The sequence below is a fragment of the Chenopodium album genome, chromosome 14 (genome assembly GCF_948465745.1).
Source record: "Chenopodium album chromosome 14, dcCheAlbu1.1, whole genome shotgun sequence".
Lineage (NCBI taxonomy): Eukaryota > Viridiplantae > Streptophyta > Magnoliopsida > Caryophyllales > Amaranthaceae > Chenopodium > Chenopodium album.
The window spans coordinates 23,117,041-23,173,675 of NC_137847.1; the positions used below are offsets into that span (position 1 = coordinate 23,117,041).

The 56,635-nt window shown below is 35.9% G+C and overlaps 3 long non-coding RNA genes across 12 annotated transcripts; 1 reads left to right on the forward strand and 2 right to left on the reverse strand.

Annotated features, from left to right (window-relative positions):
- Window positions 1–14,454: 14,454 nt before the first annotated feature.
- LOC145579095 (uncharacterized) lies at window positions 14,455–18,087 on the reverse strand. The gene is made up of 3 exons (XR_014099012.1): window positions 17,830–18,087; window positions 15,858–16,617; window positions 14,455–14,467 (listed from the first exon to the last, which is right to left on the reverse strand). It is a non-coding gene; the product is annotated as an uncharacterized LOC145579095 (long non-coding RNA).
- A 1,997-nt stretch (window positions 18,088–20,084) lies between these two features.
- On the reverse strand, window positions 20,085–36,149 carry LOC145580163 (uncharacterized). 10 transcript variants are annotated; one of them, XR_014099312.1, is made up of 11 exons: window positions 35,855–36,149; window positions 34,916–35,198; window positions 34,486–34,574; window positions 33,595–33,718; window positions 33,437–33,498; window positions 33,257–33,353; window positions 32,554–32,730; window positions 29,446–29,625; window positions 29,241–29,371; window positions 28,284–28,432; window positions 20,085–20,343 (listed from the first exon to the last, which is right to left on the reverse strand). It is a non-coding gene; the product is annotated as an uncharacterized LOC145580163 (long non-coding RNA). The 10 variants fall into 10 exon arrangements; XR_014099316.1 differs by lacking the exon at window positions 20,085–20,343 and having other exon boundaries at window positions 21,422–28,432; window positions 33,648–33,718; XR_014099317.1 differs by lacking the exon at window positions 20,085–20,343 and adding an exon at window positions 21,422–24,690 and having other exon boundaries at window positions 33,648–34,574.
- LOC145580165 (uncharacterized) lies at window positions 21,428–29,456 on the forward strand. Its single transcript, XR_014099322.1, has 2 exons — window positions 21,428–21,551; window positions 29,123–29,456. It is a non-coding gene; the product is annotated as an uncharacterized LOC145580165 (long non-coding RNA).
- Window positions 36,150–56,635: the final 20,486 nt, after the last annotated feature.

Sequence of the window (56,635 nt, forward strand, 5' to 3'; positions counted from 1 at the left end):
GCTTAAATTTAATTAACTCAAAATAATCAGATATGGAACAAGTGTTTAAAATAAGGTTTGGATTTGAGTGGATAATGCTTTAAAAAAGTAAAAACGTAAAATCGTAGTACAAAACTGAGTCAAAGTCGAAAAAAGATCGGTTAGCGTAGCGCGCTAGGTTGGCGTGGCTTGCACCTAGTTGTCGCAATGCGACGAGCTTGTCGCGATGCGACAAACATCACGCGGTGCGTGATTTCTGTCACATGGCGCTTCTGTCGCGGTGCGTGATTTCTGTCGCATGGCGCTCCTACTTTGATGTTTCTTGTCTTGACCTTCTTGTTAAAGTGTCTAGCCATACGAGATTGGTAGCATTGAGTATAATGTAGAGCTTCTAGTCATTTTTCATCAAGTAGAATTAACTCCTCATATCTCGCTCTAGTCCATTCGACTTCATCGATTTTACTTTCCAACGCAATGCGTAGGGAAGGTATTTCTAGCTCTACAGGTTGTACGACATCCATTTCATATACTAAGGAGAACGACGTCTTTCCTGTTGATAAGCGAATTGACGTGCGATAACCCCAAAGAGAAAAATGGAGTTTGTCAGGCTAATCCTTGTAATTTTCTGTCATTTTCTCGATGATAATCTTTAAGTTCTTATTGGCTGCCTCTACTGCACTATTTGCTTGAGGCCTATATGGGGAAGAGTGATGATGTTGAATGCCATACTTTTGTAGCAATTCTTCACATTCTGCTTGAAAGTGAGTTCCATTGTCACTTATCATTTCATGTGGGACTCCATATCGACATATGATGTTCCTTTCGATAAAGAGTGGTACATGCTTTGTAGTAAGTTTTGCATATGATGCTGCTTCAACCCACTTTGTAAAATAATCGATTGCTACCAGGATGTATTCATGACCTCCTGTCCCAGGAGGAGTAATCTTTCTAATGATATATATTCCCCATGTTGAAAATGGCCATGGTGATGTGTAGGTGTAAAGGAGTGATGGAGGAACGTGCTGTAAGTTAGCGTATATTTGGCATTTAGCGCATCTTTTCACATAATGATGACAGTCCCTATTCATGATAGTCCAATAATATCCTTCGCGCATTATCTTTTAGTCTAGCATTTTGCCATTCACATGAGTTCCACATACTCCTTCGTGGACTATTCTCATTGCCCTTTGGGCCTCCTTTTTGACTACACATAAAAAGAGCTCGACCTTTAGGTACCCTTTTGTGTAGCTCATTGTCTATGAGCACATATTGGGAAGCCAAAAGTCTTAAGGCTCATTTTTCTCTCTTGTCTGGGTGGAGCGAATATTCCCCTTTGGTGACATAGTTGAGGATATCTGTATACCAAGGTTCTTCTTCTTCTTCTTCTTCTTCTTCTTGGATTACTTCATTGTCCTCTATAGCTTGAATATAAGTAGGTTTATGCCTCTTTTCTATTGTCAAAGGCATTTGCTCAATTTTCGTGGGAATTCTAACCATTGAAGCTAGTCTTGGCAAGGCATCGGCGAATTGATTTTCCTCTCTCGGTAGATATGTGTATTCTATTTTTTTTAATTGATTAGTGAGGGTTTCCAGATATGTTTAGTAAGGGGCTAAGCTTTCGCTCCTTACTTTCCATCTTTTGGAAATTTGGTTAATGATCAAAGAAGAATCTCTGAATATACGAAGTTTCTTTACTCCCAATGCCAAAGCTGTTTCGAGGCCTACCACGCATGCTTCATATTCCGCAACGTTGTTGGTAACGTCAAAATCTAACTTTATGGAGATTAGGACATGTTCCTCTCTAGGTGATACTAATAATACTCCTACACCACAACCCTTTTGGTTTGATGCTCCATTGAAGTATAACGTCCAAGTATCATCTTCTGTAAGCATTAAGTCTTCGTCTGGAAACTCATTTTCATGTATCGGTGTCGAATCTTCTATTGGGAAATCTGCCAAGAAGTCTGAGACCACTGATCCTTTGATAGCCTTTTGAGGCATAAATATTACATCAAATTGGGCTAAATTGACTATCCATCTTGATATTCACCCATTAAGTGTAGATTTCTCAAAGAGATACTTTAGTGGATCCATTCGAGATACCACATAGACTGTATGAACGAGCATGTAGTGTCTTAACTTGGTTGTGGCCCACACTAATGCGAGGCACAATTTCTCAAGTGGTGTGTAGCGTACTTCATACTCGAGCATCTTTTTGCTTAAGTAGTAGATGGCGTTTTCTTTTCCTTCTACTTCTTGTGCGAGCATAGCCCCCATTGTCTCTTTGGTGACTGTTAAATACAACCTAAGAGGGATTCCCGGGAGCAATACGAGAGGATTAGCGAGGTAGGCTTTGTTCTTCTCAAAGTCTTTTTGACACTCATCGTCCCATATTACTGGCACATTCTTTTTTAGTTTCTTGAATATCGGTTCACATATCGTAGTTAACTTGGATATGAACCTACTTACGTATTGCAACCGGCCAATGAATCCTCAAATCTGTTTCTCGGTCTTGGGCGGCGGCATTGACATGATTGATTTAATCTTGGTTGGGTCTATCTCTATTCCTCTAGAGCTAATAACATATCCTAAGAGTTTTCCTGAGGTGACTCCAAATGCACACTTAGATGGATTTAACCTCATGTTGAATTTCCTCATCCTTTCAAAAAACTTTCTTAAGGCTATTAGATGTCCTGGACGATCTTTAGATTTTACAATCATGTCATCCACGTATACTTTAACTTCTTTGTGCATCATGTCATGTAGTAAGGAAGTCGCTGCTCTTTGGTAAATGGCACCCGCGTTTTTCAACCCGAATGGCATTACCGTGTAATAGTAAGTGCCCCATGGCATTATGAATGTAGTCTTTTCCATATCTTCCTCGGCCATGAGAATCTAGTTGTACCCTGCGTATCCATCCATAAATGAGAGAAGCGCGTGATTTGCTGTGTTATCTACCAAAATGTCGATGTGTGGTAAAGGGAAGTCGTCCTTTGGACTTGCCTTATTTAGATCTCTATAGTCGACACACATTCTTACCTTTCCATCTTTCTTTGGAACTGGCACCACATTTGCAACCCATTCGGGGTATTTAGATACCCTGATAAAACCTGCAGTAATTTGTTTTTGAACTTCTTCTTTTATTTTAAGAGCTATGTCGGGTTTCATTCGACGTAACTTTTGTTTTACAGGTTGCATTCCTTGAATGCGGTGTTGTGTGTTGAGCTATTTCTCTATTTATTCCTAGAATATCTTTATATGACCAAGCGAATACATCCATAAATTCTTTTAGTGGATTAATTAAACCGGTTCTTTCTTCTTTAGTAAGAGTTAGTCCGATTTTAACTTCTCTTTTAATGTTTGGATCTTTTGAGATATCCACCTTTTCAGTGTCTTCTATTACTGGTGTTTTATTCTCAAGTGTTTTCTTTAATTATTTCTTTGTCGCTTTCATTATTAGTTAAGCAATGCTCATCATCTTGGGTTAAGGAATGACACGAGGAGTAAGCGAAAGAAGACATATCATTGAATTCAGAAACCATTACATCAAAAAAAGTAATGTCCGTCGGGACTTGACTACTAACTATCCTAGAAGTAGGTGCTAAAGTAGAAGAACTAGGGAGAGGTACTATAGCTAAAGACTTTGAAGACTCGATAGGGGAAGACTCAGATTCAGACTCTGACTCAGACGACTCTTCGAACATGGGTCCTTGTCCTGTTGTTATGGAGATCTTCCTTCCACTTGGTGTAGTCACCTTCACAGTCTTTGCCATCCTTGGACTAATCCCACTGCTGGAGTGATAAGCTTTGAGGGGTCAAAGCTCTCACTTTGTAATGTTGTTTGGATGAGCGAGGAGTTGTCTTCAACATATTTTGGCTTATTCTTCTCGTGCCTGAAAAGGAGACCCATGACATTAAAGTCAAAGCATGGAGGTGCTTTCTCCTTATATATAGGAGTTGGGATGTCATCTAAGAAGTTACAATCCAGGAAGATTTCGAACCCAGGTTGTCTTATTCCATCTTTAACAAAGGGCTTGGGAAATTCATAACATGGATAATCTTCACCCTCTCTTATGAATTGTCCATTTAGGGTGAGAGGATATTGATCCATTGGGATTTCTTTCTTTTGGGTACGAGCGTTTCTCCTCGTATTAGCTTTTTCTCGGGGTTGCTTATAGTCTTTCGGAGTCGGTTCAAAACCAAGTCAAAAAGTATCTAATTTAGGAAGGCCAGGCGATCTCGTTTGCATTGCAACTCCTTTCTTCTTTCCCAGAGTCATTCCAGGAAAGTGTCCTTGTTTTCGGAGTATACCATTAACTATCATATTTGAATGGAGGTCATAGCAAAGAGAGGTCCTTTCATCTTCCTCAATTAAGGAGACCTCTTCCGTGTTAAAGCCCCATAAATATTCATTGTTGTCATCATGTTGCACATTTATGATAGGGTTATCGATTGCCTTGATCCTCATTAGGGAAGCATCAATTGTAACAGGAATTCCTCCTACTATGGCCTTCACCTGTTGATGAAGGGATGAAGGGACAGCCTTAAGGTCATGAAGCCAAGGGCGTCCCAACAATAGGTTGAAAGAGGCTTTAATATCTACTACTTGGAAAGTAGTAGCATGCTCTATAACTCCTGCGGTGACATTCATGGTAATAGTTCCAAGAGCTTGGCGACGAGTGTTGTCATAAGCTCTTATTCCTTGTGTGGATGGAGACAGGTCTTCATCCCTTATTCCTAGCATCCTTGCAGTTTGCAGTGGGCAAACATTGATTGCTGACCCGTTGTCTACAAGAGTCATTGGAACACTCATTCTCTTGCAGATTACCGTGAGGTTTAAGGCTTTATTGTGTTTGTCACCCTCCGGAGGTAGGTCCTTGTCAGAAAAGGTGATTAGATTGATAGGACTCGGAAGATCACTCGTGAGAAAATTAGCTAATCCCTCAGGAGTGGTTTTAGAATCTATCCCTACTTTAGCCAAAGCAACCATTACTGCAATTCTATGTTCACAGGATGTGTCCAGTAGTTTTCATACGTTCATTTTGACCTTAGTCTTTTTAAGTTTTTTGACAACATCATTGTCTTCTATGATTGGTATGGAAATTTGTTGGGTAGTAAGAATAGGTTGTGTAGTGATGAGAGGTTGCACTCTCCCTAATCTTGTGAGAACATCTATGGGTGAATCTTCTTCATCCTAAATGTCATCTACTAGGTATATTGTGGAAAGTGGAGTTTCTTCCACATCTTTGAGGTAGACATCCTCATCATCACTTTCCCAGACTTCGTTGATGCTAACATCCTTTTCCGGTAGAATTTGGACCAACTTCTTATTGTCAATCAATCTGTAATACCTCGTATTTTTATACGTATTTTATTTAAAATAAGTATTATGAGAAGTATTTAAATAAATTGAAATGTTTTATTTAAAGTATTTTAATTATTCATTTTAATAAGTTTAGAAATATTTTATAAAAGGAAAGTTTATTTAATTAATTATTCTATTTAAATTGGGATTTAATTTAAGAAAGTTTTATTTTAGTAAAGTTTTAATTGGGAAGGGATTAGGAAAGATTAAAAAGGGAAAGTTTGGAAAGAAGGATTTCTAGAGAAGGGGTATAAATATTCAACACTTGAGGCAAATTAAACTTTGCCCAGAGTGGAGAAAGCCTAAGGTAAACTTCTCTCCCTTTTTCCTTATTTTTCCTTTTCTTTTCTTTCTTTTTTCCCTCCCCCCTTTTGGCCTCACCATCACCGCCGGCCACCACCACCACCGGTGGGCCGCCGGCAGCACCAGCCGCCAGCAGCAGGTAGCCACAGGCGCTAGCAGCAGCCATGGGTGGCTGTCGGCTGCCCCCTTTTTCAAACAAAAAAAAAATCTTTTTGTTTTAAAACTAGTTTAATCCTAGATTTAATTATTAATTATGAGTTTTGTAATTAGATTATGATGTTTGATTATGAGTATCATGTGATTTAATTTTCAAATTTTATTTTTAATTGAAAAGCCCCAATTTTGAAACCCTAGATTCTTAAATTATTAATTATTGAAGGATTATGATATACAATGATTTAAACCTTTGATTTAAGTGTTTTAAGACCTAATTACAGTAAGTTTTCATTGAAATATAATGCTGGAATTTTTGGTAGTCCATTAAAAATCAAGTTTCTTTAAGGAATTTCAATTACCCATTAATTGGGATTAAAGTATGATGTTTTAAATATAATTTCAGCTTATTTTAATTAAATTATGAGGGGTTTTATAATAGTACATATTGCTGGAAATTTATGTAGAGAGGATTTTAATACTCTTCTATGATTTTAAATTGTAGGAGACTTTGAAGTGAGTGATTTCTATTAGTCGTGGCGATTTTAAGATCGTATACAAGGTACGTTCGCGTACTTAGCATAATTTTGATGATGTAGTAGCATGCTAAATGTGATTAATTGATTACAAGTAGTATCATGCTAGATTTGGAATGGAAAATTATGAATTGGTTGTTATTGGTGATTGAATATTGAAGCATGAATTATTTGTGATGGATTAATGGTTGGAAAATTATAGTTTGGAATATTGTATATGAGCCACACTTTTATTTATGGCATGATAGAGAGCATGTTTAATTAAACTAAATGTTTAATTTGGTTTGGAATATCAAAAGAGAATTTTATTATGGTTCATATAATTTTTATTGATGCTTTAAGCATGAGGAAGGAGCTATATAAGTGTCTATGTACACGAGGAATAAATTATATTTTTGGTGCCTTAGTGCACTTAAAGTGTTTTCAACACCGAGGGATAGGATTTGTGGCGCTTTATGCGTTTAAGGTGTCTTTGACATCGAGGTAGAATTAAAAAGGGTTCAACATTAAATTTTATGTGGTCACTAATTATTCAAGAATTAAATTAGTATGTTTGACTGTTTGAATAATTATTATTGATTGAATGATTATGGTTTGAGAGTCATCACCAAGTCTAATAATCGGTAAATAACGTAAAGTGATAGAGAGTACGCACCAAAACTCTTGGAACGTATATACCTTGAGTATGAACATATGGGGGGAGTTATGGGGTTTTATATTTAACCATAACTTCTACTGGAGTACAGGACGCTGTACATTCCTTTTATTATTATTATGCGCAGGAATTCCGCCACTTACGAGTGGTTATTGATGCTGGCACGGTTAGCTCCTGTGTCAGTAACCTCATTTATTGGGGGTGGTTAGTTGGGAAACCCGTTCGATGCGTAATAAACGCTAAACAAATTAATTAGTTGTCTAGTTGATAAGTTTTGTTGAATGTTGTATGCTTGAAAAACAGATGCAACAAGGTAAGTTGTGTGTTGATAAGTAAATGTATGTTAGTGTGTTTAATTACGCTTATGTACTCAGCTTTGCTAATTGTATGTTTGTGTGTTTATTGGCCTTGTCTTTACCTTGGCCCTATGATGACCCATTTTTAATGGAGAGTAGTGGAAACAAGTAGAGAAAAGCTTTTCAGGTGATGAAGCATATTCATGATGGGCATGAGTGAAGAGCGAATCATGCTAGTTTCCATAAGTATATGATGTGTTAAATGCTTTAATTATTTATGATATTATTATTCATGAGACTAACGCAAAGTTTTAAAGTTGGTTTGGTTTTAATAAGGGCCTACAGTGGTTCCAAGTTGTAGGTTGATTTTATTTTACTTCGTTTGACTTTGGTTTGACTTTACTTTCGTTGGTTGACTTTTTAAGTTGACTTGTTTTTGAATGGTTTTGAAATTAGTCTTCCGCTGTGTGTCTTTGATAGTTGCCTTAGCCGTTTGCACGATGGCGGTAATATCTTAGATGTTCCTATTTAAAGTTTTAAATAGGGCAAAACAAGTATTTTAAAAGGAATGAATTTCTAGGGTGTTACACAATCCCTGGATTAGATCTTTGAATTTAAAACAGTGTTCTATGGTATGTCCTCCTGCTTGATGGTATGGACAATAGAATCTATCTGTCCTTTTCAATGATTCAAATGGTCTTGGCTCAAGAGGTTTGTTCTTCCCACTCTCGAAGAGCATTTTGAACATGTTTGCGTAAGAGGTCCCAATTGGGGTGTAAGGCTTGTCACTCCTTTTGGGTGCTTCGACTACTTGGAGAGAAAATGGCTTTTTCTTAGTAGTTTCTGTAGGCGTCGCCTCTTTAATGACATGCTTATTTCGAACCATCTTTGCGTATTCGAGGGCCTCGCGACTTATGTCTATTGCTTCCCTCACTGTTTGTATGAGGACCCATACTTCTTCTTTTGTGGCAGGTTGTTGACCTGTAGGAAAATCACCCATGGCATCAAAAAAGGTTTCCTCCTCTTTTTCGATAGCATGGGCTTCTTTGACTGGTTTAATGAGGGATGATGGGTCAATATTACTTTTCTCATCAGAAATAGCCAAAGAATATGAAAGTGGGGCGCTATTGATGCTTGGCTTCTTACTTTCAGGAGGCAATGGAAGTTTATTGCTATCAATCAGATCTCTAATAGCTTCCTTTAGCTTCCAGCAATTTTCAGTGAGATGGCCCCTGCCTTGATGGTATTTGCAATGCGTATTGGGGTTCCAATTAGCCGTCCTGCTTTCGACTGGTGGATCTCCAAATGGTCCATTGGGAGTTATAAGACCTTTTGCATGAAGGCGATCAAATGCGATGTCATAACTCATGCCAATAGGAGTAAAGATCTTCCTAAATGGCTTCTTTTGTCCTTGATTATTCATAGCGAGGACTTCATTCAGATTAAAGGTGCTAACGTTGTTTGAATGGGTGGTTTTGGAAGAAGAAAGATTGTCGTTCTTCTTTCCTTTCCAGCCACTGTTGGAGTTGTTAGTAGCTTTTTGTTTCACAAGGTCTGTAACACCCCCAAATCTCCCTCTACGGAAATACTAGTACAATACGTATAATTATACTGTAGAGATAGACTTAGGCGTATTACCGCCGCGTGATTACGCAAGGCTACTCAAACTTACTAAATAAACCAATACTTTGCAGCGAAAACTTCAAAACTCTTCTTTATTTAATAATAGACCAAAAATAGTAACCATTGTCATGAGTACTCAAAAATAAACACAAGACCAACATTCCCTAATCTAGGTGAAACCATTCTCGAGACTCCATATGCTCAATTATTGATTCCACCTGAAATTAGTCAACACTGCTTACCATTAAGGTAAACATGGCAAACCAAAACAAAATAAGAAATACGGATTAGCAAAATATGCTAAGTACGATAAGTGCAAGATAATTAAACTCAATTTATTAGCAAACATGCTTTTGAAATCAATTCCATCATTTCCCAATAATTAAACCAATAATTCCAACTCAAAATTCCAAAATCAATTTCAATAATCAATATCAATAGTCAGTTTAATAAAACCAATTCCTCTTTAAAATCCAATTCCTTTAAAAGCAATTCCTAACCCAAGTGTGCACACCTCCCAAGCTAGTCTCCTTATATCACAAGGCTATTCTTGAGGAAAGACCCGGTCATACAAAGTCCAAGGCCTTATCAATAAACCAAATCTGCATCGTGGGATTACCAACATGCTTGTAAAGCATTAATAATAATAATTCAATAAATCCTCTTTAAATCCAATAATTCCAACTTTTAATAATAATAATTCAAACTCCCTTTTTATTTAAATCCACATGCTTTCAAAATCAAACCTTTTAAACATGAATAATATTTTTAATTATTTAAGAAACGATATAAAATCAATACTCCAATTTATTCAACAAAACCAATTTATTTAAACATACTTTTATTTCATAAATCATAATTCAATTCAATTTAATTCAATCATCATAAAATCATTCAAACATGCTTATTCAAACCAATCACTTTCAAGGTATCTAGCCACCTAACATACCTTGATCCTTGCTTAGCAAAATCACACAAAAAGAACCTCAAGAATCTTGATCGAACACACCCTACAAATAAATATAACCTTAATCAATAATTAAATTAAAAACTCCCAACTATATGTACATGAATCTTTTAAATTAACTTTCATAAACATCATTAAAAATCTGATTTTATATAATTAAAACTACTCATAATAATTTTTATAAATCCCTCATGATAATAATAATAATAATAATAATAATAATAATAATAATAATAATAATAATAATAATAATAATAATAATAATAATAATAATAATAATTGAATAAGATAAGAGAAGAAGAAAAGATAAGAAACCAAGGAAAAGAGAAGAATTGGATTTGCGTTGGAAAGAATAGGCAGAACTTGTAGAGGCTGTAACTCCTTCGATATAACTCCGAATTGGGTGATTCTTGAGCCTAACCTCAAGGATTTTTCGAGAGGAACAATCTTTTGTAAACGTCAATACCCCAAAAACCGACCAAAAGTTCCCGAAAATTGGCTTCAAAGATAAACAGGATGATTTGTGTAAAAAGAGGAGAAGAAAAGAAGAATATTGGTGTGAAGAATGTGAGAGGTATGGAGGGGTATTTATAGGCTAGCTCATGCAATAATTATAGCAAGAGAATGTGGGAAGAATTATGGCAAGTAGGGTTTAAGGGATTGCTTGGAGAAGTGAGTAAAAGAATTAAGGAAAGTTTGGATATTAAGGTGATTGTGTATAATTGAATATGGAATGTATGTATGTCATGAAAAATAATAAGGAAATTGGAATTACTTGGGGAATAATTAAGAAGAGTGAATGGCAAGAAAAAATGATGATTAGATATTAAAAACATGGAGAAATAGAATTAAGGAAAATAAGAGATTTTGGGAGATAATTAAAAATACAATTTTACCAAATAAATTCCCCCAAAATAATTCAAAAGGGCCAAAAATATTGAGCTTACCATAGCTCAAATTTTCGGATTCCTCTAGATATATATAGGAAGATTTTGCTCAGTTTTTAAGGAATAAATAATTGTATAAATAATATAGAATAATTAATTAAATAATTAATTAATAAAATACTATTCACCAATAAATGACCAAGAAAAAATCAGATTTTCCATACATGGAAAATCCGAAATCCCTAGCTAATTATTGGGAATTTTCGGCCATCATAAATAATTAATAAAATATTATTTTGCTTTAATTAAAATATCCGAAATATGTAAATAATCCGGTTTTTAGAATAGGATAAATGGATAATAAATCTTATCCAAAATAATGATTAGTTTTCAAAATAATTTTGGCACCAAAATTCAAATATTATTTTGGCTCTAAATAATTATTTTACTAAAATACCCTTTTTATAAAATAATTCCTAATTAATTAATTAGAAAATACGTATGAAAATACGGGGTATTACAAGGTCGTCCTCAATGTTAATTCCTATGTCATAGACGGCCTTGAAAGTATTCAAATTACTTTGATATTTGAGATGCTTAGAATATTTTTCTTGGAGGTTCTTAATGAACATCCTTACAGATTCTTTCTCACTAAGCACCTCAACCATTTTAGCGGCAGTTTCCCTCCACTTATTGAAGAAGGAAGTAAAATCCTCATTCTCTTTTTGTTTTAGCATCTCAAGTTCTCTATGGTCAGTTTCAACTTGAATGTTACATTTGTACCTATCAATGAAAGCGTTTACTATTCCATCCCAAGTTGATATCTTTTCTTTTTCAAGGGAAAAGAACCATTGTTGGCAAATGGTTTCAAGAGATAGAGAGAACAAAGAGTGAAAGACTTTCCTATCAATTCCCTTAATGTTCATTATGGTTTCAAAAGCCCTTAAGTGGAAATAAGGATTGTCAGTTGGCATGAACCTAAGGATGTCATTGGCATTGAACTTCTGAGGAAGAAGCTCCTTGTCCACTGAGACCCCTTGTGAGCTAATGCCCGGGAACATGTAGTCATTGGAGAGCTTGTTCAAGCTTTCCTCCATTCGCTGCATCTGTTGCTGTTTCGCAGGGTCATTGACTTGAAGAGCCATAGCCTTCATCATTTCAGTTACATTGGCCAAGTTTTGACTAAGTTCATTAACTTCCTCTTGAGTTGCCATGATCTTCTTAGCTTTTCTCTTTTGACAAATCGGTTTATCAAAACGTAAGACTTGAACAAAAGCGTTGTCCTTGATTAGCCGCCCTTCTCTTCTTGACCAAGTACTGTAAATTAAACCATTTATTTTAATGACTTGACTCGAATTGACTTTGACTTTATTGGTTTTAAAAGACAAAGCAAAAATAGGGTGCTTATTTTTGGGAATCGCAAAAAATGGGATGCATATTTTTGGGAATCAAGTATAGGGTTCAAACAAGCATGGTTTAGTTGGAGGATTAATATCCGACTTACCCCCCTAAAAAAATGACGGAAAACCCGCGCACACAAGACTCTCTAAACATGGTCAAGGTGAAACACATATATAAAGTGTGTGCTTTAAAGTGAGTGAACGTAACATGCTTTGACATTTGTGTAAGACCATGGGACTATGTGCATAAACTCAATTAAGGACTAAATATAGCTTCTACCGTTAATAAACTGATTAATTAGACTCAACGTGAGGACTCGAGCAAAAAACTGGATCGTTGCTTAAGAAACGGGACTGTCGCCAAACGCCAAGACCAGCGCGATGCGACAATAGTGTCACGCCACAGGCCAAACTCTTGCGCCATTACTAAAGCATTAGTTTGGGTCTGTTTTCAATGTTTTACTCTAAAAGGACAAGCCTATAGTCGTACTAAGTCAAGTTTGATCAATTTATTAAGACTTTAATCACTCATATTAATTTATTAATTAATTAAGCAAAGTCTTTTAGTCATTAATTAGTTTATTTAGACTCATTCACAAGTCAAACAAACGTTTAGTGTAAACACTCAAGTTATGCACAGGTAAAGAATGCACAAGTAGTCAAGTAAGCACAATATGATGCAATGAGTTTGCAACCTAACCACGGCTTTAGTTCTCTAAAGTTCAAGGATAAGGGTTAGTTAAAAAGGGTCCATGGTTGTGAGTCCGGATGCACCGCGCGGAAGCCTTACCTTTGGAAGGGTTGGCGCGTGTGGATGGGACCTCGCGAGTTAAACTCGCTTCCACGGTTTGGTGAATTCAACAAACTCAGATGTATCCTTCGTTGCCATGAGTGTTTGATTGGGTAGATGGAGCGTAAATTCCCAAAGGGTTATAACCATATGTAGAACACATATAGGTTCAAAAAAGTGAAAAAAACTCAATCGGGAAATAGAATCGAGCGAACAGTACTAGAATTGGTCGAAACAAAGAAAGTAGATTTCTAGCTCGGTATTGGAAGAACATACAACAGGGTCTGTCGCTATACGATGACCCTGTCGTCAAATGAAATTCTTGTCGCACGGCGAAAGAGCCATCGCATGGAGCTGGCACTGTTTTCTCGGCGCCGGTTCCTACATGCCTCAGTAGCTTTCTGTTCTTTGAATTTTCCGATTTTTCGTAGCATTTTTTCGATCCTAGTTGTGAAAGATTTTTCCCAAATTTCCTACGTGTAAAAATCCTATGTTTTTAACGCATTACGGATGGTCTTTCCAATGCGGACCTTTTTTTATGCATATGTCAATAATGTCAATCAAAATTACGCACATGAATACTTAGAACGTTTCGAGTCTCATCCACTTATTCTAAATCATTGCCAAAATAAATTTTAGGAATTAAAATAGAAATCCTACCCAGTGGAGTTGCCAAAAAACTGTAGGGAATATTTCAAGCATCCAACACTTGAGCCCTACTGTGATCATACACTTAACCATGGTGGCGTCCAAAAAGAAGGAAGCTAAAGTAAAAGAGTCGCCAACAAGTTTTAGGAACTTGTAAACTGTTCACAGGGTGAAGGTTACACCCCTTTCACGATCCATGAGATCGCTAACTCCATATTAGTCTGGAACCATAACTGGATATTCGAGGATGAAGGTATAAATCCAACCTAAAAGAGATTGAACCTGCCCTTAAAATAGGCCTCTACTTTATTCTTCTCATATTCATGTGCGCTTTCTGACTAACATGCAATCTTTAACTTAATCCTAAACCTGTTTAATCTATGTTGGTTGAATATTAATGCACAAACAAACCTATTATTGGCAATCACTTGAATTATAATCATATTAGCCTAAACAAGATTATTAATTATCTTATTAAGCGTGATTACAAGTACAAATTCCCTTTAAACCTGCAAGAGAGGGCGTGATCAAGCAATAACAATAATATTATCAAGCAACATAATAATAACAATCATCATCATAATAATAATATTCTCATCAAAGCATAATAATATTAGCAAGATCCTAGGCATGGTAATAACATGATTTATAACAAATCCTAGCATGTCACTAAGCATTAAAGATCAAAACTTTATTCCTAACATGATACTAACATGATAGAGGAAGATAGGAAGCAACCTAAACATGATACTAAAAAGCAATAAATAACATCATAACATGATACTAGGAATTAAAATAATATAAGCATGCTTTCTGTAGAAATAGAGCAATTAAAACAACTTACTTTGATGCCTCATATCTCTTTCTAATAACAAAATACACGCGTTAGTAACTTCAAGGAAAATAATAAATCAAACAATTAATTTAAATAGGGATTTGGGACCAAACCCTTAGAAATTATTAACCTTTCACGTCTAGGGCGAAGGCAACTTCGAGCTTGGCTAGGTGTGTCTAAAACTTGTGAATGAGGTATTTTATATGAGGGGTGGTTTAGAAAGAGAGAAAAATAAGCTATTAGCTTGAGAGAATTAATGATGATTGTTGATGAATAAAAATGGGGAAATACGACCCTATTTATAGATAAAATAGTCTGGAAAAGATAGAAAAGAATTAGAATTTGAATCGGAATAAAATTGGCTTCTGTCGCGAACGACAGGACCCAACGCGAAATGACAGGGATCACGCATGGCGACAGACTCTGTCGTCATGCGATAAGGCTGTCGTTTGGCGCTGGCTAAAAGATAAAAACGCACTTTTGTACTGAATCCTTTTCCTAATATAATTAAGTAATTAAACTTCGTGTTTATCAATTTTAAATTAGATTTTATCATAATAAAACACTTATTTTATCTCAAATCGAATTCTTTATCCTCTAAAAGATAATTATCAATCCTAACCCTATTAGAACTCAAAAAAACCTTCTAGATTATTCTAGAAGATTAGAATCAATCCTAATAACTTTAGGAATAAAACCATTTCAGGCCATAAAACCATTTTATCATAATAATTAATTGGCTCTCCACTAGATCATTGGGCCATAAAACCATTTCAGGCCCAATTTAGTACTTTGGCCATAACTTCCTCATTATTCATCGGAATTGGGCTTATAATATATCATTGAAAAGCTCTTTGCGAGCCCGATCCAACTACACTATTATTGGACCCTTGTCATGGACCAAGCTAAATGGGACTGGCTAGTTTCATAAATAGAGTAGTTTTAAAAAACAGAAGGAGAGATTTTTATTAAAAACACCCGCATCACAAGACTTTTCACACTTTCACCTCGTTCGATAATCAATGACGTGAAAAGTATTCATCAATGGGTTTTGTTTTTGGGGAGACATATTTGGGTGTCTACAATGACAATCTAAAGTTTTTCGGTTTAATGATACATAGAGGCCTTCAAACCCAATATATCGTTTGTAAATCTTAGTGCTAATTTGTTTTACTTTTACTTATTTTGATTTACTTTTGAGGTGTTTTTATAACTTTAAAATGCTTTGTATTTACTTTTTGAGGTAACCTATGTAGGAATCGAATCTACACCTCTATGGATCCGTATAGTGCTCTACCACTTGAGCTAATAGCTTTACTTTTTTTTTTTTTTTTTTTTTTACAAAGCAAACAAGAAAATTTTATTAAGGAAGACTTGAAATGTCAAGAGCCACTACATCTGAAAAACCATCAATACTTACATGGTTGAGTCTTCTGACAGTGGTTGCGGCTTCATAGGCATCTTATTTCAATGTCGTAGTCTTTGCTCTAGGAACTTCTCGGTCCTGTTCTCTTCCTTTGACTACGAATAGTAAATGTGACTAAGAAAAGAGATCATGGCAAGCCAGTTGAGGCTACAACAACAATTAAATGCAAACCTGAAAAAGTTGTGACAGAAAATTCAATTACTCTAACTATAATGTCTAATGTGGCAAGTCTGAGGTGTTCGATTCACATAATCATTATCAAAGCAGAACACTTTCTGATGTTGCAAGAATTTCCACAACGTCTTTTTCCTCTTCTTCAGGTAACATAATTCAGGAATGACACAGTCATCAGGTGATCAAAGCGAGGCTGGAATTCCACGAGCTCCTTCAGAAACCATACTGCAATTGGCTCAAATCAACAGCCTGAAACAGAATTGTGTTACTCCTAACAGTAACACCATGGTCAATAAGACTTTGGAAATTAATAATGTTACTATGGGAAGTATGCTACGGAGAAACAATATTGATGAATACGGCTTCAGAGTTCACTGAGTATAAGCAGGATAAATACGAGAAAGCTTTGGTGTTGTATGATCAGGTCGTAGCAATTGATTCTAGTGTACCCAACTAGCCACCTATCAAAGCAATAAAAGTGTTATCTTGATAGCCCTTGGCAGGCTCCTAGAGGTAGTTTTCGAGTGCAGAGAAGCTGTTAGAATCGATCCTTTTATCAATTGCAAATCTGCCCTGCAACCTGCAGCAAGTAACCAGCAGAACATAACCTGTAGTGTCACGAATAACACCCCCTAGACCAACTGAAATATCCTCAAAGCAGGTTGCATCGGTATTCAACTTGTACACCCTAAGTTTAGGAGATTTCAGGCAATGTGTAGCATCTATAGGACCATAAAACATGCGATACACAAGATATCAAAAAATTCCAAACCTATTGCAACAAAATCCAGTCTAAATTGCACAGAAAAAGCAGCAAATAATTATGTAAAATCAACATCATATAATAGTTTTACGGGACCTTCAATTCCCACACTAGCTTTCACACCTCTAATTCTGCACTCCCTCTGATACAAGGGGAATACAAGTCAGGAGGCAGAGTTCCTAGCTTTTGTTAGCCAGATGCGGAATATAAGGGAAATTACCAGAAATCCTATGACAACTCAAATTATGAAAAATTACAGAGTACCTGTGTTCAATGGTATTCTATTCTTTGCAAATTAAGGTTCACTTAAATTACAGTTCTAAAAATCTGATGCATCATCTATTAAGAGCGGCAAATTACTTTTGGAATATTTCGATTTGCTTTTAAGTATTTTGTATCTACCTTAGGACTTCCTCCAACCTAGCTATGTAGGATTTACTTGCTTTCATTCATAGTAATACTGTAGTACTAACAAGAAAAAGTCAATATTCCAGATTCATTATATAAGAAAATTGCCAAGAATTTAACAATTTCAGCATGTTCATATTGTATGAAAAATTAATTCTCTAAGCCTAATTGATTTACTTTTACTAGTTTTCTATATACTTTTATAAACATTACAATCGATTGAAGCAAGCAATTTTGAATAATCATTAACACAAACAAAATTCATACTATAGAAAATTATTATCGCACATTATCATATACTCTAAAATTCTGTAAAAAAAATAACTAAAATTACAATTAAAAAAACACACACACATATTTGAAGCCAAAAAATCGTATAAAAAATCGCTTAACAATTTACTCGCACCAATTAGCACAAATTTGAGATCCAAAATATAATAAAAATCAGGTTAATTAAAATAAATGCTCACAAAAATTCATTCGCATCAAGTTGTAGGTCTAATAATTAACTTCTGAATTTTAGCTAAAATCATTCTTTAAAATCAATGGATTTCGAAAAATTCGAACTCTAAATTCATTAAAAAAAAATTTAAAAAATCAAGAAAAATTCAAACGAGATACCTGTTTAGACATCGATTATGCAATTACTGGAGGTTATCCAATTCGTGGAGGAGAGAAATAGTGCTTGAGGATTAATGGCAGTGATCCATTTTTAGAGGAGGGAGAAAGCTTGAGGATAGAGAAAATGGCGAAGGAGAGAGAAAATGCTTGAGCGCGCTTCAGTTTAGATCTTAGCCGTCCATTTAGTGCGTGTTTCTTGTTAGATTTAACGATCCTCATAAGTTCCTAGTTCCTATTATAGGATTGGTTCTCATTATAATTCTGTCATATATTTGTTTTCATTAATGAGAAAATAAAATGTTTTTGAGTTTATGAAAATATTAAAAAAAAAAAAAATTGAGTTATTTCGAGTGAATCAAATTGATTTTAAAACGTTGCTTTTCTCCTTTATTAAATTGAAAAGATCAGAACTTTTTTTTAAATTAGCTTTAACCCTAATTGCTAGTTTCTCTTCCTGTGATTTGATTCACATCATCCGACCAACTTAGTCTTCTACCATGAGGACAAGATGTTGTGCACTTTTCACACTACTAGTTGTGCGTGTGTACGCAACGCGCACACCTCCCCCCCGTACACACCTCCCCCCCCCCCCCCCCCCCCCCAAAAAAAAAAAAAAAAAAAAAAGTTTGTGCAAAATTTATTTAGTAAAATGTTTCAGTTGTATATTTATTACGTGTTGATTAATTAGTTTATGATTATTAAAAGTTATACTATATGCTAAACAATTACTTCAAGATTAATATTTAACTAACATAAATTCATAAATAGGTTGTTCTTGAATTATTTTGCAAAAGAGCTTTAAGGGCTTTACCAGTAGACTAAGTTGAATTCTAACCTAGCTGGTTAGCTAAATATGTTATTCTAAGAGTACATGAAATGCAAGACAATGTTCCTTTTTCAACGATACTCACTCGTCTTCTATAGGTTTGCATATTTCTACTTCTGTATGGTTTCACGAGTATGAGAAAACATATCTATCTCAATCTCATGATATGATGTACTCTTCCATCTTTCTATCTCATTTCTCAGTCCAACAAAAGGCAAAGAAAGAAAACTTTAACATTGTGACATGCCTCTGTAAGTGAAAGAATTGCATGTCCACATCTGTCACCTTAAATCACTCAAATACACTTATTTTAGAACTAAGATTTTTAAAATAGATATTTAACATAAATCATAATTCATCCTTAAATCAAAAAATATTTTGATGTAGTTAATAGCTATTTCATTTCAGTTAGGACATTCATACATACACAGGAGGCATATTATACATATACATGATACAACCTTAGGGAGCTTTCAACTTTCGGGTGTCACGGGTCTTGTTTTCAGCAACAGGGTGCTTTCAACTTCGGGTGTTTTGTACCTACACAACTTTCATCGCAAATTTGCTTAAGTGCCCTTGCAAGTTTCGGTTCCCTTCATTAGTATTAACTTGCACACTCTGTCCTTCCCGAGGGTTTTGGTTCATATGGCAACTCTTGGTCTAGAAGAAGGTTTTGGTAACAACTTTCTTACTGTCCAGGCTCCAAGGTAATTGATATGATGCAAGGCTACTCTGGTTTATTCATTCACTTTGTGTTTCCTCTTTTGGTAAGTGACATACCTAGAATGTGGGTTTGTTAGGGTGAGTCGACTCAGCCTAGCAGCAGAAGGTTTCTCTTTTGGTGTTTTTATGTTTAGCAAGGTGTGTTTGGTTGTTTTTAAATTCTTTTTTTTTTTTTTTGATCTCTGTTAGGTTGTAATTTGTTTATTATTTATGAAGTTCTCTTTGTCAAAAGAAAAAAAAAAACCCTTAGAAATCTTTATATTGATTATATTCCTCCTTTCTTGACAAAAAATTGATATTCTTATTCAAACTCGTATCTTCATAAGGATCTACTTGGATTTCCTCTACCCTATGTGTCTATTATTGAAGAAGATGGTGATGGTACAACAAGAGGCTACTTAGGTGGTTGTTCATTATCGTTTTCGGTTTTATAACAAAAAGATTTACTTTCGATTGGTTCATTAACAAAAAATATATTATCATCACGGAGATCTTGTCTCAGAAGATGGTCATAGAAGATGGTCAAAGGAGATCTTGGCTAATTAGGAAGCAATGTTGAATTTTTTTTGTTGCCTCTTGAATCCCATGTAGCTTCCAAGAATATGGTTAATAGCATTGAAACATGAAAATTGATTAACTAAAAAAATTGCAGCATAAACTCCGTATAAAAAATACTACGCATAAATAAGTAAACATAATCAAGCTGTTAGAGCGAGGCCGCTAAAAACACTAAGTTTAACAACATATAGTTGTGTAGTATGCACTGAATTATCTACGAACAGAGAAAGAGATGATATATCTCTTGAATTTTAAAGCATGATAATACAATAGCGTAATTCTGATCATGGAATCTGATGCTGATCAAGCAATGGTACCTACAAATTCAACAGCTAATACAAGGCAAGAGCATCACAATCTCACATCAACTCCATTACAAATTTCAATTATGATCAATGAAAAGTGCCCTGTTGACAAAGAAGAAAGGGAGTGAGAAAATTCAGACGAGAAACATGACAAAGATAAGAAGTTAAAGCATTGGAACTTGGACGAATCTCAAACATGAATTATTTATAGTCAGTTTGGAATAATTTGATCTTACGAGAACCACATTTGTTTGTTTGTTTCTTAATGTTCTCTACTAAATACAAAAAGTAGTAGTGTGGGGATGTTCGAAAAATTAAAGCCCTATAAGACCCATAAAAAAGTGGAGGCATTTATTCATACCATAATAGTATCTTTATATTCAAACCTATTCTTTTTTATGTACTCTATAAAGTAGTTTAACCATACAGTACTACCATAATAGTATCTTTATATTCAAACCTATTATATTCAAACCATACATACACTGATATGCGTCAACTCAACTGGGTTGACGAAATCAAACCTATTCAATTGTACAAACGATTAGGCTAAGGTCTGAATGAATAAGCATTTCGTAGTGGAAGGGTTACAAAGTTTTCCAAGCTAAATTTCAATTATAACTTGAAGCAATTCTTTCTAAAAAACACATGATTGTTTGCCTATTAGTGTTTCTATCATAAGCGAAAATACATAATCTTTGAGAAATTGAATCTAGGGTTCTTCCTAATCCAAAAGTCAGAATTTTGCGAACTATATGGATTTGATTGCACAAAGCACAATACTTTAACCCTTTTCAATTCATACTAAAGAGGAAATCGATAAAATAATGGGAAAACGGAAAGGAATAATCCCACATTTGCTCAATCTTCTGTAAACAATCCAACCTTAAATTATTCCAGAAATAATCCCACCCTTAACAAAAATCTTCTATTGACAGGCCATGACCGATTTTGTTAAGTTGACAACCGGTATGAGTAGGTGACTTAACACGTGTCGCTTTTGAATTTATTTTATTTATTATTTTAAAAAGGATACTCTCAAATTTCCTTACCATTTACCTTTCCTCTACCCACGGGAGCTACCCTCCCCCCCCCCCCACCACACGGCAACCACCCCCCAGCAAGAGCCAACCCCACCCCCCTTCCCCGTTAGCCTCACCACCCCCACCCCTTCCTTTTCTCTTTCCTCCTTTTCACCGAAACAATCTCACCCCTTTTACTTCTCTTTTCTCCATTGAAGTGTGCTTTGAGTTCTCCATCCATTAAAGCAGCCAGTGAGCTTTCTCTCCCCTATTAAAGCAATTTCTAAGGTAAAATGTATTTTTTATTAATAATTAAGAGGTTTATCATCAATTTAATTGGTGATTTGCGTTAAGCTAGCATTGGTTGAGAGGAGGTTTTTGGGTGACGATGGTGACAACGATGGATGCTGCTGGGTAATGTGGGGTGCAAATGTCGCTCTGTCTGCAAATGCTATTATTTCATTCATTAATTTCCGCTACTTAACCCATTCTATTTCTGTTTATTGTATTGTTCATGCTATAATTTCCTTTTATTTTACTTATTTTTTGTTCTATTTGTTTGTTTGCTTGCGACTGGTTCCTTATTTAATCTTTCTAATGGTGGAGATTTGGAGAAGTTGTTTTGTCTTTTGGTTGTTGGGTATTTACTTAATTATTATTTTTTGTCGGTTGTTCGGCGACGATGGATGTTGCTTGAAAGGAGGTGAGTTGCAGCCGGGGTGGTGGCAATTGAAGGCTAGCATTCGTTGAAGGAGTGATGGTGGGGAGGTAAGGCTGGGTGCGGGAAGCGCGGGGAAGGGAGTGGGTTTATCTTTATTTTTTTTTTTTATCTTTATTTTTTTTTAAGGAAGGTTAGTGCTTTTATTAACTCGTAGTAAGAGAATCAACTAATACATATGGGGAAACCTCACTAGGAGCATGGTTTACCCAACATTGTTCAAGACCAACCGGCACTAACCTAGCAAGATGGTGAGCTACGACATTGCCATCCCGCTTCACATGAGACCATAAAATAGAATGAAAACTAGAACTGAAAAAAACAATGTCCTCTAAGATATTATCAACTGGTGACATATTGAAGGAGTTCTTCTTGAGCTTGGAGACCATAATTTGGGAGTCTGCCTTTGTCGAAACCAAAATCTCGTGCTTTCTTTACACCAAGCAGGTCTGCCTTGCACTCTGCCACGAGGGAGTCCCATCTGGCCTTAATACGCCTAACAGCTGCAAACAGAACATGACCCAAGCTGTCCCGAAGCACCACCCCCAAACCAATCCACCCTTCATCCTTTGTAGAGGCATCCACATTGATTTTAACAAAATCAGTGGGTGGGGGCTGCCAAATCTTCCTGCTGCATTCTTGTGGGGGACTAATCCCACCATAAATCTTCTCATTATATAAGTTAAAATCAACAGCAAGTTTTTTGTGGCGTTGAAGGAGGATATCATCATACTCCTGGGAATTCTCGAAGATCAATTTGTTGCGTCTGTTCCAAAGAAACCACACCAAAAATAAGCAGCGTTGAAGGATGTCCTTCTTCAGCTTCTCCACCCACAATAGCAAGAGCTCGCCAAAAGAATTGGCCTCACCAACATCCAAAGCAGCAGAGCAGCCTGCTTTGTCCCAGAAAATACGAGTACTTAGGCAGGTAATAAGGGCATGAATCACATATTCGTTCTCATAGCCACACCATGGTCATCTAGAGTCTTCGATCAAGTGTCTGTGCAGAAGAATACTCCGGGTTGGAAGGGAATTAGTGCAGCATCTCCAAAGAAAATGTCTTACTTTTGGAGTTACCTCGGATTTCCACCCAGAATTTTTCAAAGTTCTCGAGAGAACAAGACTTACCTAGAAGATAGGCAGTCTTTACCTCATAGCAACCGTCTTTCGACCAGGCCCAGGTTGGCACATCCATGGGCAGCTTGTAACTCAATGGAGTGGCTAGAATCAGCTGCTTATCCCTCTCATTAAAAATATTATCCACCTTTTCCATATCCCAACTTTTTATCATCTTCGAAGATCAAGTCTGCAACAGAAGTACACTCATCATACTTTTTCTCGCTTGTGGCAAAACGTCCCTCATCATCAATGAGCCACGGATCATCCCATACCTTGATTTTCCTGCCATTCCCAACTCTCCACAGCAGCCCCTCAAGCACAAGAGCCTTCAATCCCCAAATACTTCGCCAAGAGTAGCTCGAACAAGGCCCCAAAGCAGCTTCAAAAACTGAGGTGTTAGGGTAGTACTTTGCCTTGAAAACTCAGCTTAGAAGAGCATTTTCATTGCACCCAAGTCTCCAAATTTGTTTTCCCAGCAAAGCGTCATTGAAAACACCTAAATCTCAAAAACCCAAGCCTCCAAGCCATTTTGGTTGACATAGATGATCCTAACTTTTCCAATGGATTTTGTTCTCTTTCATATTCGAACCCCACCAAAACCGAGCCATCATGAAGTGTATTTCTTGCATCAAAGTGGAGGGGAATTTATAAACCCCCATAAGATAAGTCGGGATTTCTTGGATCACGGATTTCAACACCACCTCCTTGCCTGCTCTTGAAAAAAGCTTCTTCTTCCACCCTTGAATTTTCTTCCAAATTCTCTCCTTCACAAAAGAAAACACGGCTATTTTCGACCTCCCCACTGCAGTTGGCAGTCCAAGATATTTCACATGGTCATCAACCATTTCCATACCAAGAACCGAGCTCAAAGAGACCCTTAAGTGAACGGGAACACCTATACTAAAAGAGACTTTCGACTTTTCTAAATTAATCTTCTGCCCGGAAGTTGCTTCATATTTGTTGAGAATATCAACAATGATTGAATATCCTGTTGGGTTGCTTTAGTAAATAAGAGACTATCATCTGCAAAAAAAACAAATGAGTGATCTCGGGGCTATTCCTGCTCGCCTTCACACCATGAATCTGCTTTTTCTCCGAAGCCACCTGTATCAACCTAGATAGGACATCAGCAACTAAAATAAAGAGGTAAGGTGAAATGGGATCACCTTGCCTAAGCCCCCTCGAGGGAGTAAGAGCTTTGGAGGGTTCACCGTTTATGATAAAGAAGTACTCGACCGTGGAAACAAAGGCCATAATGGTATCAACCTAAGCTCCGGCAAAGCCTAATTTTGTAAGGAGCCTCCGAAGAAAATCCAACTCAACCCGGTCATAAGCTTTGCTCATGTCTAACTTCATGGCTGCATAACCTCTTCTACCTTTTGCACGCTTCTTCATATTGTGGAAAAGCTCAAGAGCAATAAGGGCATTATCGGTGATCAACCGCTTTGGAACAAAGGCACTCTGGTTTTCAGTCACGATATTTTGGAGAAGAGGTTTAAGCCTATTAGCCATAGACTCAGAAGCCAACTTGTAGAGAACATTACATAACGCAATAGGGCGGAATTGAGTGATGTTTGTAGGATCTTTCACCTGCGGAATAAGAGCAACATTTGTCCTGTTTATCACACTAGGAGAGATTCAACCAGAAATAATATTGTTCACAAAAATAGTCACATCATCACCAACAATATGCCAATATTTCTGATAAAAAATAGCATGTAAACCATCCGGACCCGGAGCCTTGCAAGGGGCCATTTGAGAGAGAGCTATATGAATTTCATCTTTGGTAAAATTGCGACACAAAGAAAGATTCATACCTTCTGTGATCAAATTTAGTACACAAGCAAGCACCTCATTCATCTTATTGTCATCAATATCTCCTGCCGCAAAAAGAGAGCTATAGAAATTCATAATAATTTGTTCAACATCTTTCTCCCCCGTTCTCCATACTCCGTCAGCATCCTTAAGGCCCTTGATATAATTCTTACTCTTACGTTGTGAAGCTTTGTGGTGAAAGTAGCTTGTATTGTAGTCACCATCCTTAATTTTCGGGACTCTAGAGCGGAGGTACCAGTACGCTTCATTTTTTTCATGGAGATCTACTAGGAGGCTTCAAGTCGGGGACATTCTAAAAAATTCGGAGTGCCACCATGACCAATCTGAGCTGCTTTGAGAGCGTCCTCTGCCTCTGCAATTTTCGGGCCAAGATTGTCAAGAGAGTCCTTACTCCAAGTTGTGAGCTTGGCTGCCACCATCTCCAATTTATGAGGCATAATCAGATGCCGAGAGTCCCCCCACGCCTCCTTCACCCCGTCTTCCATACCCTCTTTGACCAACCAGCCAGTTTCGAATCTAAAAGGTTTCTTCTTGGACTTCTTTTAAGTTCTCTGAGTTGCTGAAGTATCGAGAAGGATGGCTACATGGTCCGAACCAAATTCTTTCAGGTGCTTAACATTTGCATCGCCAAACCAAGATGTCCACCCTGTACACGCAACAAATCGATCCAATCTCTCTTGGACAATCGAATTTTCAGAGTTGCCACGCTCCCAAGTAACCCAAGACCTATCATGGCCTAAGTCTTTAAGAGTACAAGTATTAAGAGCTCGTCTAAACTCGTCCATCACTCGTTGCTCTCTAACAACACCACCTGATTTTTCTTGTGAGCAGAGTATTTCATTAAAATCGCCTCCAAAAATGACTGGATGAGGTGAGTCAAGGTAGAGTTACTGAATTAGAGCCCAAGTGTTCCCTTTAAGAGCTTTGTCCGCCCGCCCATAAATTCCCACAAACCTCCATTTTCTTCCTCCTACCTCCTTAATATCACCACAAATATGATGATTCGAATAAGACACAACTTCAAAGTCAACTCCTTCTCTCAAAAATATGCATAAACCTCCTGACTTCCCTAAACTATCTACCCCAACAGCCATAGAAAAATTAAATCTCAATTTCAAACCTTCTGACCTCTTGTGATCAATCATCGTTTCTGACAAAAAAATAATATCCGGGCATAATTTTCTACTCCAGTGACGGAGTGCTCGAACTGTTCGAGGACTTCCAACTCCTCGACAGTTCCAGCATAAAAGTTTCATTGCTTTTCGAGGGGTTGGTCAACGGGGTTGGTCAACACCAACACACTCTACTTGATTTATCCCATCTCCGGCAAAAGATTCTCGGACTGTTTTCAGTTTCTTGTTAAGCTCCACATGTACATCTCGTTCACTTTCCTCCAAAACAACATCAAAACTTCTCTTTTGAGCAACTCCTGATAGGGGAAAGGCAGCATTGGAATTCATCACACTCTCACTCATATTTTTCTTTACAATTCTGACTTTTCTCTTCCCAACATTCAATTGTGGATTTTCTAAAATTAAATCATGTTCCATCTCAATGGCCTCCTCCTCCTGCCTCTCATGCTGCTTCAAAGGATTTTTGCACTTATCTAAGGCTACATTCGGTGCTAAAATATTCGGCTCCCCAGCTTTCCCCTGCTGCTCTTTCTCTGCCACACTCTTGATTCGGAGAATAGTTCTCGAATTTGTTTCATCAACCACAAGGACTAGAACAGCTTCCCTTGATTGTGGCAAATTTTCTTGATCTTTTTCTCGGCCGGAGTTGAGAAATGAAGTCTGCAGCGGCATCATAGTAACCAGGAGCTCTTCCCTTCCTAGGATGCATTAATTCCGCCTTTAGTTTCCTCTCCTTCTCAACTTCAGAGTCCGACTGACGAGTTATCCTCCTAGGTGAAGCTCTAAGCCAAGGACCATATTAGAAAACTATTTCTCTACATTCATCTCCCGCCTCTTCTTTGAACGAGCAGCTACTTTCAGTATAATCTAGCTTTCCGCAAAAGAAACAAAACTCCATCATTCGCTCATACTTGATGGTAATCCACTTAGAAGATGAATTTCCACTGACCAGGAACAAACCCCTTCGCAAGGGTTTTTCTATGTCTAGCAGCACTTTCACACACATGAATTCCCCCCACCCTAGCGGGTCTGACTCGTCAAACTCGATAGAACCTCCTAGGAAGTCACCAATTTCACACATCACAGCCATATTGCGTTTGTTAAAAGGTACATCATAAAGTCTAATCCACATCGGAGAGTTTTTGAAAGCAACCTCAGAAGGTTGTTCCCCCCCATTAATTTCATTCAATATTAGCAGTTTATCATCAAAGAACCAAGGACATCCCTACACAACCTTCTCCTTTTCCTCTTAACATACAAATTGAAAAGCAAAGAGGTTCGTCTCAATCATTTTAATAACAACTTTACCTTGTAATCGCCAGACATTCATCAACGTGCGCTTCATCGCGTCCACATTAAAAGGCTTTGAAGTCCACAATTTGCCAATTAGAGAAAGGGAGATTTGATTGACCCTTTCAGCATCCTCATTGTCATCAACCCCTCCTCCAATAACTTTCGTCTCCTCCTCCGTAAGTTGAAACTTCTCGAAATCGTTAATTAAATCGTCCGCCATGAGTAAAGGGAAAAGAATAAAATCCAATCACAATTGAAGAGAAAGAGAGCAAAAGATTGGTGTTTGAATCACGTAAAAACCTTAGGGAGAACACAGGAAACTCGCAAACCCTACGCTAGGGACATACAAACCCTACGCTAGGGACAGATGAGTCAGACCTCTTTGGGAGTAGGTTTATCTTGGTCAGTCATTGGTACAGTGTGGCAGTGAGGTGGTGACTGTGAAGAGGAGTGATATTTAAGAGAAAAAAATCAACCTTTAGAATAGGTAGCGGGTCAAAAGGCCTATTAAAAGAAGATTGGCGTCAAAGGTGGGATTATTTCTTGAATAATCGAAAGTGAGATTGTTTCGGAAGACCAAGCAAAGGTGGGATTACTCTTTTCCAATTTTCCAAAAATAATTCGGTTTACTTAGAATTATCACAAACTCAATCATACCTATCCAATCAAAATCAATACGAACACTATTTAAACATTATTTCGTTCAATATCCATAACAATCTTGAGTTTCAAAACATATGATTCCTCTCCACACACAAAAAACATATCTGACTCTACTTTTCTCTATCTCTTTCTTTAGACATTTCAAGATAGCTCAATACAGCATCTTAATGTCAAGTCTCAAACAAAAGTAAAAAATAATGCAAAAACATTACAGTAAAGCAGATCATAAAACAAGAAGTCTGAGTTAAGTGTCCATACCCAAAATATTGAAAAATAGGCTTGCCTTTCTCAGCAACTAATTCCCAAGGTACTATTGGACATCGGATGATCAAGCCATCATCTAAAATTATAACCCAATCAACATTCTTAGCATCAGCACTTCAACAGGCTTGTTAATAGCAGGGTACCTAGGCAATAACAACATCCACCCTTATTTTCAGTATATCATAATTCCAGGAAAGATAAAAGAGGAAAACTAAAAAGAAAATCAATAAATGTAGCAAATAGGAAACAACGGAAAGCAACATAATTAAGCAAATTAATCAAATTTATAAGCTATATAGTATATATGTGTGCATGCTCTAAATCATCAAAGAGAACATTATGACGTGGAAGCCATTAGTTTGATAATATCAAAAACCCAATCTCATTTTACAAAATTTCAGAGTAAAAACAAAACCTTTCAAATCAATGTGTAAAAATCTAAGATTTGGTTGCCAAATTACTACACTGAGTTAAGACAAGCCATTAACCATAATGCTTTAAATAACTTGGTAATAGCAGTAGACTTAGATCATGAGCTTTCCTGTAAAAGAAAGTGAACTATTACAATGCATTTAGAGTTTAATTACCCGCCCATACAAGACGAGAATTGAACTAGAGTCAATATTTAAAAAAGCATAATTATGGTGCTCTCCTTAACATCGCCTTTTATTCTCGATGATCCTTAACATGTTATTGTCTTTCGCTTTTCTATTTATTTCTATCTAATTTCATTCAAATACTTGACTTTGTCTACAGATTTCATTTGGAGTAATTTCTTTATAGATGATCTTGATATTGCTCTCATTTTGCATTGTGCTCTATGTATTTTGCAGGAGGTGATTCTAAGACATTAATGTTTGTACAAATAAGCCAAGTGTGTCCTCCTCCACCATTAACATTATTTAACATCATGTGCTGGTACATTATAGACAGAGGCGATTGAGAAATAACCTCTTCAAGTGCGCCCTCTAAAATCCAGGAGAAAGTTGTCGACCTCTATCTGATGATTTTGCGTACATCTGATTCACTCTCTCTCGCTTCTTGTTCAGAATTGAATTGACTTTGATCGTCTGACTTTTAGCCTACAAAGATACATTTTTAACATGTGCACAACCATAAGATTTATAAGCAAAAGCTTTTCAATAATACTAGTTACCTTTTCTTTTTGCTCCTTCTCCCTCTCAGGATCGACATCAGTTATACAGTTCGTAACCTTGTAGACCTTTTTATGCCTTGAGTCCAAAAGAGCCGTCAACAAGCGATGAGAATTTGATGTCAGAGATGATGGCATAAATCTCATCTTTTTAAGAAGCTTGTCTTGTGGTTGGAGAATTCCCTGACACAAATATATCCAAAACACAATTATCAAGATGAAATAAACCCAGCAATGACAGATATAGGCTTGTGCAGCTGCCCAACAATTAAGAAATTAAATCTGCTAACTGCTTGTCCGAAAAATAAAATCATCATATCAAATTCAAAAAGAAAAGCAACACCTCTTCACAGTTCACACACACCCGTGGCTGCAAGTGAAAAATTGATGCTGCGGGCAAGCCCCTAGTAGCTGGAAAGCTACAGTTAGGTTACTGCCTCATACTTTACTCACACACACAATAATTAAATATAAAGAAGAAAACAACAGACGCCAGCCTCAATCAAATAAGGAGATAGACAAGGGGGAGAAAAAGCAGCCACATGAGGGAGCACTGGAGCAGAGAGAAACTGCTAGGATACAAAACTATGCTCACAGGAGAATGGAGATAACCAAATAGAGGACTGGAGCAGCAAGCATGGTGTTCAGCTTGAACACTTTATTTACTTCTTGTTATGATGGACATTGCCTTCATTAGGTAGATTGGGGTTTCTCTCAAACCCTTAATTTAATCTGAATAATTAAGCAAACATGGACAGATTAATTGGGCAAATCCCCACCCTATATAGCCCTGCTCCTTGAGGTGTGTATAAGACTCAAAAGTCAACGCAAACTACACGATAACACAAGGTGTAACGTAAAAATTGAGAGCCGTGTACACTGGAACAGATCAATTTATTCTGCCTAAGTAAAGAGTACTTGTGTAATCCAAAAGGCGAACAATGTTAGCGATATAAAAGAGTGACTACTTATGCAAATAAGATTTACTCATATATCCAAATAAGACTTACTCACATGGTTTCTTAAGATTCAAACCAAGCTATATCAAACACACGGTTGTCATAAAGGGTGGCTACGTATGCAGCTTTGTGAGTAAATAGTATGAATCTATATCAAATACACTCTCCGGCGCAACACCAGAATTTGCATCAACAATCTCTAGTTGTACCGGTGTGCTAAATAACACCCTTCTTTCTTTGCAACCTTAAGCTTTTGCTTAGAAACAGAAGCATGGCTCACTAAAAATACATTTCAGACCGCATTTGTATTAGCACAGTCAACCATAACCCAAGCAATTAAACCATGTCCTTCAACCCAAGCAGTTTCAGCTGAAGTGACAATTACACCAGTTTTACGTGCAACAATTTCTAAGAAGCTAACACAGTCAATTGAAACATGAGAGTTAACAACAGGTCGCCTTATACCCAAATTACCTTGTACAGTAGGACCAGGTAGATCCTTCTTTTCTTTTATAAGCTCTATGCACTTATGCCTAGCTTTCCACAAAGCTGATACATCTTAAGCTTATCAGAAGTAAAATAAGCCACACAAACTCTGAAACAGCGCATCAATTACTGATGAGTTTGCTCCACTATGTCAGCTTCCCCACCAAAAAACACAAACCTAGGTTGCCCGATGCCTGCCCTCACACACACACACACACATACGCACTATTCTTAGCCATGCCTACAAGTTCATAAGTGGGGTTGGTAGCTAAAGGAAGTCAGTTATATGATTTAGAAGAGGCTGGAAAGCAATGAAAACTTTGCTTGGTTTTGAAGCCATAACCTATAACCGGCAAGAAAAGATTTCTTAACTGATAAAAATAGGAGAGGTAAATCAGTAGGGAAGATCAGGCTTTTCTAAGGGAAAATGCAAGATCATTTTCTGCACAGAGGTGAAACACACTACACACCTAAGTCAGGGGCAACAACAGAAACTAACAACGGAGGCACAAGAATTCGACAAAGTGCGTGCATACAAAGCAACTTACTAAAAAAAACCTGCTGCATACAAAGGGCAAAAATACAAGCACCACCAATAGAACATCCTTTCTAATGCAACAAATTCATCGAAATGAAGCACTGTTAAAACAACACTAAAAATAATCCAATCCAAACACAAGAAATCTTCTTGTCAGCTCTAAAAAAACACAGTAGAAAAGCACGCGTATTCCTTAGGCCAGCAAACATACCAAGTTAAACAATACACCACCAGCTCTTATTTTTGCTTCGGTAGTGATATAAAATTGTTGTACCAGAAAAGACTCATGGTTAACTTTAAAGTGAAAGACAAACAAGAGGCTGCATTGAGGTAACGATGTAGATCTTTGAACTTGTAGATCTTAGAACATTAGAAACACCAGGATCCAGTCTGCCGATAACATACAAATTCAGAAAAAATTAAGGACTGCAAGCAACATTCCAGTTAATATTACTCTGTATCAATGACTCGCATAACATTCTCGGAGTGTCTAGAATTTCCATGAGAATCTTCAGTAGCAATTAAAGATTATAATGTGATAAAATTCTAAAAAAACATCAACTTTTGTCACCACTAAACCTTGTCTAAGCTTCCAGGTTTATCCCTCAATAAATTAATAGGTTTTTTTTAAAAAAAATAATAATCTTTTTAGTTAAATGTATATAGTGTTGAATCTGTTCATAGGATACATGCATTGTGCTTAAGAAACCATTTTATTCAAATCCGCATACCCTATTGAATGTGGGTAAAATAAAAATCTACCTATGAAAAGTCAAATCGATAAAGCACAAATAAAAGTAAAATAAGTAGATTAAAGCAAGGAATAATGGAGATATAGCAGAATGAAAAATATCTCTGTAAGACTACAACACTCTTTATTACCATCCACTTCAGTCCATCTGCAGATCCTATGCAAAATAGCCCTTTTATATCTCTTGAGTGAGCATGTTGTTAAAAGCAACAGGGATTAAATTGTTGTAAAAAAAAAAAAAAAAAAAAAAAGCAACAGGGATTGAATTGTTGAAAGTCTTAAACACTAAAACATATTTCATTATGTGAGGATTTATTAGTAATTTTTTTAGGTACATCACATATATGCACATTGATCATGATGGAAACAAAGATTACCTATCACTAATCCATGTAGCCAGATCCTTCTCCATCCATTCATCTCTAGCTTTCCCAAAAAGATCTATCAAGGCCTCTTTGTTCTCCTTCTCATCCCAAGCTTCCATAATAATTGGCTTTGGCTTAGTCTAGTTCTTGAGTATACCTTCAATAGTGAGCCCCTTTGCAGTTTGAAACCTTGTCAATGAAGGAAAATACAATTATGTTAGATAAAACAGAAACTAATGATAGTGATAAACTAAAAATATTGCTTGAACAATTGATTTACTTAGCAGGTGGTATTAACTTATTGAAATATAATCACTTTAATTATCAATACAATAATCCAATTTAGAAGAATCATGCTACTAAAAAATAAATTAATGATGGCATTGACCTAATTACTAATAATCAAGATTACTAAAACATGCAATCCACTAAACATTTGCAACTTAAACCCCTAAAACATCTCACCACATGAGCCGATTCAATGAAGGGAAAAAAAAGCTCATAAGCTACTTCAATAGAGGAAAAAGATCCCTTGGTGTGAAAAGTACCATCCTGCTCCGCCTAATTCTCTAAACCTCCACCACGTTTCCACTTAGCAAAAACCTTAAATTGAAGTACTGCCCTTTAATTATAGTAAAATTAATAGTTACCCACTCAAATTTACCTAAAAACAAATAACAGAGGCTCAAAAAAATCTAAGTTTAAATAATATTACCTTAAGAAGGTGACCTCCATTGTTATACCATAATTCTCTTTAGATTCTCATTTAGTGATCTCATCTAGTTCAAGGTTATACATAATGAAGCCAGCTCCTGTTAAGAGATATAGAAATATGAGCAGTGAATTTTTTCCAGAAAAAAGAACAAGCTATCTGACCAAATTCAACAACACAAACCTTTTTCAGATATATCTGCTCCTTCATCAGTGAACTTCCCCCTCTTTAAGTTCAGCATATGTCTAACAAAAGTTGACAAAATCACGTATCACATCATCATAGTGTATGAAACAGAATAATTATATTTCAATAAGTAAATGAAAAAGATTGTACATTACATCAGATGGTGCATCGAACAATGATCATTTAATGACCATAAGAAATGCAGTACCTTCTTCCTCCTAGGTCTTTTGCTGGTTGTGCCGTCGTGGTGGTTGTCGGGGTTTCTGCGGAAGCTGAAATCTATAACAACCAATCATGAAGAAGTTAGATTTTATACACGCACAAGAATCCAAAATCAGATTTGAAACAGAAATAACTCATACTCCAATTTAAGCAAGTAATGAAGACAACGATTTGGTGATCAACTTTAGATAATGCTACAATTGTGATTTGTACAAAAAATAGAAAAAATGCCCGCATAACATTAGTTACTACTCCAATTAGACCAATTCCACATTACTTCAAGCTCTTACAGCAGCATTGTTAATTTAAGCATTAGATCCACATGATTATTAACTGACATTCAGAATAAGGTTCATTTAAAAATCAAATATATTAAAGTTCACAAATTGGGAAATTTCGTAAACATTGTTTTACATACAACTAATCATAATAATAATGTTTGTAATTTGAACATAATTTCAAGTCAAAATCCAGCAAATTCTTCAAAATCTAAAGATGAATTGGAGCATTAATTGAAAAGATTCAAACTTTAGCGTATTTAAAAACATTTTTCATAAATCATGGTTGATGATTAATAATAAACCATCAAGCCTCACCCCTTACAAATAAAATTGATGATTAATATAAAAAGAAAAGAATTACAAAATACAATTTCAGACTAAAATGAAAAGGAAAAAAAAATTATAAATTGTATCAAAAGGAGAAGAAATACCATATTTTTGTTAGAATAAAATTATACATTGTATCAAAAGGCGTTTTAATGAAACAAAATAATTAGAGTTTACACATCTTAGAGTAAAATTATGAGTCAAGAAGCCACTTACTATCTTTGATGATTTGAGGAAAAGGCATTTCTCATGAAATCAAAGCCCGCTTTGTAGTTGTTGCCACTACCAACTTGAGACTCTTGGTGCTGCATATAGAATCAAATCAGTTAGTCTAAGATTTAAGACTCGACGATAGATATAATCCCTAGACTTAGAATGCAATCGACAAAGAAACCATTCAGCAGTAACTTCCACCAACCATTCGGAGGGTTAAGCTTAAATAAAGGGTTTTGATGTGGCAATTTGGAAAAGTTAGTTTTAAAAAAGAATGTAGTCAGTACTGCTGACCTATTAAATATGAGACTAAACTACCACCATCTGTTTCCATCACAAGCATCATGGGCAAAGAGAATCTAGAAGACTAAAATATAAAGCATTCTAAATTCTAACTAAACAGAGAATGAGAGGTGCAACGAGAAGTAATAACCTTTACAAATATGTTGTTCTTGTGTTGTTATGGTGTGAAGGGACATAATAACATCTTCTTCCTTCACTCGCCTTCTTTAAGGCGACCCCAATTTGTACGTGAGGTGAAACGGAGAGTCCGAGTAACATAGCCCTCAATTCCTTTTGAAGCACATGATCTTTCTCCGCCATTGGATTTGGGTGTACAGAACCTCATCTTCACTTGCATTGTTTTAATATAAGAGGAGGGTATCAGCTATCCCCATTTGAAAAGCGCATAATTAATTTTTAAAAGATGAAACAAACTGCAGAGTAAGATCATAAAGTTACCACCTTTACATTGACTATTGTTATCAAATTTGTAAATTTTCTGCAATTTATGCCCCAAAATCAACTAATAAACAGTTCATCCTGTTTAAAAACAGCAAACTTTAAACTTCAACCAACAAATTTAGAAACCCTTTCAATTTAAACAAAATTTAACACCTATTACTCCAATTATCTAATTAAACACAACAAACCTCAGGAAAAAGCCCCCTTCTTGTAAAGCTACAAGATAACTCCAATAATTAACCCCCCCTTTCGATTCAGAACTACAAGCAAATTAAGAATAACGAAAATGAACCAAAGCAGGATCGCTGATAATTTGCAACAAGTTACTATAGAAAATGCTCTGTTCACATACCCACACAAAAATTACAACATGTTACTACTTTAAACAGGATGAAAAGCCAAAAATTGAATGAAAAAGGGTCATATTCTTCAATAAATCAGTGAAAATCAATCTACATACTAAAACACAAGTTTTTATTAAAAAAAATGAAAGAAATGCAAACCTGGAACTCTGTTCAAATTAATTCGACACTAAACCCCGAAAAAAATGTCACAATTTAAAATTTTATTGTTCAATCAAAACCCTAACAAAATTAAAAGCGACAAAAAAAAAAGAAAAAGGAATTACCTTTAGAGGACAGATTGTAAAAAGCATTCAACCTTTGAATAAATCTTCAAGAGGCCATAGAATCGAACCAAATTGATTATTCGCCATTAAACTGATGAAATTTGAGCTTCAACAATTCCTCCTTTGTGGGAATGATTTTCTGAAAAGTAAAATGTATCGAACGGAGGAAAACCAGGAGGAAAAGGAGGAGTTCACCCAAAAATGAGGTGGGTTAAAGGAGGAAAAAAAAGAAAAAAAAAAAAAAGAGGGCATTTTAGGAAGAACATTGCAGATAAGCTACAGTAGAAGTTTCAACTTTTTGAAGGGTAATAGATTACAAATACCAATTTCGTAGTTTGTAAAGTATTTAACTTTGCTGATTACGTGCTTGTGTGGGGGGGTTCTATTACTTATGACTATCGCCTTTAATAATCTTGTGATGATCCAATTATTACACTTGTATTGTTGGGGGTAGTATTGCACATGATAGCTTGCTGGTGTGAATTTTAGGGATTTGGCATATAGACTATCAAGGGATTGGTGTGATTGAGAGTAAATTCTTTTGTCAAATTTATTTATGAAATTGTTATTTCATTTAAGCTTTGAATTTTGGATATTGGTTGATTTTAAATACGGATAATCTTTAGTTCCAGGTTATAAGCTTTAACTTATGGGTCGTAGTTAATACGTAATTTTAAGACTTAAGTTTAGAATTTCTACTGCTAAATTCTTATAAGCCTTAATTTTTAACATGTGGTGGTAACATGTCAATAATTTTCCATATTTTATTAAAAGTATTTTGTTTGAAAAAAGGAAGAATTATTGAGTGTTACAATAAAATTCGTTAGATTACGCATAAAGCATAAAACCAAATCTTCTGAGAGTTACGTGCAGAGTTGACCACCGTTTTGACTCTCTTTCTAATTCTCTCTTTTCCTAATCTTTCATCTCTCAAATCTTCCACAATTCTTCCTCCAAGTGCTCCTAAGCATCTATACTACACTTAAAGCTCTGTCGGTGGTCCACGACAAGAAAAGGAAACTTGTTGGTGGCTCCTATTTTTTTGTTCCTATTATTATATGTCAAATTCAAATTCCTATGATTTCCAAACATGTTCACGTATACTTACATAGCACTTCGAATAGCGCATACACCAATGCATTAGTTAGAACACAAAAATCTTTACTTGGATAATTAGTCAGAAAATATAACAACTCAATATTAATAAATTACTCATTAATATAATGGAAACAAATCAAAAGACCCAAACTGAATATATTATGTTTATATATTGAAATTAAGTTAGAAGATTATCTCATTTGGTGAATAGTGTCAAAATTCTAAATAGAAAGGAAAACACAAAGGAACGAAAGGAGTATTAGTTATTTTTCTCAAATCTTTAAGGTTTGTTGGGAAAAAAATTGAGTTGTCAATAATTAGATAAGAATAATGTCAAAATCCTAAATAGAACAAAAAGGAACCAAGTTATTTTTTTCAAACCTTTGTGGTCTATTGGGAAACAAATTGAGTTGTCAATAATTAGATAAGTAGTATAATGTATCATAAATGTAATAGTGTATGTTAGCTTTAAATTAATTATTTTATTACTAAGGAGAACAAATTATGTATAATATAACTTTTCTTAATTTTTATGCCTATAATCAACGATACAAAATTTATGTTGTGAAGATCAATAAGAATTTATATTTAGAGGATGTTACAAATGCAAATATGGTTGTCGGCCTATAATCTTGATATTAGTATTATCATTTGCTATTTATTGTCATCCAAAATTCAAAGTTTTCAATAATTCTGGAAGCCACAATTTTTTTTAACTATTCTTAGAAATAAACATATATAAGATAACTTACCTCATTTTTACGAAAAATAAAGAGGTTGAAGATCTAAATCCCCTTCTCCTCTTTTAGCCAAACTTACCAACAGTACTACACACTTTGATAGATGTCCGTATCTTTTAAATTCTTCTATATTAAAAATGATGAAGGAAAATTTTGTTGAGGTAGCACCTTCTATGCTAATTGCTCCTCAAAGAAAATCAAATTTCTCTAAATTAGAGACCATCATAGAAGAAGGACCTCAAAGACACGATGTGATCGTTCCTAAGAGGTTTTTTGTTGCACTTCCGGTACTTTTGTCAAGGATAATGTATTTTATGTTATACAAAATCATTGCTTAAGGTAAAGGAAGAATTGTTTCATGAGAATATAATGTAAAAGATTTGGATTTATATTGTTTTATCATGAGGTTTGGATTCAACTAAATAATGAAGGAATATGTCATTATTAGAACTTAGAGTAGCTTTGAATTTATGTGACAATTAGTCATTCATGATTTTAGATGCCACAAATGTAAGGATTTATAAATTATAATTGTTTTTTTTATCCATTAACAATGGGGATTTGCTTTTAGTAAAAATTTTCCATGAGTTTAATAATGTAAATAGTGCACTTTAGGATAACGTAAATAGTGCACTTATTAATTACCTATAGTTTTTTACTTTTCACTTTTCATCTCTAGTAATTTCATTGATTAATAAATAAGAATTGTTGGTCAAAGCACCATGGGCATCCTTGAAGCAACTTCAATTTCATGGCCTTATCATGTTAATTGATAGATTGAACAATTAAAACATTAGCAAAGGTGGTCTGATGCTTCACACCACATGCCTTCTTGCCATAGCCCATGCTTGCACTATTGATTTTTTTTTTTAAGCCAACATATAAAGGGTAAATCAATTTATAATTTGATCAAAGAAACTAAATGTTTAACAGCCTCAAACTCTTCTCTTGATAAACTAATAATATTTGTAATACATGCTTTAGAGAGAAACTTAGAGATATTATCTCCATATCATAATGTAAGGCTTTCCTAAACTTACAATGAAAGAAAATCCTTAATTGTGTTAAATATTTATAATAACTATTCAAGATTTTGTCACAACTATTGGCACTCATACATATAAAAATCAAAGCGAGATTGAAACCCTAGACTAGGTACTTATTCTCAAACTTCCAAAATGAAAGACCCTGTATTAACACTTAAAGATACTCACCATAAATGGCAAGCAGGCAAACCAAAACAAAAATAAAATATGGATTAGTAAAATGCTAATTACATAGAATGCTTTCGGAATACTCAACTTTAAAATTAATGGTTAGTTAGACCTTTCACTAATAGAACTCTCCACATTTAGAAAATTTCATACTAATACTTACCAAAATACTTTCTAATTCTAATAGCTAAAGATCATTATTTTCTTATATCCCCTTTTCAATGCCAAGAGTGCACACCTCTGGCTTATGCTTATACTCCTTCATGAGTTTATACAAAGGGGTAACATAATCTATTAGTGGCCCTTTTCTATAAGTGGCCCTCAACTTACACCACAAATGATGTGTATTATATCAATAATAAATCATATAAATTCATGCAATTTTAATAATAGAAATGATGAGTGCCATTTATGGCACTCATTTGATGAGTATTTAGGTTGTTTTTACCTTCTTTTCATATCTTTCTTTCTTAATAAATGCTTAGTTTTATGCATTTTCTCTTTATTTCCCTTTTCTCTCTTGTTTTGTGTTTTTATGGTTTTTCTTGTGTTTTCTCCTTTATTTCTCCTTTTTTGTGGTTGTAGGTATTGTACGAGATTCGAGTCTCGATATTGGTGGTTTTCTAAGTTGTAAGATGCTTTTAGAGTAAGCTCATAGCATTGGGAAAGCTCAAGATGCAAGGAAGTGGATGCTCCAAGTTCTAGCTCTTGCACTCTCAAGTCGTGCTCTCATGAAAGATGGTGTTGAACCCACCGTGGAGGCCCTTGGAAACTTTCACCCCCAACATGCGCCTCTTATAAATACCTATTTAACTCGATTTTTGTAAAGAAGTGTTAGACATAATTTTGATCATAATTTTAGCTTAGTTGAGAGTTTCTCTCTCTTGTTTTAGGGTTATTTTAGGAGTAGATTTAGAGAGAGAAAGAGAGATTTCAATGGTGATATGAGAGATTGATGATACAAGGGTGACAATTGTTTTGAAGATCTTTTCTATTATCAATGAGCATTTCTAACTCTATCTCATCTCATTGCTTGTTTAATTTCATGTTTATTTGATTTGATTTTGATGTTTGATCTTGATTAGTGAAATTGTTCTTGATATTTTGTTGATTCTTGATTTCTTTAGTTGTTTTTTTTATAGATGATGATTCTTGAGTAGTTGTTTGGCTAGGGATTGGGTGAAACTGTATGATTGATTAATTGTGATTAATTTGGGAATTAAAGTGATTAATGTAAGTTTGCATGTGTGTAATTCGATTAGGCCTTGAGAATTATGTTAGATTACATTGTAATTGCTAATGACACGACCCGTTGATTTAGGAATTGCAATTATCGATTGGTTTTGATTGTGATTCTCCTAGTTTGTTATTCGTAGAGATCACTAGCTTAACGATTAGGAGATAGCTCTTTGATCCCAATTGATAGCTCTTATCATTAGTCTTCACAACCATTGATTGGCATGTTCTTCCCAAGTTGTTGTAATTGTCATGATTACTTGTTGATCCCCATTCCCTAGTGCTTTATGTGTTTGGTTGTTTGTTTTGTTAGTTGTTAGTGTTACCTCTTCACCTTCGACTTCGACCTTGTTTAGGCGCATAATTGAGAGCGCTTGAACATAACCGTTCCTTTGAGTTCGACCCTTGACTTACCTCTATACTTGTATTTAGGTTCTTAAGTGTTTATAAATTTTGTTTGGCTGAGGGAGGATTAGTCAACGACCTAGTTTTCCCCTTGTCAAAATGGCGTCGTTGCTGGGGAGCGGTGTCTATGTTTGAGTGTTTTTGATTGCTTGAGTCTAAGTCTTTGTATATATTGTTCTTTTGTTTGATTTTTTCTTATTTTGAAAAAATAAATAAATAAATGGCATGTCTCTCATTTCCTTAATATGACAATGAGCCATTTTGTGAATATTTTAATAGACTTGAGGGATTTCTTGATTATAATTGTTGTAATCTTTGGGAAGCTTGTGAGATTTGTTATTTTGGTTTGAATGAGCAAACTAGGGATGAAGTTGAATGCATGCATAATGGTGAATTTAGAGCATTGTCAATGGATGATACTTGGGATTTTTATGTTTGGTTTGCTTGGGATGTCTATAATAGGGGTAATCATGATTCTAATATTGATGTACAATGTCTTAATTCTTCTAATGTTAGCATGAATTTCCATGGTTTGTCATGTGATCCCATGATTGAACCTAGAACAAATGATTATAACTCTATTTCCCCTATTGTTCATGATGATGAAGTACATGCTCAAGTTGATGCTAATGGTGTGTTTCAATTTTCTTCATTATTTACCATGCCTTCTTGTGATGTGCTTTGTTCCCTTAATAACGAATCTCATGTGTTTGATTGTGCCCCTACTCCACAATGTGATGAATATGCTCGTGATCTTAATATTGATTCTTCCAATATTTGTTGTACTCCTTCTTTTATTGAACCTCAACCTTCTACACCTTTTGAATCTCTTATTGCTATTTTTGAAACTCAAATTAGGCATATTAAGCTTAGTGATGAGCTTAGGCCTAGTAAGGATTCGATTCTTAATTCTATGATAAGTCAATTAAAGATGATGAAAAAGAGTGATGAGCGTTTTGAGGAGGAAAGAAGGAGAAATGAAGAGCTTGAGAGCCAATTTTCATCTTTGATGCTTGTTTATGAAAATGCTAAATCTAATGTGTGTGTTAAGGATGTTGATGATGATTTTGAGCAACCAAGAGAGTGTGAAGATCCCATTAGTGAGCATTTGAGTGATGGTGAAGGAGTTGAGAATGAAGAAAGTGTTGAATTTGAAAATCCCAACCCCTTCTCCCATCTTGATGAGCCTCAAGTACATGATTATGATTCTTCTATCCATGAGTATTTGGACTCGTTTGAGGTTATGTCCAATGTGTTCTTTGAGAGTCAAAAGAAAACCCATAACCTTTTGAATGAGTTCATTGAGGATGCTTTATGGGAGAGAAATGAGTTTGAAATGAATTTGCATCCACTCATGCATGGTTTTGAGACTTTGGGCTTTAAGGATGTTGAAGGAGTTGTTATTCATTGTTGTAATGGAGGGGATTATGTAGTTCTTCTTGGAAATTGGATGTTTAAGGGAGATGAAGATCATGAGTGTTCTTCTTTTAAGGATTCTATGATTGATTTTCATGCTCTTAATGGTGATTTGAGGCATGGTGGTGAGGAAGAGTTCATTTGTGAGACCATTGCCCCTATTCCCTCTTCTCATATCCCTTTTTCAAGGAAATTTAACCCTATACCTTACACTCCTATATCCCTCCCTTCTTTTATCAATAAGCCTATTGAGGACCCCCCTTGTCCATGATGATTTTCATGTCCCTCATTCGTATTCTATTGAAGAAAAGGGTGATTTTGCCACCCGAAAATATCTTGAGGAGAGTTTGCCTTATTTATCTTTTTCTTCTTCTTCCTTTTCTTATTTTGTTGAATTTTCCTTTGATTTCTCTTCTTTTTCTAGGCATCTCTCTCCTCATAGGTGTGCACTAAGCTTGTCGCACATCCTCTTCCCGTCATTTACCTACCTTCTATCTTACGAAATGTGTAGTAGTGCATTTGACAAGCTCTTGCGTTTGTTGCAATATTATTTGCTAGAGCGGTCAAGCTTAGACCTTAAGCAAGCCATTCTCGGGAAGTAACCCGTGTTTTATTGCTTTCATTTTCTTTTCTTTTTAAAATAGATTTTCTCTCATGGAAATCTTTGTGTGCCTTTTTCTAGGTACATGACTTGATATACTTTGGTGCTTTGGCTTGGATCAAGAATCAAGGAAGTTTAGGACCACAATTGCTAGCATATGGAAAGCAAGATTCAATCCTAGAGGAAAGTGGTTTTGAAAGGTTTAGTTGGGTCATTTACTGGTATTTACACCCACCTATATCCGGTAATATCTTTCCTTGCTCTTTCTCTAATGGTTGGTGACTTGTTGGACATGTGTTGGTATTGTTGGTTTGATTTCTTTCTCTTCTGCTTCCATAGATTATATGATTTATGATTTGAGTGTATTGTCTCATTCAAGCTTGGGGGAGGGTATTCTATCATGTTTGATGGGATGTTGATTCATATATGCCATGCACATTTGAATATGCATTTCCATGTTCTTTATTTTGAAAAAACTCCAAAAAGTTTTTTGTTTCTTTCAAGGCAAATTTGCATTGTGTTTTGTTTCGTTTTTGCTTTGGACATAATACTTTTGGACTTGTGTAGATGAATGTTTTTCTTCTTAAATGGTAACGGTGTAGACGGTTTGAGAGTATGTTTGGTTGATTCTAGGATAAAGTATGCTAAGGTAGTGTCTTTAGAACTTTGGGGACCTTGAAGCCGGATTCTAATTGTTTGTGGTAAGAAGGAGTTGCTCCCTTTGGTGAATTAAAAACTAATAGTGAGTTATTTCTACAACCATGTGAGGTTTCATTCTTTTCTAGCCTTCTACATATTTTTCATGAGTGGCACATGGATCCTTGACTATTGCATGCTTTATCTAGAATTAACTCTTATCTCCCGAGATTGCGACCGAACCATTTAGGAAGGAAAAAGGCATCTTTTCAAGGTGGTAATTTTTCTTTTTCTAGGTTAGATTTTATTTCTTTATTTTGGGTTTACATTTGCCTACTTGCTAACCTTTTGAGCCATAAACCTTCTTTTGGGTTTAGATTTTGAGCCTTTTGTTTCATTCTCGTTCCTATTCTTGGTTTCTGTGAAGCAATTGTTTATTATTGTTGGATTTTATGGTGGATAAATTTGAATATTGGTTCTTATAATGTAAGAAAGTTTGTTTTGTGTATATTTTGTGAATAAAGGCAAATGCCTAGTTGAAAAAGCCGTCCATAGTTAAAAGAGGCGAGGACAATGCAATATAGTGAAAAATAGAAAAATGAAAAAATGAGAAAAAGCAAAGCAAATTCAAATGCTTTGGCAAAAGTGAAAAAAATGAGAAAAATGAAAAGCTAAAAAATATTTTGATGTAAGTGTCTTTCTCCCTATTTTAAGCATTAAGGACAATTCTTTGTTCAAGCTTAGGGGGGAAGCGTTATTACACTTTTTGTATATATGTTAGTGATTTTGGCTTTGAATAAGCTTAGGGGTGTTGGTGTTTTTCTTTGGTGATCACTTGGTTTTGGTGTTAAGATTTGGCCAATCTTTGCTTCACAATATAGGTATACCACCAAATTTTAAATTTTGGCCTATCTTCACCCTTTTCGCCCTTACATTACAACCCTTCTTAAGATCTTTTGACCTTTTTGGTTGAGTCACAAGTTAGTGGAGGGACATGTGAGTCAAGCCTATAAAGCGGTTTTCATAGTCAAGATGTCGAGTAGCCTTGTAAATCTCTTCTTTTTCGGTTCCTTCAAGGAATCATTGAGATGCTCATTAGAGGTGGATTTGAAACTAGTAGGAAGAACGCGGTAAGATTGTTTGGGATGAAGGTGAATTGTGTCTCATTTGTTCTCTATGCTTAGCATATTTATGTTTCAATCAACCTTGGACAACATTAAACGTGCACTCTCTTATTTGCTTAGAAAGAATTGCATCCATTTGTGCTTGTTCATTTGCAAAAGTCCATTCATGAACATTTCTTTTCTTTTCTTTTCTTTTCTTTTGATTTCTTTTTCATGCTTTGCCTTGTTTACTTAGTTTGAGATAGTTGTGGGTTAATCTCTTAGGAAACCCTCACGAGACCTCACTCGTCCTCATTGGCGACTCTGGGATTTTAAGGGCTTGGTGTAGCTAAAAACAACCGTGATTCCTACGAAAGTGAGTTAGTGTATATTCTTATCTCATCTCTTTTTCTTTTGTTTGTTTGAATAAGCTCATCATTTTTCCCTTACTTGTTTTGGTTTTGCTTGAGGACGAGAAAAAATTAAGCTTAGGGGCATTTGATGAGTATTTAGGTTGTTTTTACCTTCTTTTCATATCTTTCTTAATTTCTTAATAAATGCTTAGTTTTATGCATTTTCTCTTTATTTCCCTTTTGCTCTCTTATTTTGTGTTTTTATGGTTTTTCTTGTGTTTTCTCCTTTATTTATCCTCTTTTTGTGGTTGTAGGTATTGTACGAGGTTCGAGTCTCGATATTGGTGGTTTTCTAAGTTGGAAGATGCTTTTGGAGTAAGCTCATAGCATTGGGAAAACTCAAGATGCAAGGAAGTGGATGCTCCAAATTCTAGCTCTTGCGCTCTCAAGCCGTGCTTTCATGAAAGATGGTGTTGAACCCACCGTGGAGGCCCTTGGAAACTGCCACCCTCAACATGTATCAAGTGGAGCTCACGAGACCCATTTGCGAGCGCACAAAGCAGCGAAGAAGTCGAAGAAACACAGAAGAGCGCGGGCGCGCAACCCACAAGAGCGGGTGCACATGCCTCGTGCGTGGGCGCGCGCCTCTGCCTGCGCGGGCGCTCCTCCCTGTTTTCAGCTTCCCTCGATTTCGTTTTCCGCGCCTCTTATAAGTACCTGTAACACCCTAGAAATTCCTGTCTTTAAAAATACTGTTTTGCTCTGTTTAAAACTCAAAATAGGAAAATTTAAGACAATACCGCCACCGTGAAAACGGCTAAGGCAACTATCAAAGACACACAGCGGAAGACTATCTTTGAAAACATTCAAAACGACTCAACTTAAAAGTCAGCCAACGAAAGTAAAGTCAATTAAAGTAAACCAAAGTAAACCTACAACTCGGAACCATTGTAGGCCCTTAACAAAACCGAACCAAATTCAAATCTTTGCGTTAGTCTCACAAATATAGCATAATAAAATAATGAAAGCAAAACACATCATAAACTTATGGAAACTAGCATGATTCGCTCTTCACTCATGCCCATCATGAATATGGTTCATCACCTAAAAAGCTTCTCTCTACTTGTTTCCACTACTCTCCATTAAAAATGGGTCATCATAGGGCTAAGGTAAAAGACAAGGCCAACAACACACACAAACACACAATCAGCAAAGCTAAGTACATAAGCGTATTTAAACACACTAACATGCTTCCACCTATCAACACACAACTTACCTCGTTGCACCTGTTTACAAGCACGCAACATACAACAAAGCTTCTCAACTAAGTAACTAAATAATTTATTTAGTATTGATTACGCATCGAACGGGTTTCCCCCCTAACCTGCCCCAATAAATGGGTACTAACACGGGAGCTAACCGTGCCAGTATAAAAGAACCACTCGTAAGTGGCGGAATTCCTGCGCATAATAATAAAAGGAAAATACAGCGTCATGTACTCCCAGTAGAAGTTATGGTTAAATATAAAACCCCATAACTCCCCTCATATGTTCATACTCAAGGTATATATGTTCCAAGAGTTTTGGTGCATAATCTCTTTCCCTTTACGTTATTTACATATTATTAGACTTGGTGATGACTCTTAAACCATAATCATTCAATCATAATAACTATTCAAACAATCAAATATACCAATTTAATTCTTGAATAATTAGTGACCACGTAATATTTAATGTTGAACCCTTTTTTTAAATCTACCTCGGTGTCAAAGACACCTTAAATGCGTAATGCGCCACAAATCTTATCCCTTGGTGTTGAAAACACCTTAAGTGCACTAAGGCACCATAATATAATTTAATCCTCGTGTAAATAGACACTTACATAGCTCCTTTCTCATGTTTGTAGCATCAATAAAAATTATATGAACCATAATAAAATTCCCTTTTAATATTCCAAATCAAATTAAACATTTAGTTTAATTAAACATGCTTTCTATCATGCCATAAATAAAAGTGTGGTTCATATTCAACATGTCAATCGATTATTTTCAAACCATTAATCCATCACAAATAAATCATGCTTCATAATTCAATCACCAATATCAACCAAATCACAATTTCCAATCATAATCTAGCATGATCCTACTTGGGATTAAATAATCAAGCCTAGCATGTTACTAAATCATCAAAAATATGCTAAGTACGCGAACGTACCTTGAATACGATCTTAAAATCGCTACGACTAAAAGAAATCACTCACTTCAAAGTCTCCTACAAACCAAAATCATAACATGGCATTAAAATATACTCCACACAAATTTCCAGCAATATATACTTTTATTAAACCACTCATAATTTAATTAAAACAAGCTGAAAATTAATTTAGAACCTTATACTTTAATCCCAATTAATGGGTAGTTAAAATTCTTTTAAGAAACTTAATTTTTAGCATACTACCAAAAATTCTAGCAATATTAATTAATGAAAACTTGTTGTAATTATACTTTAAAACCCTTAAATTAAAGGTTTAAACCACCCTAAATCATACTCCTTCCATAATCAATTATTTATAAATCTAGGGTTTCAAAATTGGGACTTTTTAATTAGAATTAAAATCTGAAAATTAATTTGCACCATACTTAATATCAATCATCATAAAATCAACACAAAACTCATAATTTATAATTAGATCTAAGATTTAAATAAAAGAAAAATAAAAAGAATAATTTTTTTTATTTAAAGAGGCCGAACGACTAGCAGCACCACCACGGCACGGCCGGGCTGCTGCCGCGCCCTGCCAGTGCCGCCGCAGCTGCTGGCCGTCGCGCCGTTGGTTGTGGTGGCGGCTGGTGGTGTGTGTGGTGGTGGCCGGCCGTGCAAAAAGGGGAAGGGGAAAAAAGAATTAAAAGAAAATAAAGGAGAAGGAAGAGAAAGTTTACCTTGGGTATTCTCCACTCTGGGCAAAGTTTAATTTGCCCAAGTGTTGAAAATTTATACCCTTTTCTCCAGAAACCCTTCTTACCAAGACTTTCCCTTTTTAATTTTTTTCTAATCCCTTTCCTAATAAAACTTTACTAGAATAAAACTTTCCTAAATTAAATCCCCACTTAATAAAAATAATTAATTAAATAAAACTTTCCTTTTATAAAATATTTCCAAACTTATTTAAAATACATAATTAAAATGTTATAAATAATTCATTTCAAATTATTTAAATACTCCACAAAATACTTATTTAAAATAAAATACATATAAAAATACGAGGTATTACAATACCTATTTAACCCGATTTTTTGTAAAAAAAGTGTTAAACATAATTTTGATCATAATTTTAATTAGCTTAGTTGAGAGTTTCTCTCTCTTGTTTTAGGGTTAGTTTAGGAGTAGATTTAGAGAGAGAAAGTGAGAGATTTCAATGGTGATTTGAGAGATTGATGATACAAGGGTGACGATTGTGTTGAAGATCTTCTCTATTATCAATAAGCATTTCTAATTCTATCTCATCTTATTGCTTTATTTAATTTCATGTTTATTTGATTTTATTTTGATGTTTGATCTTGATTAGTGTAATTGTTCTTGATATTTTGTTGATTCTTGATTTCTTTAGTTGTTTGTTGATATATGATAATTCTTGAGTAGTTGTTTGGCTAGGGATTGAGTGAAACTTGTATGATTGATTGATTGTGATTAATTTGGGAACTGTGTTGATTGATTGTTAGATTAAAGTGATTAATGTAAGTTTGCATGTGTGTAATTCGATTAGGCCTTGAGAATTATGCTAGATTGCATTGTAATTGCTAATGACACGACCCATTGATTTAGGAATTGCAATTATTGGTTGGTTTTGATTCTGATTCTCCTAGTTTGTTATTCGTAGAGACCACTAGCTTAACGATTAGGAGATAGCTCTTTGATCCCAATTAATAGCTCTTATCATTAGTCTTCACAACCATTGATTGGCATGTTTTTCCCAAGTTGTTGCAATTGTCATGATTACTTGTTGATCCCCATTCCCTAGTGCTTTATGTGTTTGGTTGTTGGTTTTGTTAATTGTTAGTGTTACCAGACCTATCTTAGGCGCACAATTGAGAGCGCTTGAACATAACACACTACTAGAAAACAAGCAAATAACGACGGAAAAAATCTGTCGGAAACACCCTGTTTTTCCGTCGGAACTGGTTGTCACAAAACATTTTGTAGGAAAAAGGGCTTTTCCGACGAAATTTTCATCAGAAACACTATTCTGACGGATTCAGTTCGTAGGAAGTGATTTTTAGGCCCCGATAAAGACCGTCGGAATGTATTCTGCCGGAATTTTGCGACGGAAATTCCATCGGAATATTATTTAAAAAAAAAGCCTCCCACCACCCCCCACCACCGGCTACCACCCCCCCACCACCAGCCCACACCACCAGATACTACCCCATACCACCAGCCCCCCCAACCAGACCCCACTACACACCGACCCCAACCATCACCACACACTAGCCCCTATCCCACCTTTAAACATCACCACCGACACCACCACACTCACACCAGCCCTTCCCACCTTCAAACACCACCACCGACACCACCACACCAAAAATGAACCCCAAAACACAAGACTTACCAAAAAAAACCGAAAATTAACCCAAATAATCGAAAATCAACCTAAAAATACGAAAACTAAGACAATAAAATCGAAAAATACCACATAAATAAATAAAAACCACTAGATCTACATATTTAACAAGAATTTCATAAAGAAAAAAAAACAATAATTAAACAACAAAAATTATAAATTATACAATTATCTAATAAAATTTATAAATTAGCATTACAATTGCGTAAAAAATTAACTAGATCTACAATCTAACCTAAATTAAAACTAAATCTTATAGTGGTCGCCGTTCTTGTTGTGGTCGCCGGTGTTGTTGTGGTCGTCGTTGTTGTTGGACGGTGGTTGTGGTGTTGTTGTTGTTGGTGGTGGTGGTGATGGCAGTGATGTTGTTGGTGGTGATAGAAGAAAGAGGGGATGAAATGAAGAGGAGAGAAGACAGAGAAGGAGAAAAGAGAGGAAAGGAGAAGAGAAGGGGGGCGGACCAGGAGGAGAGAGAAAGAGAAGAAAGGAAAGAAGGAGGAATGAGGAGGACCAGGAGGAGAGAGAAAGAGAGGAAAGAGAAGAGAGGGAAAAAAGAAAAGGGGCGGACCGAAGAGAAAGGGGGTTAGGGTTAGGAAGTAAATAAATAATTTTTTTTTTCTTTTTTTTTAAAAAATTATATGTTCCGACGGATTTTTTCGTCGAAAATTTCCGACGGAATATTTTTCCGTTGGAATTGACCTTTTTCGACTGAAAATTTCGTCTGAAAATCCAATTATTTCAACGGATTTATTTCCGACGGAATTTTGTAATTCGTCGAAAATATCCGATAGAAAATAAATCCGTCGGAAATATCGATTTTTCCGACGGATTTTCGGGTCCGTCGGAACCGGTCCGTCGATATTTGACCAGATTCTTGTAGTGACAGTTCCTTTGGGTTCGACCCTTTACTTACCTCTATACTTGTATTTAGGTTCGTTAAGTGTTTATAAATTTTGTTTGGTTTAGGGAGGATTAGTCAATGACCTAGTTTTCCCCTCGTCAAGAAACCTCCTTCAAACCTAAGAATTTGAAACATTCCTTTTGTAAAACATCACCTCCATAAACATTCCTTTGGGGATGAGTTTGCTGTTTGACATGAGAGTGTTTAGTAGTGGTTGAAGGTGTGATGTCGGTGGTGGAGGAAGGAGGATAGAGTGAAGGGTGGTGGAAGAGGGAAGAGCTAGAGATAGATGTTTGTTATTAAAATTAATAAAAATCAAAAGAAATCAAATATCTACACGTGTTACGTATTATTTTGATAAAATCACCTACAAATATGTTTTAACTTAAAGCAGCCCCTAAAATGGCAATATACTCCGATAATCTAAATATTGCATTGTTTTTGGTAGATCGCTAAATGTTTTTATTATTTTAGGAAAAATTGATTTTAATAATCCTACCTTTGGCTGGTTTACTATTCATATTCACACTTTTGAATTATTATATAATAATCTCACCTTTATAGGGCATCTTCTTCTATTGGTTCCTAACCTATTGGTAACCGATTTTGATAGGTTAAGATGCTACACGTCGCTTTGTGATTAGTTGAAAAAAAAAGCCCACCTCCAACCCCTACGCCACCATCCCCAAACTCTTAACCTTTTGACATGCCACGTCCCACCCGTACTGCTAGAACCCCCCATCCCCCACCCCCAATCAGCGAAAACCAGCTCCCAATCTCCCATAAAACTACCCCCACCTATGAAAGCCACCCTCTTCCCCTTTCTCCCGAACTAAAAACCACCCTATCCCCTTCCCCGGCGTCGAAAATGTTAGTTCGGCATAAGGGAAAGGATAAGGGTGGTTTTCGGGTTAGGGGAAAGGGTAGGGGTGGTTCTTGTGGGTGAGAATCGGGGTGGTTTTAAGGGAAAAGAGGAATTAGTTTTTGCTAGGAGGGGATGGAGGAGGGGGGCTGCCAGAGGGTGGGGGTTTAAGGTGGTCGTTGGGAGGTTGGGGATGGGATGACCGATGACGTTTTTTTTTTCAATTTTTTAGGTTTTTTAATAAATAATTATTTTTTGACCAATTATTTAGTGACATGTGTCACTCAATAAAAAAGAAGGAGAGTTTACCCAATGAACAGGCTCGCCCCCCCCCCCCCCCCCCGCCGACTCCCAGACGACTAACCCTGGGCGACAGATTTTCAAGGGTGGGGGAGGGCCTGATTCGGGGTTTAAAGTGGTGATGGAGGTTTTTTAGGGGTTTCGAGTTAGGGATTTGGGGGTTTCGGGTTGGGGATATGGGGTTTTCAGGATGTGGTTTCAGTGGGTAGGGGGACAAATTTGTCGGCGCCGGCACGGGAAAAGGGTTTCTGGGCGTCGACGGTGTGTGGGGGTTCTAGTTGGGGTTGTGGATGGTGGTGGGGAGGGTGGTCGTGGGATGGGCTTTTTTTTTTTTAATTTTCTTTATTTTTTAAAATATAATTTAATTAATTTTTAAATTAAAAATCTTAGGTTAACCAATTTATTTTATCACAAAAGTTAGTCATAAAACAAAAAAAAAAAAAAAAGAAAAAGAAAAAAACTATACTAAAGTTTACAAAACCAAAGTGCCACTTAGGAGAGTTGGAAAAAAGTTTTATTCTCACTACTCCATATCTTTCTTATAGTCTTAATCCAATAGTGTGTCGCACACTCACACCAGCGCATAGCTTATGTTTAGTTGTTTACTAACAGCAGGCGCAAAACATTTAGTATTGTATTAAATTAACACAAGTACTAAATGCAGTACAAAATAACCTAAATGTAGGAAATTTTTATTAATATGGAAATAACAAAAGACTAAAATACCCTTATTCATTTTTTATAACCCAATATCCTATTTCAACTTCAACGTAAAATTCAACCTAAAAAATTCTCCATTTCTACGGTTCTACCTCTGCTAATCGCACAAGATTTTGCTAATCCCCAAAATTTCTGCTAATTAAACAAAATTCACATTCATCTTCCCTCCCATCTAAGGTAATTTATATGTGTAATTTCGTTCTTATTTGTTTTTTATATAATATTTCGTCCTTTTTTTTTCGGGGTTTACTATTGACCCCCAAAAATTTGATCCGGGGGGGGGGGGGGGGTGCTGTTGACCCTTGCAAATCTTATCCGGGGGGTACTATTTACCCCCAGAAATCTGATCCGGGGGGTACTTTTGACTACCGGAAATCTTATCCGGGGGGTACCGTTGACCCCCGAAAACACATCCTAGTACCCTGATACGGCCCCAAATAAAACGTTTTGTACATCACATAATTTTCATACCTCAAAAAAATCGTTGTAGTGCACTTCATTATTGTCCATGAATTTGTATAGTATTAAATACTTCCTCTGTTTCTTTTTGATACGTTTCTTTAGTCACGTTTGCCAATGCATGATTTCAACCATTAATATCTTTCCATACATTTAGCCTTTGGAGCCTAACTTTAGTGTCACTATCACACACATCGCAGATACATGACCAAATAGTCCTTCCCTTAGGAACCCTTTGTCATGAAATCTTAACACAACATTGAAGCATACTTTGTCATAACAAAATCACTCATCAATCATCATTGCATCACAAAGTATGAAGTGCTTAGCCTCCGTGCCTAAGTTACCCAAATACTTTCATCATTGAGTCAACAATTGAGATAGCCTAGGATGAGTTAATCCTTGCACCTTGAGAGATAGTATCAAACAACGTTTGACTAAGTTCATTTAACATGCACCATCAAAAACTTCTTCCTTTTTGCGTCTTTCTTTTTCGGGAGAAAGTCGGTACCCTCCTCAAAAATGACGGAAATTTTTGTTTTTCTGCATTTCGAGTCATGTACATATCGAGCTTCATGAGTCAACACTATGCACACACGAGACACACGAAGTGAGTCATCATTAAGTCAAGTTTATACCTTGAGTCATGTCAAGTTAATGAGTCAAGCAAAACTAAGTCTTAGGTCAACCCTAAAGAAGATAAGCAAAGTCCTATATTCCAAAATATAAATACAGGTACATTTTAGTGAGCAAGAACATTCTCGGATTTTTTTGAAAAACCGTGAATGAAAACCTGACTCCAGCGTCAGACGACAAGGCTGTCGCCTGACGATAGAGCGAGGACGCGGCGACAACGGTTTCCAGCGTGCGCCAGAGCAGCAATGAGATACATGGCCCCATATTGGATTATGCGGACCTCATGCAACAATTTCGGGTTCCTTGGTACGCCAGTTAGCCCCTAAAAGAAAATTGACATGATTAGTAGTCGGCTCGATTACAATCGCAGTAAGAGATTGACCTGAAGACGATCGTCTCACTTAGCTTAAGCGCCTAAGCATTGGCTCATTACAAGCACCAATGCATCGGTTCAAAAGCAAGCACTTATACGACAATTTTTCCAAGATTGGATTGTCATCCCCAACTGACAATATTTCAAAAAGTGGATTGTCGCTTCAACGACAATTTTTCCAAGATTGGATTGTCATCTCTGGCAAAGTTTCCAAGCGTGGATTGTCGTGCTCCTGCTCTGTTTGGCAATTTTTCCAAGATTGGATTGTAATACACATAGTTCCCGATGGCAAAATTTCCCAAAGGATTGTCGTAGGTCTCTACTCATCATAAATTTCAGCAAAGGTTCCTCAACGTGGATTGTCATTCATTTCATTAAGTGGCAAATTTTCCCGAACTGGATTGTCGGTCGACTCTTTTTTTGCAAATGTTCCAAGACGCGAATTGTCAATAGTGGCAATATTTTCCTAAAAGGATTGTCCATAGTGTTGGCAAATTTCTAAGGTGGATTGCTTTCAAGAGTTATATTCCAAGATGTGGATTGTCGATCGTAGCAAAGTTCTTATGACAGATTGTTACGAAGCATTAGCAACTTTTCCCAAAATTGGATTTTGGCAAATTTTCCGAGATACGGATTGTCGTTTCATCGTAGCAACATTTCCAAGGATGGATTACTACGTGGCATTGACAACTTTCCCTAAATCGGATTGTCATACATCATACAAGCGTGGCATTGACAACTTTTCCTAAATTGGATTGTCATACATCATACAAGAGTCATGTTGACAACTGTTCCTGAAGAAAAGAGGATTGTCATCACCCAAAGCATTAACAGCAAAATTCAAGCAGCATTAAGGATCGACAGGCGTTGATCTTCGGTAATTTTCTTCGGAATATTATCGCAACAACTGAAGATGGCTTCAGGCGGAGCAATCTTTGATCATGTTCCCTAGCTTGCGAAAGATGGTCACAAGGCGGTAGAAGATTGTTTCAAGAAAAGCAATCTTCGATAGTGTTCTCTAGCTTGCAGAATACTATCACAGCGAAAATTAGAGGCAGTTGCAAGCGTACCAATCTTCTGGCGGTATCCCCTAGCTTGAGGAAGATCGTTAAAGCTCATTGTTCAGAGACGAGTGAACATTCCTAAAAAAGAAGCTCATTGTTCAGAGACAAGTGAACATCAAAACAGCAAGATGACATTCCCTAGCTTGTGGAAGGTTGTCACAACAGCAAATGCAGCAACAAATCGGTTACCTCCAGAGACGTGTGCTCGACGGTGCAAGATACGCGTTTCTTAAATCTTTTATCTGTTTTAACTAACGCTAGTTTGCAGGTATCGGCGTTAAGTGAATGATTTAGGATCGCAGAACGTTTTGAATCATTCTCCGTCCCTATCGCTACTTTGACTTTTGTTTTCGAAACTTGCGTTTCTCCAAACTCAGTCAAAGTGGGGGCTTCTGTAGACACCCAAATGTGTCTCCCCAAAACCAAACCCGTATTGTTGCGGTTAGTTTTTATTTCTCTTCTTTCTCTCTATTTTCGAAAACCTATTTTATGAAAATATCCAATCCAGTTTAGTTTAGTCCATGGCAAGGGTCCAATAATAGTGTAGTTGGATTGGGTTTGAAAAGATCTTTCCAACGATATATTATAAGCCCAATTCCGATTAATAATGAGGAAGTTATGGCCAAAATACTAAACTGGGCCCGGTTTGACCTTTATATGCAGCCCAATAATCTAGAGGAGGGCCCATTATGATTTATGATTCCTAATGCAATTAGGATTGATTATAGTCTTCTAGAAGGTTCTTTTGAATCCTAATGTGATTAGCATTGATAACTGGGTTTTTGAGTTTTATTTAGGATAAAAGAAGTGTTTTAAATAAAATCACAGTTTTACCCCTCGTACGCCTAATTTTATCAAAAATAGGAAAACGTGTGAAAAACTGCCTGCAGCGCCGCACCACAGGCTGTCGCCTGGCGATAGGCCTGTCGCTTAGCGACAGGCTCTGTCGCGCGGCGACAGGGGCTATTGCGGCGACAGCGTCGTGTTTTATTCCTCTTGAAACTCTGATTCTTTTTTATCATATTTCGGCTGATTTTCGTTATAAATAGCTCCTTTAACCTCCGTTTTTAAGAATCAATTCTCATCCATCACCAACTCTCATTAAGAATTCTTGATATTCTCTCTCTCTTTCTAGCCTAGCCTTTTACAAACACAATTCCTCATACATTAGCACTAGACACACCTAGCCAAGTTCGAAGTTGCCTTCGCCCTAGACGTGAAAGGTTATAATTTCTGAGGGTTTGGTCCCAAATCTCTATTTCAATTATTTAATTTGATTGTTTGATTTTATATTTTCCTTGAAGTTACTAACGCGTGTATTTTGTTATCAGAAAGAGGTACGAGGCATCAAAGTATGTAATCTTATTGATCTATTCTTGTAGAAAGCATGTTTGTTATTTATTGATTCCTAGCATCATGTTAGGATGTTATTATTGCTTTCTAGTATCATGTTTAGGGTGCTTCCTATGCTTTCTAATATATATCAATATCATGTTAGTATCATATTAGGGCTAAAGCTTTGATTTTTATTGTTTAGTGACATGTTAGGGTTTGTTATTAACCTTGTTAGCATCATGCCTAGGATCTTGCTATTAATATTATGCTTTAACATGATTATGATAATTATGATTATTATGATTGTTATAGTGATTATTATTTTTATAATTATTATTTTTATTATTATCATGTTGCTTGATATGTTTTGTTATTGTTATTGCTTGATCACGCCTTTTATGCATGATTAAAGGGAATTTGTACTTGTAATCACGCTTAATAAGATAATTAATAATCTTGTTTAGGCTAATATGATTATAATTCAAGTGATCGCTAATAATAGATTTGCTTGTGCATTAATATTCAACTAGCATAGATAAACAGGTTTAGGGTTGATCTGTTGATTGCATGTTAGTCAGAAAGCGCACATGAATACGAGAAGAATAAAGTAGAGGCCTATTATTAGGGAAGGTTCAATCTCTTTTAGATTGGATTTGTACCTTCATCCCCGAACACCAGTCATGGTTCCAGACCTACTAGAGTTAACGAT